General features: G+C 37.5%; 1 protein-coding gene across 11 annotated transcripts; it reads right to left on the bottom strand.

The window, feature by feature from the left end:
* Nucleotides 1-1,061: 1,061 nt before the first annotated feature.
* DMXL2 (Dmx like 2) lies at nucleotides 1,062-56,214 on the bottom strand. Of its 11 annotated transcripts, none has more exons than XM_055715386.1 (45): nucleotides 55,991-56,214; nucleotides 47,174-47,299; nucleotides 45,387-45,458; nucleotides 44,623-44,701; nucleotides 43,834-43,990; nucleotides 42,829-42,895; nucleotides 40,832-41,010; nucleotides 39,951-40,134; nucleotides 38,769-38,943; nucleotides 37,775-38,008; nucleotides 36,381-36,658; nucleotides 35,496-36,192; nucleotides 33,690-33,811; nucleotides 32,540-32,629; nucleotides 31,038-31,155; nucleotides 30,188-30,307; nucleotides 29,493-29,720; nucleotides 27,114-28,793; nucleotides 26,704-26,814; nucleotides 25,757-25,926; nucleotides 24,333-24,430; nucleotides 24,008-24,173; nucleotides 22,766-23,030; nucleotides 20,916-22,015; nucleotides 19,624-19,815; nucleotides 17,973-18,049; nucleotides 17,216-17,346; nucleotides 16,297-16,545; nucleotides 15,348-15,386; nucleotides 14,526-14,707; nucleotides 14,038-14,168; nucleotides 12,948-13,033; nucleotides 12,505-12,706; nucleotides 11,290-11,407; nucleotides 10,430-10,492; nucleotides 9,947-10,033; nucleotides 9,726-9,847; nucleotides 8,817-8,955; nucleotides 8,151-8,211; nucleotides 7,937-8,064; nucleotides 6,303-6,380; nucleotides 5,643-5,734; nucleotides 5,006-5,058; nucleotides 3,673-3,890; nucleotides 1,062-2,545 (listed from the first exon to the last, which is right to left on the bottom strand). In XM_055715386.1, the coding sequence occupies exons 1-45, from the start codon at nucleotides 56,075-56,077 to the stop codon at nucleotides 2,336-2,338; spliced, it is 9,261 nt and encodes a 3,086-aa protein (XP_055571361.1). In that variant the 5' UTR covers nucleotides 56,078-56,214; the 3' UTR covers nucleotides 1,062-2,335. The 11 variants fall into 11 exon arrangements, with proteins under 11 accessions (XP_055571361.1, XP_055571364.1, XP_055571365.1 ...); XM_055715389.1 differs by having other exon boundaries at nucleotides 14,526-14,689; XM_055715390.1 differs by having other exon boundaries at nucleotides 14,526-14,686.
* Nucleotides 56,215-57,977: the final 1,763 nt, after the last annotated feature.

Raw genomic sequence — 57,977 nt, 5'->3', positions numbered from 1 at the left:
AACAACCAGAACAAAAGCCAAAAGTTGCTGTTTCAGATGTCTGATTTTAACATCAAAACATAAACCCCTACTGTTGCTTTGTGTAGCTATGTTCAGAATCACGATCTCAGAAAACCCCCTACCTGCATTTCCAAGCTGCCTGTGTGTATTGGTAACGTTCACAGAGCTCATTCAAATATTTAGAAGCACAGTGTCACCGAAACCTTGAACTTAATACCCCTCTGTGACATCCAGGCACCTTGAAGGGATTAATGGATTTGGGAACATCTATGCCTGCAGAACCTTGTCTTGCAAATGTGCTGGAAAAATACCTCTGCTGCAGCGTGTGATACAGCCGTGACGGGGCCCGGCTGCACGCTCTCCTCAGCACATGTGCTGGTTTCACTAAGGCCAGGACTCAGGCCTTGCATGCTAAGGAGAGAGATGCAGCGCGAAATAAAAAAGCATAATTAATACTTCACACTAGCATATACATCTATAAAGAGCAATGGTTTTGTATGTGGTTCTGCTACTGCCTCTGTGGGGTGGGGGTCTTTTGGAGGGGGGTTAGTAGGTTTGGGGTTGTGTTGTGTTTTTAAAAATTGAATGATGGTACTAATAAAGTAGATTCTTTGGCTAAAAAGCAAGCTCCAGCAGTATACAGTTGAAGTTATAACTGTATATATATATAATATATATAGTTTAATTTATACAGTTTAGGGCACATTATAGAAACTGTCACCTCTGGCTTATCTTAAATCGTGTTACGTTTCTGAATGGCACTGTTGAAGCACTGGGCTCAACGCTGGGAGAAGGCAGGGCAGTGCGTTCTGCCTCTTGGCCTCGCCGGGCTGGGGCAGAGCCAGGCTGGCTTCTTGCAGCTGCCTTGGCGGGGGGGGAAGGGGCTGAGTTGTTACCCTTCGGCGCTGCTAGGGCAGCTACAATAAAATGCAAACAGCTCCTCGGCCTTCAGCTCGGCACGGTGTGAGGTCACGGTTCAGCTCGCTCCGGCACTATCCCATCAGCCCACGGAGGTTTAGTTAAATTAATTTAAACATAAGGAGGAGTTCTGGAATGGACCATTCCCTGAAATAAAAGTAATTTATTTAACTTACAAAGGGAAAACTAAACAATGACATTTACTCATCTTTCTTTTCATACTTCTCCTACATCACAGCCTGCAATTTAAAATCACCTTTGGCGAAAGGTGCTTTTTATTCTAGTATATTTTACAACACAGCACAGACATCAAAATTTTCATTGGAGGAATAAGACAGTTTGTTAACATTTAAATATGCAGACATCCGTTCCAGTCTCTTAAGAACATGTTTTTTGTTTACAACAGAAAAATACATCCGACAACAGTAGCTAGTTATATTACAAGCAAACAATATTGAACTCTGCATAGTTTATACAATATACTGTGGTAATAATTTAATTACCAGTTTTTATCCACTATTTACTAGCTGGCCACATAAAGCCTGACATTCATCTGAAATGTGGCATTATACGTTCCATTGGTATTCTCTTAACAGCTTCATTTAATGAAGTTATTTTCTGGATAAATGAACTTCAAAACTAAAAGCTGGTTAGAATTCGTGGATGTCTTCACTACAAACACTTAGTGCTTACAGTACATTCCTAAAGTAAAGGCAGGTGTCCAATAGAAAATGTAGTTGTCAGAAGGAAAGGACAATAGTGTGCAAATTAAAACCCATTGCATTTAAAAATGTGTTGATGTGCAAGTTACAGTATCAAGTGTGTGTTAATACTAACTGGGAAAAAAAATATCTCCACATAAAATGATACATGTCTCACAGTACATTCTTCATTGCACGTTCCACAGCATTTGCATCCATTACACTTTCTTATGAAAATCAAATACACCGAGTACCCTTAATTAAAACTAAACTATTTTACAATGAGGAGTGGTACACATGCTTCAGGTAGTGGGAAAATTGAATAAAAATAATCAGAATCACATCAGAAATGCTTACTGACTTGTAGAGCCACAGTGCTTGTTAAGTGACTGACAGCTGTCAGAATCTTTACAATACACTTACTAAACGCAGTTGAGAGTTACTGAGCGATAACCCCATCCAAGCCTGACTGTGCTGGGTTTAATTCTTTATTTTTACAGTCGTGCATTTCCACCCTGGTGATCCTTGTGGGCATACTCAAAATACACCTGTTGAAAAAGTGGTTTGTGTTTATTTTTTTTTTAATCTTTCCCCATCATATTTAATGCTGCAGTAACTGCTCTGAAAGGAAACGACATTTCCTTTCCACAGTGGGTATCACTGTGTTTTTAGCTACTTAAATGGACATTATATAAAAACAGGATTAGCTCACAATGCTACAGAATGTCAAAAATGCCTGAAGGTACATTGAAAGCACTGGGAAGAGCCCGCATTTTCAGGGTGCCGTCTGCTCCACAGGAGAAGATACGATTGCCTTGCACAGTTTCAATCTGCGTGACACCAGCACCGATATTTCTGAAAATGGACTGCTTAGCGTGCTCATTTTTAAATGAATGAATTAAGTTATAGCCAGTCAGTCTCCACACCTGTATCAAAAGAATGACAAATGACAAAAGGAGATTAAAATTAGGATTTGTGTTTTTTTCTGTTCCACATTGCTGGCTGCTCTAAACCCTACTCAAAGAGAAAAGGTATTTTTTTGTTGTTGATTAGCAACAATTGCAACAAGTCCAAGAGTCTTGAGAGGCTCCCGCAGAAGCACAGGCCAGACAGCAAGAGGCTGCCTTGATGTGGACCAGCTGGTACATGGCCTGGTGATGCTGCCCTGTGTTGCCTGGTCCATAGTGCCCCTCCCAGGATCCCCTCCCCCGCCACCCCACGAAAGCTGCAGAAATTGACAGGTTGCATTTTTATCAGAGATAACTCTTGTCAGCTTTCCAGCAGCTGGAAAAGCTTTCCTGCTAAGGAATGCTGCTGAGCATAAGCTGCGTAATTAACGAGAGCAGTGGCACGGCTGGCTGAGCTGCCTGTTGTGTCCCCAGTTGCGGGAGCGCCCATCAGGACAGGGCCACAAAGCGTGCAGAGGCACAGAAAGCCCACACAACAGTATGCGGTCCGGCCAAGAGGAAAAAACCTGCTCCCACCTTCTCTCTGCCATCTCCTTCTATTTCGTTCCTTTAGTATTCAGGAAATAAGCCCTTTAAAACAGGGACTGTATTTCTGTGTTGGTTTTTTTGGTTGTTGTTCCTTGCTACTGTAACATCTCAGTAGCTGCATGGGGGTACAGTATCAGAGAACAAACAGAACCTGGCGCTACAGGAACTTTACACAACACTGAAGTTGCTGAGCGCCCCCTGCGTTCCAAAGAGAGACAGCCAAAGGCAAAACCAGGACATTTTTAAGAGAGAAAAGTAAAGATTTCAAAATAATGCACTTCAAGTTCAGTCATGTAGCTTTAAAAAGACTGTTTAATCTTTAGCAAAGAACTAAACCTACTTGCTTTAGAAGGGTATTAGTATACTGAAGTTTAAATTATAAACTTTCTACACGTTGTAAGGCAAACGTCACGTATATCAAATGTAGGTTTGGGTTTTTGGGGTTTGTTTTTGTTTTGTTACTGCATTCATCTGGCTATTTACAGCTGCTGATAAACTGACATCAATATCAGCTGAATGCTCTCCTATACGGCTGAGCGCCTCGAGACCTTCCTTACCTTCATGTTACCTTCCGCTGAGCCCGTGACAAAATAGTCCTCAGAAGGATCCAGTGCAAGGGCCTTAACGGCCGATTCATGCGCTTGGAAGGTGTAAAGGATTTGCCTCTGCCTGATATCAAAGATGCAGACGTATCCCTTCCTGCCTCCAGAAATCAGCAGCTGGTGTTTAGGCGCATACTGAAGTACTGTGGCACCATGATCATGGCAAGTGAAGGCTGAAGAAGAAGGATGTCAGGATTTAATAGATTTGAAACTGTAAGTAGTTTTTGACCTTAAAATTCACTACTTCTGCAAATTGTTATCTGAATATTTTCTAACTTGACAGATACGTTCCTTCATTTGGGTAATGTCATATCAGCTGACAGCTTTCTGCTCTCATAAGAGCTACACAGATCTAATGCACAAAGCAAGCATGACAGGCAGTCTTAATTTATTTTATAATACAGGCACATACCTGAATTTCAAAAATTCACCATATTACGTTCATTTAAATTCCCAAGTTAATTTAAATTTGTAGCTATGCTATCCTTTTAAGTATTAATTACCTTATAGATATTTACTATATTCTGATTTCCTAACCTGTTTTTCACAGGAGCCCTGACTCAGTCTCTTTAAAATGAGGCTGAACTCCTGTGCAATCTGCTAGTTCTAAAATACAAATCTCAGAATGCACCTGTTGCTTTAAGTCCTGCAGTTGTTTACACATGTTAAGATAGATGAATTTGCTCTTTTAAAAGCCCAGGATATTATATTTGCGTTTATGCATATTTTTCTTTCATAAAGCAACATGCTAGAATTTTGCTTTTTTTTTTTTTTAACATGAAAAAGAAATTATTGAACTTGGTCAAATAGACACAAACATCTTTTCAGGCACCCAGCCCTAAGCCAAGGGCAGCAGACAGAAGGAGTTGCTTCTACTATTACCTACAGCTGCCTCTTCCTCTGTGCTCCAGCAGAGTACTGGATATCTTAATTCAGTGACAGTTTAAGTGAAAGCCTGCATACCGGTAAGAGTTCAATAATGCAGCCTTAACTGCTCAGCTGTTAATATCTTTTTCAGGATGTATTCAGGTATTTCAGACTTCATTAATAGTGTTGGAAAACCAGCTTTGTGTATGGTTGACCTCCTTTCTTCATACTTTTCTATACAGAGCAGACTAACATCATGCTAGAGACTATACACCACGAGTTCTGGTGTAGGCATTGGCATGCAACATGCATTTAGAACAGTTGCCCAGTGAAAATTTTTCCCCTTGCCCCAAATGCATACACACACTGTATTTCCTTAGCCAATAAGAAGTAGAGGTTTAATTTTCACTGCAGCACTTACCGTGTATAAGACTGTTACCAGACGAAACCAAAGTGTCCCAGAGGCACACATTCCTGAGGGGGGGTGGGGAAAAAGTCATTACAGCCTGAAGTGGTTCATGGGGTGACATGAGCTAGAAAGCGTCACATTCTGCGTCAGCGCCTAGACAGCAGGACTGAACAAGGAGGTCCTTGACTCTCTGCAGTCATTGGAGAGCATGTGCAAGGAGTTAAGAGCTTTAATTCCGTGCTCTTTCATGCTTCCTAGCGGAATTATGCTTTCTACCTTTAGGATGTGAACTAATCCTAGGCTGTACCAAGAAATTACAGAAGCTGTTCTTTTCGGAGAAAAAGAATGATCTTGCCTTTGCTGAACGTATTTCTCCCCCCAGCAACAGCATCACATCAGACTAGTGACATTTGGAGTACACTTTGAAAAAACTGGTTAACTGCTGACCACTCCTCACAAAAAGTAAATTTGGGAAACAAGAAACAGAAGGAATGATGTTGAAATAAATCATCTGGCAAGTTCAAGCTGTAACAAAGCTCAGAACACTGAGCCTTAAAATGTCAGCCACATGTTAACGCACAAAAGCTAATGAGTTATGGAGGTGAATGGGTAGATTTGGTGAAATTCCTCATTGTTTCTTTAAACACACCTGTTATCATTGGACTGTCCCGATGTAGCAACTAGACTTGAAGAGGTTATAAATGCAAAGTCACTTGTGGTTTTACTGTGGCACTGCCAACTCTGTTAAAAAAACAAACCAAAAAGATGCAATCTTACCAGTTGTAGCCTGCATTAGAAGTTACTATCAGTAACTGCAGTCTTAAATGTTGACAGCCTGACAGGCAATACAGTTTGAAACCTCAGGGAATGGAGCAATGGATTACAAAGCCAGTGCAAAATAAAAAGATACTAAAATAAGAAATAAACTATAACAAATCCACAACAAACCTGAATTTCAAATTAAGCATGGTCTTTCATGTACTGCTAAGAAGCAGTGAAAAGAACTGAAGAGTTTGACTGAGTCTTGAGATGGTAAAGTCATCACTGTCAGCTCTGATTTTTAATTTAATCATGGATAATGCTGAAGTAGTATTTGTAATTACATTGCAGTTTATGGTTATCATGCAACTAGTTTTCCAAAGACGCATCATTGAAATTCTACAAAGTTGTTTTGATAAAGTATGCCAATGAAAAAGCAGCAAAATCAAAAACATTTCAGTGAAACTCTTACACTCTTGGCCTGTCTGAAGTCTCAAAGACTTAACTTTCCTCTTTACAAAGAAAAAAATAAAAATTTCTGTTTACTTACCAGATAGGGCTTAGGATTTGATGTGGTTTGGTTTACTTGCCAGATACTCAGAAATCCTTCACCATCAGCAACACCACACTGCCAGGAACAAACCGCATTCGTTAGCGTAACGTACTGGTTATGGGATGCTTACTTCGTGAGAGTAAACAGCTGACTTCAGGAAAAAACCCACCAAACCGCTGACTATCATCAACGAGCATCAGGTATAAAAAAGTAGTTGAAGCCAAGTGAGTTCAGAGCTGATTGTTTAATGATTATTTAATGATTGATTCTCTCCTACATACTTCACTCTTTTCTGGAAATGGAGGCTTTCTAAGTGTGGAAGCTTACCTTTCAAATCCTAACGTCAAATCTAAAGCTCACAGAGGCATTGTTACTCCATGACCCTACTTGATAATGCTTAGTAATGTAAGGTGCGTGACAGCGTGCCATAAGCGTGGTAAGAACGATTACGGAAGGACTAAGCTGTATCAGGAACGGTAAAATGACTGAGCTTTATTTGTAAACCATAACGCATAACAATTAATACTGTATATTCTATACAGCATATTCTACACCTGTAAGTATTTTAAAAATGTTTTAAGAAATACTTATAATTATTTTTTTTAATGTTTCCTCCTTTTAGTCAGGTTTCACAAGTCCTGCCTGAGTGACCTCCACATGAAACAGTGGGGACTATTAGTACATCTTAAGTTCTTGGTTAAAATTGATTCCCACATGATGTTAAGATTGCAGTATCTCAAAACATAATCAAACCACTAATTTTTAAAAAAGTTTAAATGAGATTTTATGCTGCCTGAAAATAGGTATGCTGGGAGATACTTTATATTTCAAACTAATTCTAAACTTTGCTGGTTTATAGCTATCTTACAGTCACAGCCAAACTCCTTTAATTCACTTTTTATGGCTTTTAACTATAATGAAGTTAAATAGTTTCTCAGTGAGAAGACCTGCTAAAAAACCAGAATGGGCAACATGAAATACTGAAGAGGTGGGTATTCCTCTCAATTTTCTTCTTTGTCCTCTCTGTTTTCTGCACCTCATATACCTCAGAGAGTCATTTCTGGCCAAATTGTATGGCTCTCTTCTACTCTTTCTGCTCTCCACTGCACTGGAGTATACTTACATTCTTCAACTAGTAGGCTGCATTTTATACATCTGTATCTTCTAGTCATGCATTCTGTCAAAACTTTATCTTGGCCAGAATACAAAGTATGAAGCACTTCTAGAAGAGCTGTTCCTAGATTGATACAAGTTTGCTTCTACAAAGTAAGTTAGTTCAGTGTGTTTTTTTAATAGGTTTAATTTAAAAAGGTCATCAATTGGATTCGATCAAAATCCAAATCCAAAATCAGAACAGATTTTAGAACAGGGAGAACAAGAAGTCTGAAAATGCAGCAAATGGGATATGGGATAGCAGTGTGAAGCCGACAGAAGAGAAAGGAGAGAATAAGGGTCAGAGTTTTATTACAAAGCTTCCATACGCAGCCATGATACGATACTGCTTATGCCATCGTTCTGGGACATCTCAGCGGTTGTGTGTGTCACCAGTTAAGCTGTTTGAGAGGTCACAGTGCAACCAAAGATTTCCTTATGAATGAAAGAAAAGGGAAAATCCTAACTGTTGTACTTACCTTATTGCCCTGGGAATTGAAATACATTCTTGTAACCCTGGCGTTCCCAGCCTGCCGGAAGCACACCAGTTGCTGGGGCCTTGTCCACTCAAACATGCGAACGCTACCATCTTGTGCTCCTGTAAGATCTGAGATTATAGGATAGGTGTTCATTAACGCTGCAGTATTTTATAGAAAATTATCTACTCCATACTATTAAGTGTGATTCACTTACAATACTGATGGACTGGATGTGAAGCCATCCTCTTGACGTTATTCAGATTTCTTTTAATAAGCTTCGTATAAAACAAAATTAAAATAATTTGGAAAAAAGACACAAACACACTCTTCAATGTTGTTTACACTACTACACGGTGAGTTCCCCCCAATTAAAAAAAGCCTGTTAAGCTAACATTCTTTGTACCTAGTGACGTGTAGTTGCAGTATAGTAACTAAAGCCTGTTTATGAGAGGTTTTTAAACATGAAAGTTCAAATAGTATTAACGTTACCCACTTTTATACAAAGGACTTAAGCACACGTTGGGGTACATACTTTTGATATTAGTCCCAATGTGAGTATTTAAAGTTTGGGATTGTTCCGGTTTTGATTGGCTTGCTTTGTTTTCTTTTGTCCCCAGAAATTCCAGGTCCTACCTCAGAGTTCCCACAATAAAAGAGAAACCCCTGACTTTCCCATTATTGTTTATACCACGATAACTCTATGCCACGATATACAAGGAAATGCTTCGCTTGGCCACCTTTTTGGCTGGGCCTCGGTCATCGTAGGCCTTTTACATCAACACTGACCTAACAGCATGACGAGTGCACACTAGGTCTCTCTACTGACCAATACACTAAACAAGTAACAGTCTCCCGAGCTGCAGGCGACACAAGTACTTACCACACCAGCGCCAGTGCTGGTCTGGCCGCTGCCCAGCCACGGCATAGATGAAGATGGTTGTATTTGATTCACTCCAAAAGAGGGTGCAGTTGACTGAGTGAGCGTTGTGGTAGAACCACGGAAGTCAATATCATCAGAACTGTAAGAGAACAGTAGTGCTCTGCTTTAAGCAAACGTTCCTTTGCTACCAACGCGGTTTGCTTATCTCATTATCAAGAGCCTAATGGCAGCACGTAGGGAAAGTGATTATAACAAGACTACAAATTGGTAATTCCTGCACTTACATTGTGCAAACGCTTTCCACGTGCTCCAAAGCGATCGGTATTTAACCTCAACAGGTAAGGTTTAACTGATGATCCCAACTGTGGTAGAGGGATGTTGAGAACATAAGCTCCCTTGAGAAGAATAGTGTTGGAATATTCCTGACCTGCCTGTCCATACGTGTATCTGTTCTGTGCAATGGTGTGTGGTATAGACGAGTGCTTGCTGCAGCCGATACGTTCACAGTCCTGGGCACAATAATGGAGGAGGCAGTAATCTGGGTGGTTGCATTATGCAACTAGCACCAACTACTGCAACTAGCCTCAGTGCTGCAGTGATGCAACTGCAGCGTTTTTAAGGTAGCACGTCTTTTATTAGCTTATGCACCGTGGGATTTTACTTCACTGTGCAGCACAGACATGCCCAAAATACTCAAACTCCTCAAAACTGTATTTTCTCCATGAGTAAAACAAAGACTGTAATTGTTCTTTTGCCTTTCCTCACTCTTTCGTAAAACAATCTGAAATCTACTGAAGAGGAGTGATTCACTTTTTTTTGTGTGACCCACCTCTGCTTACACAGGTATTGTACATGCAGCCTCACAGCAGAGCAACGCTCTTGAATACAACCACAAAAAAACGATCCTACCTTTTAGACTCTCGGTCATATTCTTCTCCAATCCATATAAATGACTGAGCAGCCAGCAGAGCCGAAATATCAAGTTCTTGAACATCATGCGTAGATGCCAAAACAATTTCATTGCTGTTTGCCTATGCAGCACAAATAGAAAATTTATGCTAACTATAATTAAGATGTTTTTATTACTGTAGCATTTGTACAGTTTTCTTCTTGCAGTATTTGAGGCTTACCTTATTGACTGCAAATGCCATTATCATATCTGATTCTTTGTGAATGATTTTTGCTTTCCCTCCGGGGTAGCCAAGATCTGCTTCAACCTACAAAACATGTATAAGCAATTTCAAGTAGCATGAAAATCCATTTTGTCATAGTATATTCAGACTGCAAAAATCTATACAAAATTCATGCAAGAAAAGTTCAGTGGCCTCAGCATTGTTTAGGAAGCTAAACTTTAGACTTCTCATACTCTTTGGTGTTCTAGAAGCCAAAAGTTATTATTTGAGTGTAAGAAACACAAAGTTGTGTGTGCAATGCTATTTACAAGGTGTTCACTCATCCCAATTATCAGGACATCCGAAGTTAATTCGCTGATTAAAAGCGTGCCACACAGACTACACAGAACACATAGCTTCTGTTAGTCACATTAGAGAAAGAAAAGCCAGTTCCACAGAACTTTTAAGAATGTGCTAGAGGTTTGGGAGAAGGGATACTACCTTGTTTTTGTGATCTTCTGCTACGCAGTTTTGTTTGACCTGCTCCACACGATCTTCTACAGACTACATAACATCACACAGTCACAAACACAAAACACATGCACAAACAAATATAAAAAAAGAATGAAACATTCCAAACTAGATTTTTAAAGGCCACTCTGTCAGTAAATGATGACAAATGTATTTTTAACTTTTTATAAAAGGCACAGAAACTAAGACAGGAATCTAAACAAACTCACTTAAAATGTAATGCCTCCTAGATGAACACAAAATGTATGGTAGAGTAAATAAATGGAGGAGTAATACACACACAAACTCCATACTTACAGGAATTCTTAAAGACATTAAATAGTATACTATATTTCCCGTGGTACTTATGTGTTGGTTTAAATTTTCAGTTAGAACTCCTTACAGTTGTAACTGGTACAATTCGTAAAACCCCATGTTATATATTACTATATAATATTACTTTTATATGTATATATTACTCATGCATATATACATATACACAAAGTAATAGCTTATTTAAATTTCTTTTTCAATATGACACACAAAAATATTCAAATTTATTTACTTATTACTGTTATTGCAAGTGTTCTGTTTCTATATTAGGACAATATTCAAATACATAAAGGTAAGGTGAGATATGTCTTGTTTAAAAATATTCGGTTAAGTTGGTATTTCAACAAACAATGTGAAAGTCATGTTGGTTAAAAAAAAAATCCAGATGCTGTTAAATGAAAGAAAGAAAACTGAAATGCCAACAAAAAAAAGGAAAGAAAAATTAAAAGAAATACTGAAGAGACTGAGGTACAGTTATAATTGGGTTCTTTTCAAAAAAAGTTACATCCTTTGTTTACCTCACTTTGCTTTCTTTTCTTTGTGAATATATATCTTATGAAAGTCTCCTGAAGAAGTTCTTGCTTCACAAGAAAATGCCAGAGCCTTTTTGCTGGAAGAGCCGAATAATCCTTTGATCTGGATAGCACAAGAAGGGAAAAAAAAAAAAAAAAAAAAGCGTCAATGTAATTAAAGCTGGACAGAAAAAAAAAGATAAAGAAAGACTGAACTTCAGGTGCATTTGAGGAAAAACCCACCAAGTTTAAGCTCTAATTGTTCAAGTATCAAGAGAATTTTTTTTTTTGCATTTTTAAAATTCCACAGTATGTTAATAACTTCCAAGTACTACAGTTTAACCTGCTGACTTGCCTTTATGCCTATATTTGCACTCTAATAAAACTGTTTTTATGTTGGAATTATGCTGGCCCTTCAGAATTTTTTATGTTGGAATTATGCTGGCCCTTCAGAATTTTTCTACATTTTTCTTTCAGTATCCAAAATAATTCACAAATACTTAGCTTATATATGAGCCAACTAAAATTCATTGCCTCAGATGTAAGGACAAATATTTTTGAAAGAAACAGTGCATGTTTGTAGGGATATTTTAATAAAACAAAATTCTATAGTAGTATCAATCATGCAAATCCAAAGTCATATATAATGAGCAAACCTGAAGTTGTATTTTAGTATATTTAGAAAAGCAATCTATTTTTCAGCTGAAAACATAGTTCGCTATCTGTGTTTAAAGATACCTGCAAGCACGACATTGGTCTAAACACAGGATGATTTGCTTTACAAGGATCATACTTCAATTTTCTCTCCTCCTCCTGACATCTGCATGTATTATTTTCTTAATTATTTAATTAATTCTTAATATTCTTTTCTTTTGTTGCTGAGCTAGGGTAGGAGACAGCTGCTACTGGAAGAACAGTCAAAGAGGTTGAATATGGTCTTCCCAGCAGCAGCTATTGCCCTTAATTTGTAGTCCTCAAAGCTCAGCTCTTATTTTCCTTTCTTGCTGCAGTTTTGAAAGGTGCAGCAGAATGAGGAAAGGCTGCTGTGGGAGACAGCTGCATAAGAAGGAACAAAGGGACGTGGGAAAGTGATTTCTGTAAAGCATTGGCTAGACCCAAGATCTAGGCAACCTTCCTTTGGCTGTTTAACTTTAGATGGAAACAGCCTCTAGCGTTTCAAGGATTAAAGAACGTGGTTTTGCTAGAAAAACCCACACTTACTTGAATGGTGTGTTTTCAGGTTCAATCATTGCTTTATTGCGGAGAATAGCTGGTCCTGCACCTACGCCAAGGTCACTAGGGTAAGTATTGATGTAATTCGGTGGTGGGCCTTCAAACTGGTCCATTCTATCTTGAAGAATCTGTTCCCAGTGTTCCAAGTTTTTTATTACAGCAATGCCCAGCGGTGATGTTACAGGCAGATCTAAAGAGAAATATTAACAAACTAAGGCTTAGAGGAAAAAAAAGGATAAATCATTTAAATTACAGTGTGTATAAAAAGCCTGAATAATAGAACCATTAAAAAAAAAAATCTTGAAAGGACATGTACTTGTTGGCAATTGTAAGAAATACTGTATTGAATTATTTAAATTTAAAAATGAAAATGAAAAACCAAGAAAACCACTTATACAGAAAAATAAAATATGAAGCAGAATTTAACATACCAGTGAATTCCAGACCAGCAATGGGAAAGAAATTCTTAACATTGTGCAGAACTAATTTTACCATTGTCAGATGCAGAAGAGCCCAGCTGTATAAAAAGAATAGATCTAGTTGTGTTAAAACAACATTAACAGTTATCTGCACAATATTTTTATCCTTCTACCAAATTCACAGATTAGAGAAACAGTGTAGATGCTTCACTGAGATTTACCAGACCCATAAAGCTACTTATATCTCAACTATGCAACATAAGGGTGCCTCTGAGGGCACCTTGCTGCAACAGATGGCATCCCCTTTCCTCTTTTACAAAACCCACACTATTGTACTCTTCCCCCAGATAAAAGAGTGTGTGTGCAGGGGCCTCTACAAGACCGAGAATTAAGTACAAGCCCCCTGAAACACCTCCTGAAATTCTCCATGAAATCACGATGAATATAGATGAGACAATTACTTGAGTTTGGCATTCATGGCAGAAGCTTCCACACTGAAAGAGTCTCACAGATGTTAAAGATACAAATCCTGTACAGTAAAGCTGTCCGAACTAATGAGAGGCCTGAAGAACACAAGAGAGCCGTCGTTTTTCTCCATTATTACAAAGCTGAGATTATCCACATTATTTCATTTTATCTTGTAATATTTGCTCTTTTATGTGTTCTATTTAATCTGGCCCTCATTCAAAGACTAAAGACCATGCTTGAATCATCAGCCTAAACCATCATTCTAGAGCTGGCATTGTGGTACCTACCTCATGTTCTTAAAAACGTCTTAAAAATGCAGATGGGGATTTTTTTGGGTTTTTCCCCTCACCAAAAAAAGTGAACCACACAGCCTTGACTTCCTAATCTGGTTTGTGTTTTTTTTTGGTTTTTGTTTTTTTTTGGGGTTTTTTTCCCTCTGGCAAGTCAATGGGGAACTGTTACTGTGATGAGAATTTGTCACTTCCATAATCCCACTACCACAAATACTTGCATCCACAGTTCTAAAATTATTTTATTTAATCTGGACAGTGCAGAGGATCTGTATTTTCTTTAATTTGGAAGCAAAGGTAAGCACATAACAAAGTATTCTAAAATAGTGGAAATTTCTGCTAACCTGTAAGAATTGGCATCTTTGTGTTCCTGGATCTGTATATCAGAGAGGAAAGCATCGTCTTCTTCCTCATCACTGTGAATGCTTTCATCAGAATCATATATAACACCGCTGTCTGATAAAGGAAGAAATGGCTGCAACGCAAAATAAAAGCCTGCTATAAAAGCAATTTTCTGATATTTTAATATTCAACTCTTACTTTAGTTATCACTGTCACAGAGCTTAAATGACAACAACTTAACCTATAAATAAGTTTCCCTAAAACATAAAAAAGTAGAAAGGGAAAAAGCGTTAATCCCTATTATGGGCAAGAGACATGTTTTGTAAGTAATAGGCTTGTAGGCTCTTCATCTTTTATTACAAGGGTAATATTCTGCAGCTTACTACAAAAAGCCTCCAAATTTTCACGTTATTTTTGTCGTCCTTTAAAAGTTAACAGAGAAGAAATATGCTTTTAGGAACTTTTATGAGAATCTTCCATTTTCAATTACCTTTGCCATAAAATAGTCCCACATGCTGAGTTCTGGGGGGATAAACTTTTCTTTGTAAGAGGGTCTCTCTGCCGGTACAGGTGGTGGTACGGTGCTATCCTTTACTGGTCTTCCTGGCACTAGCATCCTCATGTTAAACCGACGGCGATGTTTATCCATTTCTTCTGATGGAAGAGGTGGTGCTAAATTCAAGTAATTTCAAAAGCTGATACTAATATTGCATCTTTAGAAGCGGTGGCCGCATTTTATGATTGAAGCAACTAAAACTGTTGTTACTGGTACTAATTTCTACTGGTTCAGAAATCAAAGCCAGCCTAAATAAAGTAAGTGTAATCATACAAAAGTTCACATGATAAATTCAGTAACGATGGCATTTATACATTGGATAAATCATGAGAAATACATTTTATTGTCTGGATTAAAAGCTACATCCCCTAAGAACTTAAGTAAAAAGCTTTTAGCTGAAAAATGTCTCTAGAAAAAAACTAAGAAATTTTGTTGAGAAATAAAAATAATAGATACAATTTCACTAACTGTAAACTGCACAAGTAGCAGTAGTTACTTAAAATATAAACCAAGGACCTCTCTAGTGAAGAAAATTTGAAATTAGACAACTGAAGTCTATTTTAAAAGTGTTACAATTTAAAATGTCTTAATAGTTATCATCAAAATATTAATGGGGAATTTGTTTTTCAAAGTGTTATTGGCAAAGCAACACTGAAGATCACACTTACTTTATTACAATGGAACTAGGTATTTAAAAACTTTTTTTTTAAAAAAAGCCACTACTAACATTCATCTACACTGCAAGTTTTTACAAACCTTCATTACCATCCTCTGAAACATCAGAAGCTGTAGCAGCTTGCAGGTTAAAGGAAAACAGAATACATCTCAAATGAAGACATGACTTTATATAAAATTATTCATATTAACATCTTGTGAAAATAACTGCCCTAAATGAGTTTAAGTTATTCCATGAATGACAAATATCTGTTGTGCATACTTATTCGGTGCATTGCCTCATTACTGTTTTGTTTTATATTCCTGGTATAGAACATCTGATTTTTGCATGTATTTCAAGCCTATCATTGTTTCCAAAGTCTGTGTGGCAGGATTTTCAGTATTGTTGCAGTGTTAAGTCTATGACAAATGGTTGTCGTTGCCTTTGCCTCCAGAGGCTGAATTCAATCTTCACTTGTGCTTTTCCTCATGCAGTATATTAAGACATGCTCATCTGTCTTTGCAAAATTCCTGGGTTTAGTTGGAGCTTACATATGCATGAACCATTCTTCTGACAGAGAAGGTTGATATGTCTGCTCTGTGGTCTTATGCAAGGTGAAATCGTGTCTTGCAATAAAAATTGGTTTCAGAAATACTGTTTCACCATTACTGCAGTCGTTAAACAGTAACGGTGACCTCTCACATGCAGAAACCCATAGGTATTAACACTGATTTATATAATCTATTTTTTCACTAAAAACTATGACTTAAAGTTCTGAAAAGTGTTATAAGTAAGCATCTAAAGGTAATATTAGCAATATAACTGTACAGTTTTCATGGCAAATTAAAAATGTGCAGTTGTCCTTTGTAATGGCACCCAGCAAGACTAATATTTTTTCTGCTTTTTAATTAACGTAAGTTTTCTTGCTAGTAGATATTTAAATTCTGCTTGCTTGGGTTTTGTCTATAAAAGGAAGGAAATCCCTTCTGCTACATTGCTAAAAGGTATAAAAGGCAAATCAATTAGTATGACCTTTAGAGAACAAAGTACCTGGAATATTTTCCGACTGTCTTCTAGGTTTTACAAGAAGTTTCACTCCTCCACCAAAAACTGCAGCCCACATTCGACTGTTCAAAGGGTGGGCTGCTAGTCGAAATAATTCATTACATGAATTTGTTGCAAGGGCATGTATAAGGAGACTCAGGTAGACAGCTACAACAGCTTCGCAAAGCAGGATGTTTAACTTGGGTTGATCTTCATCCTGAGCTGAACTTAAGAGATTTATAAGTGAACTCACACCTGCAAAGAGGAAAGAGGAAAAGTTCTGTGTTGAATGAGTAGGAGTACAAATGGAGGAAAAAAAAAAAATAAAAAAAGGAAATGTTTCACCTCTATGCTTTATGTTAAACATATACTACTAATAGCCACGTGACTTTTATTCAGGTGAAGTATACTATTAGTATTTTTCCTAAAATCATAGAGATCAAAATTAAAAAGCACCTTCTTGGGCGTGGGACTTCTGCATTGTAACTCTCTGCAAATACTATGGGCGGTTCAGTTTGCCTGTGAAATTCCTGCATTGTTTCCACAGCCGACCTCAAAATACTAATTTATGCTCATAGATTGGGAGCAGTTGTTTTGGTGGCTGCACCAAGCACAGATGTCAGAGTACTGCAGAAACAGCCAACGGAAATAGCTTTGCTAGGTGGTGAGACAGATTGGAGGAAAACATTTTAGAATGACAAATTATCAGCTTATTGAGTTTATCCTAAAGGTCACAGTCTCTTCTTCCAGCAAGATATTTGCCATATAGGAAGTTTATTGTTTTGATACATAAAAAAGTTAAAGGCTATTATTAATTTGAGAATTAAATCAGAAACACTTATCCATCACTGATCATCCATCATATTACAGGACAGTGAAATAATTTTGAGATGTGGTGCTAAAAGTAACCTTATTTTTGTCTCACCAGGCCACTGAGCAGGAGATGAGTTTGGAGTTGCATGCTCCTCAATACTTTCTGTCCTCAGTCTGCGTCGATCACTCAAAAGCAGTCCTTGATAAACCATCCCTGTAAACTGATTTGCTTCTGTTTGACTGCTAAATACAAATTAATATTTTTTTCTGATGAGAATCTATTTTAGAATATTTTTGTAATAAAGTATTAGTATATACACATGCTTCTCATTTTAATCAGAAAACACAACATTTAAACTTCTATAGGACTAAGTCAAGAACTTTATAATTTCACAGTATACAAAATGCATCTTCTTATTAAAACTCAAACTGTTTCCATGTGGCACTACCAATCTGAATATTATATGCATAGCTCCAGATTGAAAAAGGCTTTTTCAAAATTTTTGATAATGTATTTGTTCTGAAGAAATTTTTTTAAAATGTTTTTACAGCATTCTCTTCCAGGTACGGTTTGGGATATAAACTAACTGCAACCTGACTTCAGTTAGCTCAAATATTTCCCCTGCACCCCTATTTGGCAATGAATATGCTGTGGAAAATAGCATTCAAATATTTTTCAGACGCATCCCAAGTGAGAATGATACCAGATTTTCTTATTATTTACTGGAAAATATCTGAACCATTGGTGTTGTTTTATCGGTGTAGAACTGCTCTGGCATATCAAAGCTAGCAACAAGCATGAAGAATTTCCACCGTGGATATGCAAAGCATACTCAAATGTAGGACTGCAAGAAAACTTCTGTTTTTACCTGTAGCTGTGGCTGTCACATAGTGCTTGATAAATGGATGCAGAAAGTGAAGCTGCTAAAGAATGAAGTGTGTACACCTAAAATAGAAAGAGCCAATAAGCCATATATAAGTTATATCTAAAAGGTGAGTAAACTGCAACTCTTTCTAAACAGCGCTGGCAATGTGCTGTTCAGGAATGTAGTTTTAATCCAAGTTCAGCAAATAGTAACTGAATGTTACTTGAAGTTTACATACAGTACTTGGAAAATCACAACTGCTTGTTCAAGATCATTTGATTGCAGCCAAATCCTTCTAATATTAGGTCAAAATAATTAACTTTAATACAGAACTGCTGAAATGGATGCGTATACTGAAGGAATAATTAATATTTTATTATATTTTATATTAATTTTAATATATTGTATGTTACACTGAAGGAATGATTAATATAATAATGAAAAGCTCCTGGAAGCTGTATTATATAACATTGCAGTTCAGCGTAGTAGTAGTTGCTCAGTATGCATAAAATACAGAAGTTTCTGTAAACGTTGTATCATGTGTTATCTGTAATCTCTTTGCTACCTCAGTTACTTATAGATTTCCAAAAGTCTCCAGCAGTAACAAGAATAATACTATTATTGCCTCACAATGCAATGGGAACACTCCAGTTCTTAAACAGAAGGAATACAAGGATTTCTTGGAATGTCTGATGAAATCCACAGTGTAGAAAAAATGGTACTGACAAACTGTTAAACATGTAAACATTTTTTGTCCCACCCTGTGTTCATTTTCATCATTTCCTACCATCTTCCATTTAATCAAATGCTAGGCCTTAGATTAAAACGATGAATTATCTAAGTAGTTGCTTTTGAGTTAGCAGGTGTCAGCTCTTCTGAATTCTCTTTTAAAAGAAAATGCATGTGAAGTATGAGTCCTTAAAGAAAGACGCTTGCTGTAGCATAATGCAGGATGGAAAAGGAGAGAAAATGAGATGTAAATTAGCTTTTAGAAACTTAACTGCCTTGCAGTGAGAAAACCCATTTAGTTTCTTAATTTTTCCCTACTTTTATTTAGTCAATAGAAATTTAAATTAATATTTTGAATACGAATACTGACTTAAATGTACAAAATAACAGTTTAGCTTCTTATTAATTAACTGGGTCATAGTCTCAGTCTCCTTGGCTTTCTTCCCCCTCTATTTGCTGAATCTGAATAAAGTTTATTCACCCTCAAGTATGGAATCAGGTAAAGTGAGTCACCACAGTTCCTTAAAAACCAGTACACTTGAGGAAATTCGCACTAGAGTGAGGTTTATAATATCTATATTAAAGGAAGGTTATAATGTCACTTACAGTGTCCCATCTCTGCTTTCATTAATCTCCCTACAGGATTTGACCAGAATGATAATGTAATAATTACCTGACTTATATGATCGTGTTGTTTTAAGAGGCAAGGGTTATTTACATTTGAAATAGTTTCCTGAGAATGACCAGAATTTGGATGAAAGGGAACTATAACTGGATTAAAAAGAAAGCAAGCAGTTATCTAGAATTTTCAGTCTTGTGAAAGGTTAAGTGTTGAAAAGTTAACTCAAATACGTTTCGTTTTTCACATGCTCACTCCCCATGTTATAAAAAAGTCATTTTATATTTCCTGAAAGCTTTTCATTACCTTGACATCTTCAACATTAGGATGGGGCGGTGATTTCATCTGCACAATAGTGTAAAGAATATCATGGATGTGGTTGTTCAAATACAGCACAGGATTGGCTATCACCGTTTTTGTGGATGCTATGCTTGCAGAAAGCAATGGTAGTGTTGTGGGTAATGGTAGTGGAGACTGAAGTTGTTTTACAGTAGTTTCCTGTTTAAAAGAAAAGATTGTTTTTAAAATTATTGCTTTGAGAAAAAAAAAAAGTTTAAAACCTGATGATTTTAAATCTTCAATTTTTTTCCAAGGTTATTTGTCATTTTTCACTCCTGTCTACTCAGTAGAGACAAGATTTTACTGTGACTGATCTCTAAAGTTAAGTTCTTATTTACTATAATAACATGGATCAGACTGGATAGCCAAGTTTTCTAGAACATTTTTTGATTTAGTGCAGGAAGATATCTTTATGTAGTTCATTACAAAGTGTTGGGATTGCCTATTAAGAAACACTAACTAGAAATGCACTTGCTGTAGCATAAATTGACATAGTACTCCCTGGTCTGAGTTAAATAATAAAAGTAAATTTGCACTATTTGGAGTTTCTCAAGTGGAAACAGAAATTTTTTTTTATTCTTAAAAGTGTGTGCTTAGCCTAGTACCACCAAACCAGTGTCTACTGCTCCTGTTTGAAATGCGAGAAATCTAGGACTAGAGCAAGTTAAATGGCTTGCCCAGTATCAGATTACCTGCTGTAGTTCAGATTAGTCATTAACATACAAAAAGAGTAGTTTTCAGCAAATGAAACAAATGTAGAAAATGCCACCATATAGTATAAGGGAGCACTACCCTGTCTGACTTGGTATTATTTGTTGAGCCTTGCAGCTAAGATCCCATTCCTTGTAGCTCCCTTGCATGATTTGCAGAGGTGTAGGGAATGAGATTTTTGTCATATTTCAGCAACTGTGAGATTAATTTATTATATGGGTACCCAAATATTGCGATCAAAATTATAATTTCATTGGAATACACGTATAATGCTGCAGGTACAAAATAAACAGCAACATTCCTATTCCATTATTATAGGTCGCCTAATCCTCAATGTCACATCAGATTCTTAAGAACCAAATAATCAGGATGTGGAAAAGCAGCACACTTAAATACCAAGTTCCTTCTCCAAGAACAATAAAACAATCTTGACCATTAGACTTGCAGAACACAAGCAGCATCTGTCTAGGCACAAACTTAAGCATTTGACAAATCTGACAGTCCAGAACTGTTCACACCTGTGAACAGAAATTAGCTGAATTTTTTACCTGCTGTGACTCTTGCAGCAAGAACTTCAGCTCCATTCTTACTGATGCTAAACCACCACCTTGTGCCCCATGAAGACTACAGTAACTTAGAAAAACCCTTAGAAGAGCTTGGTTCTTCTGCAGCCACCATTTTCGTCTTTCAGCATGTTCTCGTTTTGCTTGTAACCTACGTCTTTCTATCTGGTGCCGTTCATATGAACCAATGTCTGGCTTATCCATAATTTCATCATGATCGAGTAGATCCCCATTTACTTTGGTGTATGTTTTACAATAGTCTTTGCCCCCTGCGTCGTGGTTGCATATTTCATGCATAGCAGCAATCTCTTTTTCAAGCCAGTTGTACAGCTGAAATCTGAGCTTTCCTCCATCTACTTCATAACCTGTAGCCAAAGTCCTCAGTTCAGTCATAAGGATCTTCAAACAGGCTCTGAACTTCAGTTGTTCAGCAATAACATCAACCTCAGTGTCTCCTGCATCAGAAACGTCCCCAAGTGGTGTTTGTGGGATGTTGGTGTCCGAGGTTCTCTCATCATCTTCTCCATTCTTAGAATCAGATTTTGAGTTTTTCATCATTATACCAACATCCTTGTCCTCTTCGTCTGACCCACTTTTGTCTTCACCCCAATCAAGAGTAAGAGGCTCATCGTCAAATTTTACCGCTGGTTGACTCCAGTCGAATTGTGCTGAAGATTCAACAGTGTTCTCAAAAGCAAAGGAAGTTGAAGTTGGCTTTGACCAGTCTATATCGCCACTTCCAGCACCATCCCTTAGGGCTTTGGAATCTGAAACGCCAGCCTGTATTGGAGGACTAGATGAATCTTTCTCTGCAGCCACAGTAGACTTTTTTCTTATTTTTGGAATTTTGGAAAGGACTTCAAGAGCGAGTACAGGGCAGCCCACTTTAAAATGAGCATTTGCAGTAGTGAAGAATAATTTTCTTTCTATAAGATTAATTTTGTCAACAAAGCTTTTCTCAGTTTTTAGACCTAAGGTGGCCAAAGTCCCTTCTGGTGAGCTGAAGTATCTTCGGATGAGCAAAGGGTGAGTCCGAAGATAATTGTAAAAACTGAATACCACAGGATTGCATGACTTGACGATAACTAAGGAATTAAACAGATAACATCTATTGAAAATGGCTTTCAAATGCTATTATTCTGTTTTGCAGTATTTCCTGCGGTACAGAGTTTTGTCAGAACACAAAAACAGAGACAGTTTTGTGTCTAGTTGCCAAAACAAAATGAAAGACTTATTTATTCCCCACCAAAAAAACCCTAAAGGTATGAGCTGGATGAGTAGAAAGATGCTAAGTTGTCTCATTTGCCTCACTATTTAATCCACTCAGCTAGACCTAAAATAAAGCTGGCATGATCATCCGGGTAGAGATTTCCCCAAGGGAGAGAATATGCCACAGAAACCTATACAGCCACCTGTCACTTAACATTAATCTCAGAAGAGACAGGATAGGAAATCCCGCTAGAACACTGCTAATTCCTAGAAGCAAGAACAAGAATTTAAGTCCGTTGGAATAAAGACTGGTCAGCATACAGTGGCAGAGAGGTATTGTAGGAAAATACCAAACAAAGGTGGCCCTCCTGAGCTTGTCTGACATCAGAACTAAGTTTGGTACTTAGTTTGGGGGTTGGACATGAGTCCTCGGAAGAAACTGAAAAAGATTTTTTCCCTTATTTTATTAAGAAGCAGAAATTGAGTGGGCCAGTAGATAAGCCAATTAATGATTTCAGCATAATAGCATCTCAGTAGAAAGGACTGCATACATACAAAGAAAGTATTTCTCCTTCTCTACTTTATCTTAAAAAGTTTGTCCCATCAGACTAGTGGTTTCCTCTTACCTGGGTTTTCATCATCATCTTTAGGTGTTTGTTCCAGTAACGTGTCCAGTGCTCTAGTGTAATCTTTCATTATCCAGTATGCAATGCTTCTCAGAAATGGATCGGAATGCAATTTAGTACAGCTGAATCCAGCTCCATCCTTACGGCAGCCCAAAATCTTTTCATAAAGAATGGAGGTATATGTGACAGAGGTTTCAAACTCTGATTCATATAAACGAGCAATAACCATAGCCAACTGGATGTCTTCCATTTTCTCAAGGCACACCTACAGTAAGAAGTGGGGAAAAAGTTGCTTTATGAGGGAAAGGTAGTTCTTGAAAATAACAGTGAAGTTAATAGCAACATGTGTTTACAGAACAGATGATTTTTTTCCTCAGTGTATCTGTTCTTTAAACTATATATTCATCTTTGGGTCAAAAACATGGTAAGTGAGATACACCCAAGTCACATACTTTCTTCCGTGTTTGGAAAGAGGTGTACTTTCTTCTATTTCAGGAATTATGGTATGCATAGCAGTACATCAACATGTAAAAAATTAATACGGCAGAAGTAAAGGTCATTATTTTTATTCTACCTAGTAGAATGAACATAACTTCCAGCTTTAATGCTAATATATCACTGGTAAGATCTTCTTCACACTATCTCATCTACCAGAATTTTATCTCTCAGGATAATTCTTTACCTTCTCAGGTAAAGACAAACATACTGTATATAAATAGGGAGGATAAAGGTTCTCTAATTCTCATTCTCTCCTGAGAGGTACTGCTTAGGTTATGATCCGGCTAACAGCTCTCACCTCCCTTGTGGCAGGCAACATCACAGCTCCACCAAAAAGGGATGCTCGAGCTGCTTCGGAAGAGAACTCTGCCTCCTTTTTTCACTCAATGTTGTAACAATAGGTCATGCAGAATAGCCAGAGGCTGAACAGAGCGCTACAACTTAACTGCGCTGATCACACAAAGTTTTGCTGGAAGGGTCATGACTGGTATTCCTAAGAGTGCTTCCACTGAGGACTGATGTACCTGAACAATTATTCTGACTTTCAGATCAGCTTCCAAGCTGCTTTTCACAGTAGTGTGGGGGTAAATGGTATGCCTGCAGGGCACAAGGGGGTCATGTGTGGACATACTGTACAATTTTTGCTGCCGCAATTTGTGAAAACATCAGCAGAGAAAGGCTTGTAAGGATGCAGTTACATAGGTCAAATTAGAAACTGAAACTTAGTTTCTCAAAAGTGGATACCTCTATTGCATCTTTCAGTGAACCTGCTAGCAAGAAAAATGCAGCTGATTGTTCAAAGCGTTGTTTTCCCAACAAAGCAAAAGCATTTTTTAAGGCAGCTTTGCGCCATCTATCTTCACTGAAGTTGTGGCTGAAAAAGGCAGTCATCTTTTCATCATGCTGGGACCTGTGTAAAGAAATGCAATGCATACAACTACTTATTACAGAACCTTATCATACAATCCCTTGAACATCACTTTAAATTAAACCTTAATCTTGAACAAGTTCTGCTTTGCATTCCTGGTTCAATTAAGATTTAATCAACCTTATGGTTAGCAGAACTCACCTAAACAGACCCCACACCACTGCTTTTTTCTTCATAGCAAGGTAAAAAAGTGCAGCATCTAAGGCATCATTGTTCCTCTGGAATGAAGCTTTTGCAACCTGTAGTAAGCAAAACCTACAATTATTAACTAAAAGCAGCTATGTTTTCAGTAAACAACATCCTCTGTCAGGGAGGATTGTCGAGGTGATTGTATTATTTCTACAAAACAACAGTTACTTCTGTCAGAATGTTTTATTCATATGTAATAGCTCTTGTTATATTGTAAATGTTCTTAAGAGTCAGAAAAACAGCACAACTGCAGATACTAACCCCTCTCAACCACAGTGGGACATTACAAATAAAAATGTTTTCTTTAAAAGCGTTATAGCAACTGATACTATTAGGTGAAATTCCTCTTGCAACCCATTATTTACATATACTTAAGCTAATTTAAGTTTTTCTTTAATGAAGACCGTTTGTTTTTTGTATAGGACTCAAATGTAATTGCATTTGATTTGGAGTACTAGGATAATTAAGTTCTGGTGTTCCTGGATTCTCTGAGTATCCTGTAACTTTTTAAAATGTATTCTTACAACAGATGACTTGGAATTCAGTAAACTATTAAGTACTTCTGTTCCAAAGACATTTCAAAGATTGCATTATTTGTTGTAATTCAAAGCAAAAGCTAGTAATTATTCAAATCCATCAAACTTCAAGTTACAAGGAAGCTGAAATTCTTAAAGCAAGGATTTAAATCTCATTGGTAGCTATGGGAAACAGTGTTAGATATTACCTCAAAAATATATTGTATTTTATCCCTTATTAGATCTCCCATAAGAAAACTCTGCATGCTAATGAGATTTGGTATAATTTTTGTTTTACATAATATAGGTGCATATTTCTATAAAACAGTAATTTTGCGACTCTTCAGAAGAGTAAAAGCTGCACTTATGTGCAGTTCAGTTCTTTTATGTTCTATAGTACTCCATTAAAAAAATATAAAATTTGCAAAACCACCCTTTGTGTAGTTTTTATTGACTAATATTTTTAGATATATTTATTTATTAAATAAAACCCACTACTGAATTGAAAGCATAATTCCCGTTTTAATCTACAAATACAGATTGTCTCACATACCTGAAAACAAGTTTCTTCTTAAAAACAGGGTACTTGGTATGATCTTTAACATACCATAAAGGGGGCAGAGAAGTTAGGTATTTCAGAAATGGCTTTTCCCTAGTTCAACTGTAATATATCTTACTGTTAAATATAAAAATATTGTAAGCCAGGACTGCCAACATCAATTGGCATGGAAAAAAACCTAGTTACACAGTCCCCTGGTGGGGCTGGAGTACAAAGGAATCTGCTATATACAAGGCACCATGCGTATCTGTTGAGGCATACCTAACAGCATGTAACTGTAATTTGTAAGCAGTAAGAAGTACCTTCTCAATGCATCTTCGGAGTGTGTTGATATTCCTGACCCACCACCCAATACCCATAGCTCTCAGTTCAGACCACTGTGGGTCTCCCTTCTGGATAGCAGGAATCATATTGATCAGCTCCTCCTCAGCCTCAGAATGAAAAGCCCATGCAAAATGGCAAGTAGATAAGCCTAAAAAATAACATAGGATAATAAAATTCACACGATTAATACTTGTTAATAAGAAAATGGAATATGCGAGAGGTGCAAAGTGGGATCTTCCCACCCAAGAGTTAGGGAGATCTGCGAGAGGCTGTTTCCCTCAACAGGAAGCAGAGCTGCTAAAGGAACAGCTGAAATAACTTTTTGCTTGCTAGGAATGTCCTCTCCTCAGTTTCTCCCATCGTTTTCCACTACCCCATTCATATATGTACTGGAGTTATGTGGTGAAAGACTGAAGGAAAAATACTCTGTTATCACAGCAGCAGACCCATTCTGGGCCAGAAACCTTTCTGTCTGTGGTTTAGGTGGTATCTGTTTTTCTTTCCTGTATTTCACAACAACATCTACTCAGATTAAGCAAGGGAAAAAAACCTGTTGTGATGAAAATAATAACATAATCTTTAAGGTAAGATAAAGCCATGGTCATGTAAAGCAGTATGTTCACTCCTCTGGCAGAAACAAAGAAATATATGCACAATCTTTATGTTACCTGGCTGAAGAACTTATCCATGCCTCAAACTGAATGGGCAGAATCTACCTTCTGTGCTAAAGCTATACTTTTTCTGCTATACTTTTGTTTAGCCTATACTAAACCTTTACAAGATAAGGGCCTTTATGGAACAGATATAATCTAAAATTAACATGCAGATATTAGAAATATCATAGTATTATAAATCAAACATAACCAGATCCCATCAGCTCAAGTGGGTTGACCAAATGAAAGCAATGCTTTGCTCTAAGAATTACCTTGGTGAAGCAGTTGAACTCGGTATAGAGGTGGGAGTGATGTTAGAAGGCAGGTGTGCAAGCGCATGGCCAACAAATACCGTAAGCCACATTCATCTAAGGTATCTCTTCCTGTGAAATATAAAATACTGACCTTTGAACATGCAGATGACTACAAAAAGCATATATACAACTTGCCACGTGCAGTGTGAGGAACGTATGTTTTTTAACATGCTGAGAACCTGAACTACCAGTTATTATGTATGAAATATAAGTAGAGATTTATACTTAAGCGTTTTTCTTTCTTACTTTATCTAATCTGAATGACTGGTGCTAGCTTTCAGCTTTGGTATCCCAGAATACCCAAGGACTAAGTTTACATTTGCTGAGAAGAACAAGAATGTTAATTCAATAATATATCTGTTACTAACCTGAGTAATTCTTATCTCTGTTCTCATCTAGTTCAGTGCTTGTCGTGGCCACGGTGTCTGCCAAAGCAACAAGGAACATCTGCTCCAGTCGAGTGAGGCCTGGCAGACTTGAGTGCATCAGGTGGCTTGAAAGGACACTAGCATGTTCTCTGCCAAAGTAAGTCGGACCATACTGTGACAGGTTAATAACTTTCGATTTACTCTCCCTCTTTTCAGGCTCAAAATCAATGAAGTCTTCAGTTGTAACAGGCTGAATCTGGAACAGATCCGAGTACTGATCCTCTGTTTTCCTCTTAGCCTGATCTTCAGAGCCCTGAGGTATTTTAGAAGTTTCTTCAGAAACGTAAGTGGCATCTTGATCTGCAGCAAGCAGCGCATACAGTGGCAGTGGGGGAATTGAGTCTATCTCTGTGTAGTCTCGAGTACCATCTTTTCCAGCTGTGATGGTATCCTTTGCAGTACTACCGCTTACACTAATGGTACGAGAAAGGTGGCGTTTAGGACCAGTTCCTTCTCCAGCTTCTGTGTCTTTAACTATTGCAACTTCTCCTGCAATACATTTAACTAAATGTGATAGAATGGCTTTGGCTCGACGAACTTTACCCAGATCCATAAGTTCTAATAACTGGGTTGGATGATACTGGGGTAGAGTAGGTGAAAGAACATGAGCAGCTTCAAAAAGGCCACCGTCCTGGATTACAGTTGGAGTGCCAAAAACATCATCCACAATACCCGCCCCATCAATGACACTGGTCTTCTTTGCTATCAAGCTTGTTTTGAGTGGGTCTTGTGTTGTTGAGTCTTCAGTAGTAAAAACATCGCTTTCTCCGTCACCAAACTTGACAGCATGTTTCCATTGGGCATAAACATGCATTTCACAGTCCATTCCCACCACCAGTATGCCATCTCTCACCCAGGACAGAGAAACAGGCAGTGAAGGAGTACCATCTACAGATGATACCAAGTCAATTGATCTAAGCAACACCCACTTTGACTTTATACCTTGTTTTATGCTTCCACCTAGTGGTAAAGTAATGACAGCTACTCCCTCTTTGCTGCTAGTTTGATCCGTTACAATTCCCGAAAGTCTTCCATACATGAAGATGTTGGCACCAACTCCAACTGTCAATATATGTGAACCGTCTTCTTTTGATACCCAGTCCAAGTGCACCAGATGCTTGATACTGGGCACCAGGTATTTGTCTTTATTCAAAAAAGCATCTGATTTACTGTAAACAAATAAATTACTATCTACACTGACCCGCGAATCAAGTACGCTTCCAACCTTAACTAAATCATCCAGATGAATCGTCTGTTCCAAAACCCATTCTGATCCTCCTGTAGACTCACATTCCAGTATACAAACATGCATGGAAAATTCTTTGGAAACAAAACCATTGTGCTGTATGGGTTGTTTGTACGCTACTGCAAGACGTCCTGTGTAAGAACAGCTAACGGCAACTGGCCTTCCTACTATGCTCACTGTACTGCTGTTGTCTTCTCCTTCATCATTCATTAAGGGCCATTTTCTCCAATGGTATGTTTCCCTTTCTTCATTTTTGCTGTTTAGATCTGTCTCTACAGTACATCTCCAGAACCGCACTCTGCTGTCTGAACATGATGTCACTATCAAATAAGGTGCAAGGCAGACTGGGTATATCGATGAAGAACTCAGGTGACCTGAAGTTAGAAAAAACATTTCCTTTTAGTAATATAAAGTAGAATGCCTATATGAATAAGGCAGACATAACACCGTCTAACTACTGATAGAGAACTTTACCCAACTCCAAATTAGAAAAATAAATCCAGGTTGTAAAGGCAAATGTATTAAGGCTGGTAACAGTCTTGCGGCTTGAACATTACTATTCATCTGCATTTCTGGTCACTATTCAAAGAAAATAAGCCGAAACTGAACTAATTCCAAGAAGGGGTGTTCGAAAGTCTTAATCAGATGAGATTAAAGAAGTTAAGATTAGGTTCATCTAGCCTACCAAAATGAAACCTAAGGCGGAGTGGGGAAGACAGGAGAGACATAGAAAAACAGAGAAACAGGAAGTGTAAGTACATCAGGTAAAAAAACCCCAAACAAACACCCAGCACGTTAATGCTGGCAGAAGAACAAGTGAGTATAAATTGTTCGTTAATAAATTCAGACTAGAAGTTAGGTTTCCAACTATTGGGGCTTTTAGAGCTTTCCTGTGGGGACTTGATACATGTATGAAAGGGTAACATGACATGGACACAATGATTTGAAAGAGTCTTTTTAGTCCTGCATTGCCTCTATCACTAAATTAGAATGTGACAGGCTGAGGAAATACAATCCTATAAACTAGGAGGTAAATTAGTGGACCAACGGGATAGAAAAAAAGTTACATTTACCTGCTGAAGGAGTTGCTCTTATTACTTCTACACCAACAGGAAGATCCAGAGGTTGGCTATACACAAGTCTGGAACTCAGAATGAGTTTACTAGCAGTCTGAAGATTAGCAATTGATGAAGATCGTGGAATGGGACTTATACCAGGTGATATATCTGGAGAGGAATCCACAGTCTTTTGCTCAGGTACACTAAGCTTATTCTCTGATGATGTAACTTCTGTTGGTTTTGCTATATATATATATAAAAAAAATGCCAACAGTGTTAAAAAAATTGTTTCAAAGGACAAGGCATGAATATACTACAATCAGATTTATTATTTTAGCAGTGCATAAATTACACTGAAAATAATTATATGATGTGTGCAAAATGTGTTAGTTTCATTGCATGCTGTGACTATTTGTTTTAAGATACCCGTAACATTCTGAAATACTGACAGTTTAAATAAAGGTTCCAGTGTGTAAGTACACGCTCATCCTATCAAGAAATTTTTATATCGCTATTGGTATAGAATGCAACCAATGTCTGTAAGGAATCGTACTTCTATTGCATTGACAAATTGTTCTGAAGATTCCTGACTCTGAGGCTTCTGCTTGACAAATGTGGCACAATTTGTTTTAAAATCAACCACTAAGCCCTTATTTCAAATAATATGAAAGAAGTGTCTGTCTCTAAGAAAATTAGAGTCACTCACTCACCTAAACAGGCTTGCACAGATTTGAGGTGAAGATGCCACATCTGAAGAACAGAGCAGCCATTACTATCTTTTTCAATTACTACTAGGTAGAACTTTTCTGAGAAAGGTGGTGGACGATACCCTGTAATTTAAACATATTATCACTATCATGAAGTTTACATTCAACAAAGAACTTTCAATAACAGAAGACATTAAAAACTGATACTTTTTCCCCATTTGAAAAAAAATTGCGTGATTATAAAACAAAATACTCAAACAGTGTCATTGACAGTATTTTTTAATTGACGTTTTGTTTATGGCTATGGAAGAATTACAGAAACAAAGAGACAGACTGACTTACAGACAACCTGAGTATTAGTGGCAAGTCTAATTTATTACATATATTTGCCTTCCCAGTCAGTTTGAACTGTTTTGCTAAATTACTCTTTTCTACCTGCCCTTTTTCTTCCTTTTTCGTTTAAAATTTTAATTCTACTACCAAATTCCCTAGTTACTTTCCCTTGTATTAAGTTGGGAGTCAGGTGTATTCACCTTATCACCTGGGATTACATACTGATGCAGAAAATACACTTTTGTTCTATTTTTTAATAGTTTTTTATATGTAACAGAGCATTTTGAAAAATGGACTTTGTCATGTAAATTCAAATGTTTCACTCTATGCAAAATAGAATGCCTTTGTTTACGGTTACCAGGTAAACAACAATTCATATGACCAACGTGAAACAGCCATTTTACTAAATTCTGCAGATTCTCATTAAAAAGGGACGTAGCATATGCTGGCTAGATTTCACTAGTCCTTAAGAACATTTTCAGTACTTACTTCATACATATTAGTTATTTTTATGGTATACCTTGTGATGGCTGGAAAAATATCTCAGTTTCCTTCCCTTCCACATCTTCCTTATGTGGTTTGTATCCCAAAATGAAGTCTTCTTGAAAGACATGAAGCAATTGTGTGTTTGAACCACACTGAAACATTAAGCAATAGTTACACTTCCAGAAGAGTATAGCAACATTTTGTAATAATGCAATTATTTCCTTTGTGCAATCTAGCTACCGAAGAGGATCACTTTCTTTTATAGTGTTGAAAATTATTTTAATGCATCTGGAAAACTAACCATTTTCCTCTTATATTAAGAAAAGCATATTCTAGAACCTGAATGTTTATATATTCAAATAATTTCCCTGAGATCTATCATGCTAGACAAATTCTGTAATGACATTTTGCCACAGTTATTGACAAATGCATTAGTATATGGTTTTTATTTCTTTAGGCATTGAATAAATGACAGTGGCAAAACCTCTTAAGACTTTATCCCTCTTCAGTGGGAAGACATGTCTGCAGTGATTTGCTTGAGAAATCTAAAAAAGGGAATGAATTACAGATTTTCCTTCTCTTGGATATCTCAACAGCTGTCCTTCCTGACAGCAACAGATTTCTTTGCAGTACCTCCACCTCTTTATAAAGGAAGCTGCTGGCAGTGAAATCCTCTCCTGCAGCCACAGAAAAATATGTCCCCCAAAGACAGTGATGGTAAAGTTTCCATGTTGCAGAACACTCTTTTTCCAGAGAAACATGGAAAGAGAGTATTTCCTGTACTAATCTATAAAAGTTTTAGAAAAATAGTTTGTAAATCTGAACTCAAAATTGAAGATCCTATGTGATTAATACTTCAAAGACATGGAAATCTATTGAGAAATACTTCTTTATACATGTCAAAAACATCCAGATGGCTAATTAGGAAATGGCAAAACACACTGTTTTCACAGGCTGCTTCCTAACAGAAAATAGCAATGGAACATGTATGATCAAAATAACTGTAAGTAAGAACAAGGTATAAATAATACTACTTCCTCATTGTTTGAAATTTATAGCTAACAGATGGAAATTTTTCTTACAAGACAGACAAAAAAAAATCTGGAGTCGTACATGGCTATGATTCCTATGCTTTAGAATAGTTAGGTCTAGTTTTTAGGTTTGGGTTTTTTTTAATATTGTTCACCTTTTTGTTTATTTGAGGGGGATTGTTTGGTTGGGGTTTTTCCCCCCGTTAAATTAGAATGGTTTGTAAACCAGTCTCTAGTTAAGTTTTGTTTTCATCAAGATTTATGTTTAGAAAATATTGTTACGCTGACAACTTTGGGGCTTTGGGCTCCTAGCAGCTAAAAGAAAGCTATCTTGACTAAAATGTTCCAGGTATCTCAACATCCAGAAAAATTCAAGGCATTCATCACCATAGAGAAATGTCATGTCTTTTACCTCTTCTAAACAGACTTCTAAACAGGTTAATTAACAGCCACAACTACTAAACACCTTTATGTGATACCCTTAAAGAGTTAACAATTTATTTACTTTATTTGTTATTGCATCAAGTTCAATAATGCATCCTGGTCGAGCAGTAGATTGTTGGCTCACAATGTTAAACACTTCCCCAATAAGTTTCTGAAACAGAGCAAAATGAGAAAGGTTAGTATATTTTTCTTTGAGACAGAAGGAAATTGCTGTCATTTACAATAAACTGATGCTTTAATTATCCTTGTGGCCATAAATCATAACAGATTTCTTCCTGTTGTCATTTTGGCACTTATGAATAATGCGTTTATCAAGACATTTGCACTGTTATGAGTCTGCAGCTATCCATGGGGTTAGCACACCAGTTTTTATGGAAACCAAATCTTGTTTATTTAAAGATTTATCCTTTCATAACATAACATAGTATCTGTGCCATGAAAAACTGAAATATATTGCTTCACTTTAAACAAAATTTTCAGGTTTTGTCACAACACAAGAAATAAATCGGTAAAGATTATATATAAACTGAAGGCTCTTAATTTATGCTGGAATGCGCACAATCATCGCTCCTAGAACAGTTTCCTCAGACTGATCTGAATACTGACAGGCTTTATCTTGTAGGATAGTTTATCAAATACCAGAAGAATGGAAAAAAAAATAGGAAGGATGTGCTTCTTTATACAATAACAGTGCCAGGTCTGGCTTTACTTTGCTTTAAATCATAGAAATGAAAGAAAAAAGGATGAAAAAACTGCTTATTACAGAAAAAGTAAGAACTAATATTACCCTTAGCAATAACCTACTGATTTCCTCATATCCCACCATCTCTACCCTTCCTCATACATAAATGTAACTTAGGTGGATACACCGAAGTCTTGCTCTTCTGTCCTCACCTTCCCACTTACTCTTGACTCCCCTCTTTTGAGAGGGCAATGAAAGAAATCCTGTTGGGGAAACCTGTCAGGACAATTTTGTTTCAGTCCAGCCACTGTTAGCAGCAGCAGCTGCGTTTCTGTCTGATAACATTTCTAGACAGCTACAAAACATGTAATTACGCAAGGTATAATGTGTAGTAAGAATGTAGTAAGAATACATGAAATGGCACAAAAATTACACAGAACCAAGTGAAGACAAACCACTGGAGGGGAAAAAAAGTTAGCTGAATTAGTTTTATTTTAATACTTTCAAACCATTGCTACCTAAAACTTACAGATGATTCAGGGTCAGATAATTCATCTAGAAGTTTTCGGGCATCTACAACAGCTTGATAGAGTCTCAGGTTTTTGCCATCTGATGCCACAAAGCAAGCACTAGCAGAGTTGCAGTAAGTACCTAATAGAAAACACAAAATTTCATAGTTAAAAAAAAATGGCAGTCAAATGGCATCAAGTAGTTGAACTTTGAAATAACTCCCTTTCTGCTCATTTACGTAACTGAAACTCATCATGAAAGTTGATTAATAAAAGCAGAATTCATTTATGTTTACACACATGTAAAAATCAGTATGTAGTGCACGTAAGGGAATGCTGCCACTCCTTAATGTGGTTACGTTCTTTTCACTGTCACCTCTAAGGAGGTGCTTGGAACGGCTAACTAGCTTCCCCAGATTGCCAGCGATGATTTGGAGTAGGACTCTAAGGTATACTGTTCAGGAAGCTATATTAGCTGTAACTTTTTTCCTTGTTTACTGTCTCTAGGCTCTTTGGATAAAATTAACTTCTATGACTATTCCCTTTTACACTCCCCTTAAAAGTGCAGATGCAGAAGTGGAGGGAGAAATATATCTGCAGTAGTGAATAACATACTAAAAACTAACAGAGGGGCTTGTTTACTTCTCTACTGTGTGTAGAACAGGCTTGACACAAGGTTTTCTATTCTAATAAACATTTTCATCTTACATTATAAGAGGAAAACAACTAGTTATTTTTGTTTAGAAAGCTTTGTGAGATTCAGACAGCACAGAATGTTACTGTGTGAGCAGAGGAAACCTATTTATTCTATTTTAAACCAAAGATATGTTACGCATTTATTATTTAGGATTTTTGAGGTTGTATAACATCTTTGACACCCATTTAATCATTGCAAAGGTCAGGCTTGCCTTAGCATAATAAAATAACCTGGCACTATTAGTATAAAATTTAATGTTACATCCAGCGCAAAATGACATTTTTAGTGCTGTATACAAAGATGACAACTACTACAACAGCATCTTTGTGATAACTCAAAAATAAATATCTGAGGGGCTCAATGGAGTAACATTTCTACAGACAATTATCCTAACTGCAAGAGAAAGCCCTAAAATTAAATACAAACCCCAAAGAATTGTCCTAGGGCATCACGCATCAGATGTTGTACTGCCTGACCTCTGAAAAAACATTGTCTGCGGTTCTGTGAAGATAATGTAGTCTTTCTTTAAAAATACTCCGTGTTCTAGCTGGACTTCTGTAAACCACTGATAACCTGAAGAATTTTGGTATTGTTTTAGGATCTTCTAAGCAGAGTTCTTAGCCAGCATGTTAAAAGATTTTGCTACTGTAAATTTTGGCTGAAAATCTTTCCCAATGATTCAGACGGTCAAGTGGTCCAAATACCAGTTTAGTTCAACTCACTGCCTCCTGCAGCTGTATATGGCCAACAACCCAGATGCCCAAGTCATTGGAGCATCTGTATTATTAATACCACGTCAATGCATGGACCACTCAGTGAAGCTGCCTAAAGCACTGAGGAAAGGGATAGTCTTGTTCTGTGTGAAAGCAATGATTGCTTCCTCACACAAAGAAGTTACTGAATGTCTGCTGATCCACAGTAACTACAGACACACTCAGACCAGATGAAACATTTTGGAGTGGCTTAGCCTCGAATGAAATAAAAATGCTTAATTTGCATAATGCAAGGAAATTGCTGAAAAGTTAATATAAATATACTCCAAATACAATACAATAGTAATTTATTTTAACAAATTAATTCTATGACTCACAGTGTTAACTCTATATGGAAACATAGTAAGTATACTCACCAAGGCAATAGCTGGGAATAAGTGTTGGAAGCCAGGCTACGTTAGAGAAAGCGGAGGTATGAAGAGAGTTAATTCGAGCCAATTCAGATACTCCTCCAGTGTATGACAAAGGTCCAATAGGGTCTACACGCCATAGAATCAGTTCACTATAGATTGCATTTGGATCATGGAATGTACGAGTTGCTGCATTTTTAAGTTGCTGCCTAGAAGAACCTTTCACATGTTTAATAGGATCCATTATTCTGTTTATCCTGTCAGAGTCCCAGCAACTGTCTGATTCAGGAGTTAACAGAGCATTATGGTGAGAAGATGTTAGCAGCAATGGTAAAACAGAGTGGCAAGCTAGATCATTGAGATGAAAACGGTGACCACAGTACCTAAACTTATGTGATACAGTTAGCACAGTAGTAAAAGCTGATTTATCAGCAAAAGTAACTGCCCATTGATTTAGAGAGCCATCTATATGTTTGGAAATCATCATTACTATGGGAGAAATTATATTCACATTTGCACTGTCCTGGGCAGAGCTTGGTCCTTTACTTGCTAGAGTCTTATCTGGAAAGTCCATTGTCTTCTGATGTACACCATTACTGTTATCTTTTACAAAGACAGGGCAAGCATACATCATAATATTTTTGCTAAGAGAACTAGCATCTCCTGATGGAAATGCAACAGGAATCCTAGAAGAAAATGAAACCTAAAAAAAACAACAAACAAACAAAAAAAAAGAAAATTAGAATAGCAACAACTCAGTGTAAGTCTGAATAAATGTTAGCTGTTTCACAGGAAGACTTAAATTCTTACTGATGTTCAGATATAAAAGAAAGGACAGAATGATTGTTGATTAAGATCATAAATACTGAAACAATTTCAAATATACAATACCTGAACTTGTCGAAAGATGCCTGGAGTGTATTCATCCAAGTATTTCACATGCCACACCAAAAAGGTACCATCAACAGGATGGATAGTAAAAAGCATGTCTGGATTTCTGTTCCATTCAGTTAGGAGCAACTCAATTTTCCGATCTAACAAAACTGTTGGAAGAGGCATGCATGGGCCTGCTAGTAGAGATGTTTTAGGGCTTCCCTCTCTTTCTCCATCTTCATGTTCTGAAGAGCCTGTACCAGTCCCTGTCTCTGATTCTCTATCTATAGACAAGTCTGCAACAAAAAAGAAATGTGCTATTTTATCCATTGCAAAGATTTCTCTTTCAGTTTCTATTCAAAACACGGTATTTTTTTAACTTGCTAGTAGTACTATCAGATAAGAACATTCATGCACATTGAGAGTAGAAACATCTTTCTTTGGTCTGTCTGTACATAAATGTGAGGCTCTGGCCTTTGACTATTGCTTTATGCAATACAAGTAGTAATAAATATAACTGTAAAAATACAGATACTTAAGAGTAATGCCCTGCCTAAGACTATTTTGGTCAATTATATAAACCCACACATTTTATATGAATGCTGGTTCCAAATTAATGTGGGGGTGTGTGTTGTATTTATAAGGTAATAATGAAATATATGGCATGTAATCATTGATGAAATAGTACGTATTGCACGTTCAGGAAGAATTATCACACACTTTACTGCATTGGTAATCTAGATTTTAAGAACCTAAGCATTATAAATGACACAATGTATCATCAGTTTACTATCACTAATTGGTCTTACTGGTTTCTTGTGGTTTAACCCCGGGACATTTCCATAGAAGATTTATTTTTACACATTCTTACTGGCCAAGTAACTCTCCCACAGCAGTGTAAAGTATTTCTGGTAGGATATATTTTCCAACATTAATTTCAAAATATGTCCCTCCATTGTGAACAGCTACAGTTGGGATCATCAGGTGATCTAAGGTTTAAGATTTAAGTCTTACCAGCACTGGAAGCATTAAAATGGAGCTATGTCTAACCCTTCTTAAAGCTTACCATAAATCGGTGTGTCATTACTGACAATCAGATTGTAAAGTAAATAGAGAGCAGGTCTTAGTCGTAATTTCATACCTCAGTGGAATACATCCAAAATGGAAGTGAAAGACAAAAGCTACCTGTCTTTTTCACCTTGTATATAAACTATTGTGTTCCAACAGAGAGTACATCATGGATTTTTTTCATGCCTACAATTACAGCAGCCAAAATTTCAGCTGTAAATGTTTACTTATTTTAGATTAGTGATAAAATGTTAGTACTTACAATACTTGTGCTAAATAATTGTGTTATTGCATTAATGTGCTTCAAAAATAATTCTTGTGCTACATTTCTCAGTATTACTAACCATGATCTAATTTCATATGTAAACCTCTCTCTCTTTCTTCCATTTCTTCTTCCTCTTCAACCTCAGCATCAAAATCTTGTTCTAGTTGTTGTTCAGAAATTTTTCTGAGACGCTGCATAAATACTTCAATAGAGGATGTAAAATTAAACTCTTTATTATTCAACCAGTGAACAACGAAGCCTCCATTTCCTTCATCTATATTAAAAGCTGTTCCAGCCAAGACTGATGGAATATCTGTGGACATTTTTAAACAAATAAAAAAGCTATATATTAAACTGCTCATCTTTACATATATACACACACAGAGATTTCTTAATTAAGACATTTAACTTATTTTAGAGAGAACAATTTTTGCCTGTAAGATTAGAAAAGTAAGATGCAGATCAAATTTCTACATGCACTTGTAATTAAAAAAAGTAAAGATAGTTTAACATCAATAAATTTACATGAAAATTGATTTTTATATGAATGGAAAATGATACTCAACAGTTCTAATTGCTCAGTTTCATATGTTGCAGTGCTGTCATTTCATACAGATCTTAGGTAAGGTACATGATTGCCCTTTAATCTTTTCCTGGTTTAAAACAGGCTGCATTACTCTATAAAAAGCAGCTGTTTCCTGCCAAAAAGTCTGGTTTAACTTTTACCATTCAGTACATATTCTGTAGGATGCAAATACTATTCATCATAAACCATTGCTTCCCAAAATCCAAACAACACCAAGCAGACTTGAAATTTAGGTTTCTCTTGCTTTCTGATATGTAAAGATAAATTTAATTGGATTTTAAAAGTGCTGAAGTTATTCAGAATAAATTCAGCCTCATTTGTCTTACAAAACTATACGCCAAGTAACAGACTTGTGAAACAACAGTCGTCCTACAAATTCCCTGTATTTGCTTAAGCAAAGCAAAGATGTGAACCTCAGCCCCCCCCCCCCCCTTTTTTTTTCATTTTGTGCAAATATATTATAGGTTAATAAATTATTTTATTTCACCTGTATTAGGGTTGATGCTTGCTGCTATATGAAAGTGACCAAGTGCATTTGCGTGATGTGAAATGTGACGCTGAACTTCATGAGTACCCTGCTGATCTGGCAATACATCTGTGTGGGTAACAAGAACTGAAGATCTCCTTTGTCCTTTTCTCATATTTTTCAAATGGTGAATTGTCTAGTACAGTTATAAAAAAATAAATTAAATACTAGAAAACAGTAAGGTAAAAATTCATACTTACACAAAGCCTAAAGCTTTTTAACTTCCTTCTACTTAAGAAGTAAAGACTAATTTCAAAAGGATTATTTTAAACATGTTTCAACAGAGATTAGTAACACTTATGTACATCAGTTCTGGTCAAAGGCAAAGCTGTTCTAACAGTCTTTTGAAAGTTCCTTTAATATCCGCTCCAACAAGAAGACAGAAGTATGCACTATTCTGTGTAACATTCCTAAACAAGATTACAACAATCTACAAGCAGTAACTTTTGCAATATCATTTGATAATGAATTATTTTTGTGTAATGGAAAACTGCTGACAGCATGTGGAGAGCACAACTGATTCAACAGCTCAAAGCATACTTGGTTCCACTCTCCCTCTTTGTTGATGGTCATGATATGTAAGAAGTAAAAACTTGGTCTGATTGTAATAGTCTACAAATGAGTGGTGGGGTGGTTGGTTTTTTTTGGTTTTGCTTTCTTGGATTTTATATTGAGAAGTTCACAGTAAGGGAAAACCTAAAAGACTTTACATGACTGCCACTGAAATTTAGAGACCCATGATACCACCTTTTGGAAATGCAATTATCAAATCAGATAACTAACAATTACAAAACCCCAAAACTTTACTGCTTCCACTGTTTTCACAATTACAGAGTTCCAGACCCACTCAGAATGAAACCATCATTTACTATTCCTCGTTAAACACTGTCTCTTCCCATCACTATTAGTTAGCTATAGAAAAAGTATATTCAGTTTTAGGAATACAGAGCTTAGGTTCAGAATTGCAAGGTCTCTGACTTCTTCAATGTTTAGCAGTAGACTTTCAAAAACTGATGTGAAATAATTCAGACTATCCTGTTATGCTTATATAAACTAGATAATACACATTCTTAGATTTCTACCTGCTTGAAATATTTAAGAATCTTGAAATAAAGAAATGACAAAGTAAGTATTTACTTGTACCTCTAGTGCATGCTGTATTTTGTCCTTTTGCTTTCCAGATTGAGAGATGGTGCTGCTAATGCTGGAAGTGCTAGTTTCACAGATCTGCTCACCAAGAAGAGTATCTTCTGGTAACAGCGTCTCTGCCCATAGCCGGCAGATGCCATCAAGACATGATGTGAGTAACACATTACAGACCAAACCCCTAACAATAGACATATTATGGTTACTACCCAATATAAGTAAATTAGCTATATGGACGCAGCACAAATTAGGGGAGCGTACAACTATTTAGTAGTTATTGTTTCATCCAAATTTCTGCCTCTCCTCTAACTAAAGGTTTTATGTCAGTAGTGGTTTTTAGCATGCTGATAAACCCATAGATTATTGGCAAGAGTGCACATGAACAGGGAATGGTTATTATCTGATAAATGCAGCAGTTATTATGAAACTGTAGTTATGCCTAAACTATCCCACTTGCTGGACTATGTGAAGAATGCATAAATTTTACTGAATAACAAATAGTGAAATTGAACAACTAAACCCCTGTATACAAAAAGGTGCAAAAGATGGCTTACTAAACACTAATAATTTTAAAAAATATTTTATTTCCAATGTCATAGCACCATTTGTTGAAGAAAAAGCCTTACCATCCATGCTTCCTGGCATAACTTGAGAAGGCACTGAAGTTTAGACCATATTTTAGAATAAATCTCACCTGTCAACATGACTATTGTTATTGCAGTAGGTAATACAGAAGCTTATGGGAAGATGTTGATATGTTTTTCTTTGAAGTATAACCTGAGAAATCTATGTTCCTGACGGCCAAACTTTAAGCACAGTATTAAAAAATACTTAGTCAAAGGCTTGCTTGTTTTTTTAAAAAACAAAAACTTTCACACCTGGGCATGTACTTGCTAATGTTCCGCCATGAAAATCCTGTCACTGCTCGAGGATGTGCCAAATAAACAAATGAGAACTGGACAACCCCCGAGCTTTTTTTCTTTTCTTCATTCTCTTGGGGCAGAAGAGATGACTTCCAACCAGTCATAGGGTACCAAACCTTCAAGAGGCAGTCATCCTAGGTAAAGTAATAAAAAACCATGGAGTTAGCTAGCTATAATTAAAAATGTCACAAAACCAAAATCCCAAATAATAAGGAAACTGCTGTTCTGGTATCTTTCATGAAAAACTGGATCTGTGGTCCAAAACTATTTGCAGTTTTTCAGACAAGCCCTTTCTGAGACCACTTATTTAATTTATGGCATCCTGGAATGCAGGCTAAAGAAATATTCTGCTGACAACACATCACTCCCATAAGGTATGTTTCTTCCAGTCCTACTTCTTTTCTCTGGGTTCACTATGCATTTTCCGCATAGCACATAAGCATGCTTAAATGTCCATTTCCCCGCAAAGATAGAAGCCAGAAATAGGCTGCTACTCATGCTACAATATGAAGCTCATTAACAGTCAATTTCTCCACTGAGACAATTCATACTGTAAGTCCCTCTTTGTTCCCATGCACAGGACACCTGACTCATGGAAAGCGCTGCACCCACTGAGCATAGGCACACAACGGAGGAGCAGATGCATATTACAACCTTGGCCTTTACCAGCACAAGCTATGCTACCTTCCTGGCTTGAATGGTTGGGCACCACTGATGTAATTAATTGAAACTAAACTGAATCACTACACAGCAGTACTACAAATGCTGGTGAGACTGGAGTTATGTGAATTAAGGTCAACATTACTAGCATGACAACAGGAAGTTTTACAAAGCTGGGTGCCACATCCCTGCATTTCATGACTTCCTGCAGGAATGGAGATACAGAATAAAGTAAATAATAAATTTCAAATCTCAGAGTGCGGATAAAAGACGGTATTTCCTGACAAGCATCAAAAAGTACAGTATCTGACCACAGAAGGAAGTCTGACAGGCAACCCTGTTAAGAATTATGATCAAAGCTGTGTATCTCATGAAATAACTAATATAGAGCTGTCCAATAGACAGAAAATTACTTCTGGAACAATACACCTCATTTATTTCATCAGATTCTTAACTATATAAAAGTATGTTCATGGGAAACAGAAATATGGAATGAAGCATATATTTTGGCAATTTGCTTACAACAATAATTTTGAATGTAATGTTTATTAAGGTGCTGTAAGTATGTTTTTAGTCTTAAAACAATGCAGCTCATGATTCAGCTGTATTCTTTAGCAAGTTTAAGAAAACAAAGGTTCCTAAAATTCATCTCATTCTTCAACCAACATTAAGTGCAAGCAATAAATCCTTACCTATCCAGACTTGAAAAGCAAAGGGAATCACTCAAATGAGAGGGTGACATTAAAGAGAATTATTAATTGAAAACTTAACTTGAATAGCAATTTGCCAAAAAGATGCTAATATAGAAATATGAAATAGACGTTAAGAACTGATAATTGAACACAGAATTAACTCAGTAGGAAATGTTTTCTAATTTATCCACTGAGGTGCGCATATTTTTATGCGGTTTAAAATGTGTATGTATTCTATCATTATGACCTAATATTTATCCTCATTACTTCTAATAAGCAGAAAAATATGCTTATGCAGATCTGAAAGTTCATGTAAATATACTTTTAACTAAAAAATATATATACACACACAAGTCTGTATCACTGTTACTGTACTTCCAGGTTGACTGTCAAGCATTCAGTAAGAGTACACAGCTAAATCCAGTTTCTTGTTGCTGAAATAAATGGAATCACAAAAAAATACAGTATTACACATGAGATGATAATTTAACTTGGCTCAGAATATGACAGAGTATATGGGCCAGGACTGTTCTATATTATTTACTTTTGTCAAACATATACAAACTACCGCAAACATGTAATTACTCTTTTTCTCTTTACCTTCCCAGCAGTTGCAAAGTATTCACCATCAGGAGACCATGCCATCAAGTGTACTGATACTGCAGTCCTAAAGAACACCAGAGTGAAGTTGTAAGTAAAGTCTATTTATTCGGTACTATTATTCCATATGTATTCAGTTGGTTAAGTATTACCATTCATTATTTAAATGAAATATATTAGTATTGTATAGTTGTTGCTTTAAGCATACTTTCGAAATAACAGAAGCATAAGAAGTATTTGCTAAGTGAAAAAAACCATGTTTTTTCACAGTTTTACAGAAAACCAGCCCATTAAACATATTGCTTTAAGTACAGCAAGCCTAGGCTAGATCCAATGAGATCACAGAAGTGAAGTTTGTCCCATGTGCTCCTCTACTGCCAGTGAAGCCAAGACATAGTAGGAAGAAATGAAAATAACTTGTGATACTATTAGTCTGTGCCTAGAGCTTATGGGTCAGCTGTCTGAAAGAGGGAAGCAGCCAGTATAGTGCTTTGTGGCCACAAAATCTACAACAGCTTCAAAAAAAGTCATGAGAAAACGGGTGCATAGACAGCTGCTTCCCAAGTCTATGTAGGAATGGCTTATCTCTAAGAACTTCTGTAATGGGGATCTCAAATAGAATTGGGTAGAAAGAGTTTCAGGACCCTCTTCTTAAGGTTCAGGAAGCAGCTCGCATCTTTATCAGTGTAGCATATCTGCCTGGTACTGCTCCTCTGTTCCGTCTCAGCCAGTATTTAAGCACTACTTTCGAAGATGAGAAAACAGGGACAATTTTGATACATTGCCAGTGCTAGAGTTTGGGTAAGCCTTTGACTAGGTTATCTGGTGATAGCTCGCTTGAAAAAGTGAGCAATTTTTATTTGGAGCAACTTAACATTGTTTGAATACTCTGGTATTTTAAGCTGATCTAAAAGCATACTTTAAAATACAGTTTTGGAGAGAAGATAGGCTTGATATATGAGGTAGCACTGCGATTTGTCTTAAAATAAAAATTCTCTCACTCACTTGCACTGCCAGACACATTTCCAGTCATTTAGAACTGGGAGAACTTTATCATCTTTGATCTGATTGTCAGGATCTTCATCTTCATCTTCTTCTGGAATGTCAGTAGATGGAGGGGCCCACAACTGCAAAAAGTCAGTTGCTGTCAGCAGCCTGTTACCTGAAAGTGAGTAATATCAAAGCTGTGAAACCAAGATGATGCATGTATATTGAGAGATTAAGCCTGTCATCATATTTTGTTGAGAATTATTCAAAACAGGTTGGAAATCTAACTTTGGAATGTCCATTTTAAATATGATAGGGTATATTATGCAGCTGTTTTTACTATGACATTCTGAATTTAAAATGCCTTTTAAGAAAGAATATCAAGGTTTTTTTGGTGACTTCAAATGATAAATCATATTCAATAATGAATGTTGCAGATGCTAAATAGCCATTCACGCCTCAAACAAATATATGTTCTTGGACATCTTATAAATATCCATGTCCAGGTACATTGCTGACTTTAATTGTGATAAAATTCTATTTAAATGATTATCAATGGTAATTTAAGTCAGTTAGCAACTTAACACTGTGATTCTGAAACTAAGATCTTTCATGAGAGACTCAAATGCTTGGCACAGCATCTTCACAAATGCTAACTGTAGCCTCACATTTTATGCAACACTGCCTGAGAATAGATAATCTCAAATTTCCATATTCATGCTCTCACTTTTTTACAATAAAAATACTTTGTGTTCAAGTTTTCCTAACTACAAATGTTGAACGAATACTTCACAAACTTTACATTACCTTGAGGATCCCATGCCAGGTTGTAAGTCATAGAGCTCAGGAAGAACTGCCCAGTTTTCAGCCACTGAGACTTTAATTGCTGTAGTTAAGGAACAGTAAAGGATTATTTCTCAAATCAGCAGCAAAATACAAAGGTATTTCTTTCTTTCTCTATGAAATTGCTATTAAGGTTGTTGCAAAAACATTTAGAACCCAGTGGTAGATTGCTGAATCTAATTTTTATAATTTCTTTGTTTTATAAAAAATAAATGCATCACAGTGCCCTGCAAACCAGATCTGGACTGTCACACACACAAATAAATCTACAGATTACTTTAAACTACTTGGGTCATACATTTACAGAAACATAAGGGATGGCAGCATAGATGCAACAAAGACAGTGAAACCCGCTTGAGAACATGCTTAATACTTGGGTGCTTGGCTGTGGCTATGCTGTTAAAACAAACCTGGGTAACACATATACAAGTCTAAGTCATATTTCTGTACAACAGATCTGACGACCTCTTCAAGTTAAAGAAACACCAGCTTGTCACCATGTCATTCTAGTACAAAATTCAAGAACAAGATGTTGTTAACTAAGGAGGGGTGCAGTCCCCAGTTAGGCTAATGCAGTGAAAGATTCTACCCATCCAATTTTATTATGGATGGTGGAAAACATTTATCTACTAGCCTTTTGTGTGCCAATGTAATATAATAACTGGCAGACAGACTTTTGCCTCTTCTAAAAGCCTAAACCAAATTACAATCATGAAACACATACTTACACAATTTCTTTTATGAGAATTTATACCAAGTGGTTCAAAAATGCAAACAGCATTTCCATATGATGCTGCAATCTGGAAAAAAAATAAATTGAAGACTTAAAATGTAAGGTTAGAAGATAAGTACTATTCCAAAATAGCTAAATAATTTCCAGTACTACTTCTATGTGCTGCGGTTTGAGAAAAGTGAAATTAATGCAAGTGTCATTAACTGTGTTACAGGTATACTTTAAGGAACCTGTAAAATACATACTTGTGAACAAGCCCAGTTTTTTAACTCTAAGGAAGATATCTTGTTCAGTGGGATAAACACTGTCAATCAGATCTAATATATTCTTCTAGGGTAACTACTGTTAATGTATAAGGGAAAGCTGATGCCTTTGCTACTTATGCTCACATTCTGTCCACTTCACAGCTAACTATTTAATCATTAGTGTCTGGGTCTCAGTGTGTTCCCAGATTCCATTTTGTACCATAAACAATTACAAGAAATAGGAGGAAATGTAATTTATTTTGAAGTAAAATAGATTTTGAGGGGAGACAAATGGTAAATGGGAAAACTGAAGTACTTCTACAACTGAACCCCTCAATTTCTTTCACCCACTTATTTCACAGAAGCCTCCATACACAAAACAGTCTTTACAGTAATTTTTCTGGTCATGTTCCTAATACTCATATCCTTATGAGCACTTTTGACTATCTTTAAAATTCTTTTTTCTTCCATAGAAGATTTTTAAAAGAAAAACTGTTTATGTTCTTCCTATTCAGGATCTGGTTTCCTCAATATAGAAATGATGTAAAAGTTTCGCAATGTTTATTATGAAATCTTATTTCCTCTGGCAGGGGGTGGGGGAGTTGGGGGCAAGGTTGCAACAACACACTCCCAAAGAAAAGCACAGATGGGGAGTTCAGAGTCCTGAATGCAAAACCACCCAGGGGTTCATGGTGATCCTGCAAGGGCCACCTCTGCAGCTGGAGTCACTCTTCCAGTCCTACTGGAACTGCACTGCTGCAGTGCCAGCAGCCTTGCCAGCTAAGCCTGCCCGAATCCTAACTAGGGCTTTCTCAATAATGCAACAAATTTTTAACTAATATTAGTAGGCAGTGACAACCAACAAACAAAATTTGCTCAGTGCACTACCTTAACTCATAGAAAGTAGTTTTTTCTCAGCAATTTAAAGTGATTCTTTAGCATTGTTTAAGGATTAAAACCAAAACCACATAACTAGTCAAGGGGCCACGCAGTTATGATGGCTCACACTGCAGCACATCAAAACACATGAAACATGCCTAAGCTTTTCTGAAAACCAAAGTATTTCTAGTTCATTATTTTGCAGGACACAAACACACACACGTGTGTGTGTATATATATATGAGAATGATTTATCTATGTCTTCTTTATTTAGATGAAAGTATACAATGGCAGAGACAATAACAATTTTAGTACCATTCCAGTTCTGATACTATACTGTGTAACTAACATATATTTCCACACTTTGTGAGACCTGTTATTGCAGGTCCTGCAAAGGAATAAACCCCATTGTTACAAGACGCCTCTTGCTTCCCTTACCCCCACCCCCTACTCTAAAAAACAAATTACTATTAAATTGAAACAATTCTTTGAGTAACACAAGAGGTGCTACTCAGAAAGTACAGATCAGTAAAACTGATCTTTGTCATGGAATTAACTCATTAATACTATTAATGTATTAAGCTGCTGTTTAATTACTTCATTTAGAGTAGTCAATTTATATTTTTTTAATTCTATACAAATTGATTAAAATCCTTACCCTGCCTTGTCGTTGGGAGCATTCCACACAACTGACTTGGATGTTTCCATGTTTAGCACCGGGAATAATTTGCACACATTCAAAGTCATTTGCCAGAATAACAATGTCACAACCAGAGCCATATGCCTGAAATATTTTTTTAAAGAAATAAAATTAATTTATTTTTTTTAAAATGAATTCTTATCAGACGACTGACGTTTTGAGAGCTGTGAAAATCTCCATTGAAACAAATGTTACTATGTAGTGGGTTTATTCCTAGCCAATTCCGTAGCACAAGCAGAATAAGCAACAAGTAAAAACAAAGTATCAAAGGAGAAATCCTCCAGACTTTCAATCAGGACAAACAAAAGCAGTAAAAAATAGAAAAACAACCCTACCAAAAAAACAAACTCCAAACTTACTGTAGAACTTAAGCTCTGTGTGTACTTTTACTTTTATTTGGTTTCTGGAGGTTTTTTTAGGGTTTAGTTGGGGTTTTCCCCTCGCCTCCAATTCTTGTTGCCTCTTACAGCAAGGCAACCAAAAGTTTACTATTCAGGTGCACTTATTATTGAATTTAAGTATAAATTTCTTAAAATACATGTACGTTGTGCCTCCCACTTTTTTTTTTTAAGACTATTAAGTTATTCTTTTCTATATTAATCCAATTTCTGGGCTTTTCGGAGTTTTAAGAAGTGTACGTTACTGTAAGCCTGTAAACCAACAAAGATTTGTCTTGGATATATTGTATTTTATGCAATATACACTACAGTCTAATTTGTTTAAGAATAAGTTATAGAACAATGATAGGTCACAGCACATTTTATTGGCACAATAAATACATGTCTGTCAACTTCCACCTGTCCTAGTGGGTCAAAATAGTCTAAAAATTTTGTTTGCTCAGTGGAACAGGTAATCTGGAGTATTCAGGCACAGAAATCCCTCCCTAGCATCAATCTACCAATAAGCCTTTGTAAAGTAAAGAGTTATAGCTTGAAGTCTCTTTCCTTAAAGTAAGTTTTCCACTGATTCAATACAGTAGGCAGAAATTTTACAACAGCTGAATTAAGCAGACAGTGCAAGTCCTCAACAGTCAGTTTCAGATGGTACAAAATTACTTAAGTCATTTCAACTTGTCCCCTGCTTCTTTCACAATAATTTCCAAATTACTGAGTCCTAGCCCTCTCCTTTGTGGTTCATCAGTTTAAAGGCTACCTGTATTACTTTTGAGAAGTGTATGAGAAATTGTGAGTGTTTCTATAGATTTACAGGCTCAATGACCATTATCAGGCACACAAAATTAATCGTGCAAGATAACCAGTGGAACTACAATGGACAATTTAGGTCTCGTGACCTTCTATGTCTACTTCTGATCTTTCTGGAAAGGAGCAACAAATAAGAAGGTCTGAAGAAAAAGGCTTAATTTAGTGAAAGTACAATCACTGCTAAAAACAAGAAAGAAACAGCAATCCAAAGAGCAAAGCAGAAACTCCTCAGGCCTCAGAAATTAACACACCATAAAACTGCACACACAAAAATGAAAACTGCATACAACACATAGATCATCTAAAAGATTTCCAAGGTCATCTCACAAAAATAAAGTGACACAGTGTTCTCCGAGTCCTCAAGCCCACAACTGTTGTTCTGGGAAGCTCTGAGGAACTGATACTGGAGTTATTCACAATGTAAGTAGGAGGGGGGGAAAAAACCCACAATGGCTAAACTGTTTTTAGAGTGAGATTATCTATGTAACAGAATATTCTAGCTCCTTGACAAACAGGCTATGCAATTATTAGACCCAGTCTGGAAGGGAATAAGTTATTACTAAGATAGAATAGGATTATTTCCAGAAAGTAAAAGAAAGAATGAAGATAGTCTAAGATAAGTTCTGGCACTGAACAGGAAGTCTTTTGTTATGTTTTTGTATTTTTTAATATCAGAATTTGTTGCAAAAAAAAGCCTCCACCAGCAGTGTGGAATGCTGGATAGGCCAGCAAATGTTCACAGGTAAGAAGGAAGAAGGCGGGAGACCAGGATGTGAATGCCCATAAGCAGACAGGAAAATAAAAGCAGCTCCTCTTGTTCCAATAATTTACTCAGAATTCTAATGTTCACAAGCGATTCCCCTACTATTTACTTTTACAATTTATGAATGGCAAGCCAAAGAGCAAAGAATTGAAAGACCTTCTTTTCAATAGTCTGCCTACATAACTACTAATACAAACCTACTAAAAGACTATTTGAATGGTTACCTAATAAACAAACAAACAAACAAAAAGGTATTGATTCACTTCAAACAAGGACTTAAACCTTTCTGATACCCTGTATTTTCATTGTTGGTATTGATGACTTGCAAATCTGAAGCTAAATTAAATATAAATTATCACTGCTTGTAATCCTGTTAGCAGGAGATACAGGCGCGTGTCTCAAATTATAAAGGGAAAGGCAAAGACTTCTCAACTTTAATTTCCTTATGCTTACTGTTATTAAACATGCATGTTTCTATGTGTGTGTACTGTTGACAATGCATGAAAGAGAAAATCTTTCATACTTGGGTGTATCTGTTGACTCTGTGAAGCAAAATAATTTAGCATCTTCCTTTTTAAACATTTCAGTTTCTCTTCTCTCCTGTCCCCTATCCACATTCCTTATTATAGCAGCAAAGCAGTATTTTTCTGGCTAATTACATTACTTAGCATATTTTACAAAGTTAAGTAAAAAGGTGGTTATGACTTAAAAGAGTGTTTTACAGTAGATTTCCCCCCCCCCCCTTAAGAATCATCAAGATGTAGAGATCTCTCTCCTAAGTAAAATCTTCTTACTGTCACTCATATCCTTCCTACTCTGCCTGTGTTTGGCAGCACACCAACAAGTGACTCAGCACACCTAAGTGTCCTAGGCCAACAGAGAGGATTTCTGTTAAAGACCTTAGTCTGTACACATTCCCAACAGCAGAGTATTAGCCTTCAGCTCTAGGTTCTTTGATCAAGTGCCATCTCTTGGTTCTGGGGTAATTTTCTCAGTGTATTTATTTATTTATTTCTGAGAATGTGTCTCTTTCTTGACAGTATATTAAAGTATATTTACTTTAAATTTAAGAAGTACATTTATTATAACCCTACCTTTGGGAAAGGGTGTCCCCCCCATTTTAAAACAAACATTCGCTTTTTCACATTTGTAGTCTCCAAATTTCTCAAAACAGAAAAGGTCAATATACTATTTCTATTCAGAAAGATATTTCCGTATTTCACATTATATATATAAAACTAATCAAAAGGAAAATTTGTGTTTATAAGGCTTTTCTAATATACTCAATATATTAAGATGTTTATACTTGAACAAAACATATTTCTATTAAATCTTCTTTCCATTTTCTGCTTTCACTCCTTTAAGCTAGTACTGCAGTAGAAGCACCCTATGTTGGTAAAGAATAGGGAAGTGTCATAATGTTTCACATCAGTAGCTCCTTTTAAGGACTCAGCTGACAACACTTTCAGGAAGATCACTCGTGCCACCACAGGTCTTTCCTGCCAGAATAAGTGGCCTCAATATTTGTGGCAACAAACTAACAATATGCATAGCCTGATTAAAAGGAACGGGAAATAGGTAAGCCATAAAAAAAGGAAAGATGGAAAATAAGATGCCAAGATACAGTAATGGATGAGAGCAGCACAGAGGTCTTAGATAAACAGAATTATAAGCAGTCACTGAATGAAACAAGTGCAGTAAAAACCACCCATGTGGAGTATCTGCCAACCTTCATTTCTAACGTCACTGATAACTTCAAAGAGAAAATTAAATGGAGTTGCAAAACTGCCAGATTGCAAGGATGACTTGCAGGATCTATAGGCAACTAATAATTTGTAGTTTGCCAGTGTCTGCTTTAACTGTCAAGATCTGGGACCACTGAAATGAACAATGACAAAGCTCTAATTGAATGCAGGAGCACCAGACAGAAGTAGGACATAGTGTCCTACTGTAAGAGTTTATGCTATGTCCTCAATTTTCAGATAATACTAAAACAGCATACGCATCTCTCTCTCAGCTGCCCATGTTTTCTGGTCTGGTTCTCTAATTTTAATGTTTAACACTGGAACTAACAGATAGGGAAACAATTATTCCTTCATATTCCCCTCTTGTTTTTTCTATATAATATTTTTCTCTGTATAAAAAAATAGTATTCTTCTTCATCTGCAACTCTGCAAATTTGGCAGAAGTGAACTACACCAGAACTCCTCAAGCTCCAGCATGTACTATTAGGGTGTACAGAGGCATTTTAAGGTAGTAAATGATGTGGAAGAAACAGAATCGGCCACAGTGGTATTAAAAAAAATATTTCACAAACATCTAAAATTATTTACGTTAATTAAACTCTGTATTAAAACTTGATCTAAAGCCAGTATTGGCCTTATAGTACTCCTCTATTATAACAAAATTTATCCTTCTAGTTTCTGGCTATGGATGGTACACATACAAGAATCAGAAATTCCTCCACCTTCCTATTAGCAATGAAGACACCTGAATTCTGAAACATTTCTAAACTCTCACCAGTGGACACAACATTTACGCTTCCCTCCTCCCCTGCTAAGTACTAGTAGAATTACATACACTTAATGCAAACTAGCAAAGTAACTGAAATAAACCCCAACCCACTACTAGCCTGTGGCTGTAGAACAGGTTTTCCTAAGTTGACATTTGAGATGAATTAATTATTAAATACTTTAAAATACACTTACACACACAGCTTCAGAAAAAAAAAAAAAAGAACATAATAAGGATTCAGATGTTAAGCATTTGCAATCCAGTTCACATAAACATGACAGTGGAGAACATATTATCAATAAATAACAGAGAGATTTGCAAATAAGTGTTTTAATAAGTAATTTTTCAAGACTGATGAAGTAGAGAAACAGCAGAGAAAACCTATTTTGAGTTGCTCTGTCTTGTGGACATAAAGGTGTGGATGAAGATTTTGCTGTTTTCAATGAAGTAAAAAAGTTTAGATGGGTGTCGGAGACTCATCAGCAACAGCTTCTGAAATTCATCACACAGTTCCAGGCCAAGTGTCAGTATTGGTATGGAAGATGCCAAGAAGTCTTTTTCAGAAATGAAAAATCAGAATTGAAAAAAATTAACTTATATCAGAAAAGTTCTTACATACAGACACCCCTAAAATCTGAAACTCTGATTCTTCATAAATAATTCTTAGAGTTCTGTATTTCATTTACTGATACCTCTTACAAGTAAATATACATAGTCTTTTGCTTGTGGGACACTAGCCAGTGCTCAGAATAATTATACTTCCAGAATCTAGCCTTTAGGTAATTGACATACCTATGTATTTCTTTATATATACCTAGACTGACCTTAGAAACAGCTACATTCTGTTTGGAGTTTCAGGGGGAAAAAAAACAACCCTGAGCTTGGGCAAAGGGCAAGTCATATGAACAGAATCAGAACAGCTCATCATTTTTATTTGAAACCACCTTACTCAACATCACAGTATGTCGGACTGGTAACATATAGCCCACTCAGAGTTAGGGTCAGTGCCTGAAACTGGCTCAACGTAAAACAACTGCTTAACAACAAAGGCTAAGTGAAATCAACCATGATTTGAAAAATGCAGTTTACTACCTTTAAAGACTTATCGGCTGACAGTTAAGACTATGAGGTTCAAAAAATAAATCCTTCTTCTGTCTAGCCAGGGTGCATGCTGTAAGGCCCTTCTGCATAAAGCTCAGCTCTGACCTTCTGTAAACTCATTTGTGCAACACAGTTAACAAGATTTGCTGAAATGAGAACATGAACTAACAGCAAGTTGAATGGTGCACAGAATCATTACTAGAACTTCTGTCATCTAGTATTTAAACCCTTTGCTTCTGTCCTTTCTGAGCTCAAATGAAGGGAGGCTGAAGATACTGCCTGGTAGAAAACAACACTATGAAACTATTTTGCTTCTAATCACCCTTCAAATAAATTTTCCTGTGTGTTCTCCACCCTGCTAGATTGGGTGCGATACAGCTATGCAACATCCACAAGCCAATTTGTTAGGCAAACATCTCTGTGCTTCATCCCTTATTTGGGAAATGCTAGGTATATGTCAGGATTGCTGCAGGCAGGTGTGGGAGCATAAGGAGAAAAGAACACTATATGCATTTCCGATAAAGAACAGACAAAACCTCTGTAGCCAACCCACAGCAACTGTCTCTGCTTCTTCGGATTCGTTTTACTTTATGGAGTCACTAATATTTGCTTTTAGCAGGTTTTTTAGCAGAAAAATGAAGGGAAAAATTATTTCTTTTCCCTTTCTCCTCAGAATAACTAGATGACTTTCACCAAAGCTTTAACAAAGTTGAGGCAGAGTATGGTATCATCTTAGCTCCAGCTACACTGACTTAGAAATTAAAAGTTTACCTTTATTCCCAGCAAGAAGACATGTAAACAAGCCAAGAGCAAACCAATGAGGAAAGAAGGATGAAGAACCTCAGAACTGCAGTGCCCCTAATCAGATCAGAAGAAACTGTGTTCCTTCTCTTAGAACCCTAAGATTGCTGAAGTTAAGCATCTAAAGCAAGTTCATACTAAGAGGACACTTCTCCAGAAAAAGAAATAGGCCCAAACCTATTAACTAGTGAATACATATATACATGTACCCAAGCTGTTATGCTACTGTTAAGTGGAGTAACTTTGAGTGATTCATTTCTGCACACAAAAAAGCCATATTTTCAAGTCCCTGTGATGAATCAGTTGTAGCAATCTTGAACTACTTCTCACACATTTAAAATGAATGCCCTAACATCAGCCAAAACACAGAACAAGCACATGCGCACTCAGACAGTAGCTCCTCTGCCACAGCCTAGCTCCATATAGATTCATATAGTACAGCACATACTATGTACATCTCCCTTAACCTCTTGCCTTTTACTGCTCTGCTTCTGCTGTGTTCTACACGCTGACAGGTACTGGGTCTTAATAGCCCGTCTATAGAGTCAGGCTCTGTTACCAATACTGATTATCTCTTGCCTAAACTGCAAATCCTGCTCCAGGATCTGAGCTAGAAGTTATGACTCCAAACAGCTTAATGGCTTGGTGGGACAAAGCTGTATCAATCCAGTGTTACTGATACTGACCAACAGAATTTAAGGTTAGGCACTAACAAAAGTGCCATCTGCAGTGGTTGGCAGACTATGATGCTACTGAGAGTCAACACAGGTGACCCGCTACCTAAGAATCTGGAAACAAGACCCCAAGCTCTTTGCAAGCAGATGTTTTTAACAAATTCAGTTTACTATAGAATCAAGGTCTAGTACAGCAGGAAATAATACCACAAATACAGAGAAAGAAGAAAAAGGGAAGATGAAAGTTTGAGCTGTGGAAGTCCAGAAAATACATTTATTAAAACACAGTTATCCCTTTAGTTCCTTCTTTACTGTATTATAAAAAATTAGATGTAGCACCCAGAGAAGACAGCGAGGTCTGTTATACACAGTTTCATAATCAACATGCTACCAAACGATTCTGCATTTTTCATGTAAAACGTGACTTTTGTTCTTGGAAAATTCTTGTATGAATGATAATATCTATTATTCATTATTGATGTTTTCAAACCTATTATGAGAATTAGCATAAAGCTGTATTTCATAATAGCAGTTGACTTTTCAGATTGCCACAGTAAAAAGAAACACAATAGAATATGAATAAGAGTAAATGACTTATATAAATATCAAAAGTAACAGAGGTCCCTTTAATAGCAGTATGGCTGCATAGCAGCAGAACAAGGAAAATAAAGACAGACATTGCATCTTTTATTTCTTAAGACTTTCAAGCATTCATTACTGAAATTAGACATCTGTGATAATGGAAAGTAAGCTTTAAACATTTGACAAGTCTGCTGACAGTTATCTTAGACTAAACACGATGCTCTATATCATTTAGATTGGGATTGGTTTGTGCCTGGGATATAATCTTGTAAATGTTAATACAAAATCTAATGAGACAATTTATCCCCAAATAATTACATACTGATTAGACGACAGTAAGCGAAACACCACAGAAGGTGATCATTCATTAAAATCAGACAAGCATGTCACAAGCTAAAAAACTGGAAATTGACATTGGAATAGACAGCAATAGCCCGTGGATGATAAACGGATTTTATTATATAGACTACTGGACTCTTGAAATGTACTTAGTGTATCTCTTTCCATTGCTTTTCTCTTCCAGCTTAAGAGGAACATTTGACAAATTTGTGTTTTATTAACCACAGTAATTGAGGCCAAACGCTTATCAGTAGTGGATAGGCTTCTTAAGAAGCCTAGTACAACAGTATCTTCCCTTTGCAGGAGGACCATACACACACACTCAAAAAAAAAAAAAATGCAGCAAGCACCCAGCACAATCTGGGGACGGACAATTGAGGGGCTTCGCCGGCTCCCTACGGGAATGCAGAGGGCCCACCGAGCACCGGCCGGGGCGGCGGGCGCACCGGCGAACCCTGCCCCCCCGGAACTCCCCCGGGGAGGACGAGCGGCAAGACGCCGCCCGGGGCCGCAGGAGGCGGCGGGGTCACGGCTGCCTCCCCCCACCCTGCGGCCCGGGAGCGCCCCGAAGCAGCGCGCCCCCCGCCCCACCAGTAAACACGGCGGCTCCCAGCCACCCGCGGCCCCCGCTCGTAATCCCCGCCCGGCCCGGCCCGGTTCTGACCCTGCGAGGGCCGCCAGCCCCCGCCCGGCAGGTTAATCCCCTCCAGTCCCTCCCACCGCTCTCCTCAGGCCTACCAAGCCCCCTCCCCCCTCGCCGCCCGCCTCAGTCCGGCCGCCCCCGCAGCGCCACCGTTACCGTGAAGGGGATGTCCTCGACGCTGCCCACCGAGTAGCAGTTGTCCCCGGGGTTGACGGCGCCGGTGAGCACCTGGTGCAGATGCATGGCGGCCCTCCCGCCACTCCCCGCCCCGCTCTCCTGGGGACGGCAGCGCCGCGGCCGCCGGCCGAGACCCGGATGGCTCCGCGCTCGCCTCAGGGCCCGGGCCCTGCTCGCCGGGGAAGGGGCGGGAGGCGGCGCACGCGCCGGGAAGCGCCTGAATCAGGTGAGGCGCGCGCAGGCACCGCCCACTGCGCGAGCAGCCGCCCTCGGGGAGGGCCGCGGTGCGCGCGCCCGCCAGCCAGTGAAAGGCGGGAGGGGGGGCGGGGGCTCGGGCCAGCCTGCCCGCGCGGGGCCCGCCGGGAGGGGGCGCGAGGCGGCAGCTGCCCGCGCAGCGCGGCCCGAGGTGGGCGCGGGGTTTAAACGAGAGCGGGGAGGGACGGCCCGGGAGCGGGGCATGCGGCGCGCCGGGCTGGCGCCTCCAGGTGAGACGGGGCAGGGCCGCTCGCCGAGGCGGGCGGTGGGACGTTTCGTGAGGGTATGGGGGGACGGACACGTTTATACGCTGCTGCGGCAGCGTTCTGGGCGTGAGGAGGGTTCGGGAGGCGTGTTCCGCCCAGCGGGGCGGCGGGTGCTGAGCGGGAGGCGGCTCCCTCAGGGCGCGGTGCTGCCGGCCTCGCGCTTCGCCTGTGGCAGTCACATGTAGGGCTTCCGAGGATGGCTTGGAGGGGTTTTCTTTTTGGTTTTTTGGGGGTTTTTTGTTTGTGGTTTTTTTAGGGTTGGGGTTTTTTTTGGAGGGGGTGGGGAGGTGGGATTTTTTTTGGGGGGTGTTTTTTTGTTTGGTTTGTTTTTTTGAGGGGTGTTGAGGGGCTTTTTCTGAGGTGGGTTTTTTTGGGTGCTTTTCGTTTTAATGAGCCTCACATTTGCTCACATCACCCAAAGCTTGTGAAGCTCTTGTGAACCCACGAGCATTCCTCCAGCTGCTGTGATGCTGCTCACTGCGGGTGCACGGAGCCTCCCAGCAGCCAGGCCTGTGTGCGGGCTGGGCAGCGCGTACCTGGTCCTTGTGGGGTTACACTGCGTTATCCACTGGGGCATGAGGCCACCAGTGGCAGTGAGAACTGCTTTGTGTCAAGACCCAGTATTTCAGGGTCATTGTAAATACAGATTGACAGGAGGCTGGTGAGATAATTACCGGTACCTGATAATAGAAGAGCAATACAAGGGACATGGAGACCTTGTTTGAGGTGTCCGATTGCGTTTTATGCACAGGATGTGACCTCACAGAAAATATGGTGAGGCTTTTGCTGCTTTATTTGTTATCACTGCCAAACCCTTGAAAATAAAAAAAGCCTTTAAATAGCCCTAGCCTTTTCTGTCTCAGAAGTGTGAAGAAGACTGGATCCTGAAAATTGTTTGGAAGGGATTCTAAACTCTGACGAGGGAAAAAAACCCAACTCTGTGTGTCATGATATAAGGAAAGTTCTCCATTTTCTTGTCCTAGGTCAATAGTAGTCTTGCAGTTGTACCACTGGTGCTAATGATTGAAGCTTAATCTCTTTCAAAGTTTATGGCAGTTTTGTCCCAGTCAGGACTGCAAGATACATGTTGTCTTATATTGCTGCTTGAAAGTGTACCTCTTGCTGATTAAATGAGTTTACTCTGAATGTAGAAGTAAATGAAGACATAATCAAGTTACCTTTGAATGGAAAAAAAAAACATTGTCGTCAGAACACTTGGGATTTTATCTACTCCCATACTTGTTAAAGGCAATCCCTTTTTAAAGGGAACAGTATCTGTAGCTGTAGTAAAAGGGGAAAAAAATTTTGATCTTCAGTTGACCTGATTGCATGCAAAACGACTATGTATTGTTCATATGCTTCCACTGATATTTATTATCCCGTAACTTTTCTGACTGAAGGCTCTTCCATATAAAATGTATGCTAACTTACAACTGATTTTAATT

The sequence above is a fragment of the Falco cherrug genome, chromosome 7, assembly GCF_023634085.1.
Source record: "Falco cherrug isolate bFalChe1 chromosome 7, bFalChe1.pri, whole genome shotgun sequence".
NCBI classification, from domain to species: Eukaryota; Metazoa; Chordata; class Aves; order Falconiformes; family Falconidae; genus Falco; species Falco cherrug.
The sequence above is the reverse complement of the archived record's forward strand: the minus strand, read 5'-3'. Positions and strand labels throughout refer to the sequence as shown.

Bases quoted from the DNA above. Each gene is read 5' to 3' on its own strand.
- DMXL2 (XM_055715386.1), bottom strand. From the start codon at position 56,077: ATGCATCTGCACCAGGTGCTCACCGGCGCCGTCAACCCCGGGGACAAC. The intron at 36,659-37,774 runs GTTAGTAATACT...TTTTTGTTGCAG, and splicing joins ACATATGAAATTAGATCATG to ACTTGTCTATAGATAGAGAA. The intron at 17,347-17,972 runs GTAAAAACAGAA...ATTTGTATTTAG, and splicing joins TGTGACAGCCACAGCTACAG to CAGTCAAACAGAAGCAAATC.